General features: G+C 45.5%; 2 protein-coding genes across 2 annotated transcripts; both read right to left on the bottom strand.

The window, feature by feature from the left end:
- Positions 1–4259: 4259 nt before the first annotated feature.
- LOC146342967 (vomeronasal type-2 receptor 26-like) lies at positions 4260–13239 on the bottom strand. Its single transcript, XM_084808104.1, has 5 exons — positions 12938–13239; positions 11726–12557; positions 11153–11380; positions 10027–10153; positions 4260–5161 (listed from the first exon to the last, which is right to left on the bottom strand). Exons 1-5 carry the CDS (start codon positions 13237–13239, stop codon positions 4260–4262), a joined length of 2391 nt encoding a protein of 796 aa, XP_084664230.1.
- A 24594-nt stretch (positions 13240–37833) lies between these two features.
- LOC146342966 (vomeronasal type-2 receptor 26-like) lies at positions 37834–55889 on the bottom strand. Its single transcript, XM_084808103.1, has 5 exons — positions 55588–55889; positions 53839–54670; positions 53280–53507; positions 47741–47867; positions 37834–38735 (listed from the first exon to the last, which is right to left on the bottom strand). The coding sequence occupies exons 1-5, from the start codon at positions 55887–55889 to the stop codon at positions 37834–37836; spliced, it is 2391 nt and encodes a 796-aa protein (XP_084664229.1).
- Positions 55890–72089: the final 16200 nt, after the last annotated feature.

Raw genomic sequence — 72089 nt, 5'->3', positions numbered from 1 at the left:
TTTAACAGTATCATCTTTTAGGATTTTAAATTACTCAGGTGGAATACTGTCATCTCCGCTAGTTTTGTTGTTACTAATGCTTCCTAAGGCCCACTTGACTTCATTCTCGAGGATGTCCGGCTCAAGTTCAGTGACCGCACTATCATGGCTATCAGGGACATTAAGATCTTTCCTGTATAGTTCTTCTGTGTATTCTTGCCACCTCTTCTTAATCTCATCTGCTTCTGTTAGGTCCCTGCCTTCTTTGTCCTTTATCATGCCCGTCTTTGCACAAAACATTCCCTTGAGATCTCCAGTTTTCCTGAAGAGATCTCTAGTCTTTCCCATTCTGTTGTTTTCCTTGATTTCTTTGCATTGTTCATTTAAGAAGGCCTTCTTGTCTCTCCTTGCTATTCTCTGGAACTCTGCATTCAGTTGGGTATATCTTCCCCTTTCTCCCTTGCTTTTTGCTTCCCTTCTTTCCTCAGCTACTTGTAAAGCCTCATCAGACAGCCACTTGGCTTTCTTGCATTTCTTTTTCTTTGGGACGGATTTTGTTGCTGCCTCCTGAACAATGTTACGGACCTCCGTCCATAGTTCCTCAGGCACTCTGTCTGTCAGGTCTAATCCCTGAAATCTATTCCTCACCTCCACCTCCATAAGGGATATGATTTAGGTCATACCTGAATGGTTTAGTGGTTTTCCCTACGTTCTTCAATTTAAGCCGAAATTTTGCAAGAAGCAGCTCATAGGGATGGGGGAGAATTTCTCCCCGAAACTTCGGGGGGCTGAGTGCCAACATGTTCGGCCCCCGAAGTAGTTTCGGGGAGAAATTCTCCGCACCCCCCGCACCCCGCACCCAACCCCGGGACAGGACTTACCTTTCCCGAATGTCGCTCCCAGCGGCGGGTCCCGGCGGTGGTTCATCAGGTCTTCGACAGGGGCAGAGGCGGCAGCCGGTCTTTCGACCGGCTGCCACCGCCGCCATTCCAATATAAGTAAAACAAAAACAAAAAACACCCCCGTGATAGGCTACGTGACGATTAACGTAGCCTATCATGGCTAGATTTGCAAAGTCAGCCATGATAGGCTATGTAAATCGTCAAATAGCCTATCACAGGTGACTTTAAAAAAAAAAAAGCACGTACGGCTAATGGCAGCCCAAATAGGGAGCCGTCATTCACGTTCCTTATTAGGTCGCTGTAGTCTAGGAAAAGATTACATAGACTACGGCAAAAATAAAGGCAACGCTATTCGTGTTGCCCTTATTTTCGCCGTAGTCTACGTAAAGATTTACGTAGACTACAGCGACCAAATAAGGAACGCGAATGGCGGCTCCCAATGGGGGCTGCCATTTGCGTACGCACTTTTTTTTTTTTAAGTCACCCGTGATAGGCTACATGACGATTAACGTAGCCTATCACGGGTGACTTTGCAGATCTAGCCATGATAGGCTACGTTAATCGTCACGTAGCCTATCATGGGGGCTTTCTTTTTTAACTTTTTATTTCACGGCCGGGCGAGGCGAGGCACCTCCTCCCTGGCCTGAATTTCAGCCGGGAGAGGCAGGAAGCCTCCCCCCCGTCCTGAATTTCAGCAGGGTGAGGCGGGAAGCCCCCCCCAGCCTGAACTTCGGGGGGAGCAGTGAAGCGCCTCCCCCCCACTGCGAACAAGCTGCAAGACCAGGTAAGTGGCTTTCGTGCACCCCTAGATCTGAGCCACAGTCAGCTCCAGGTCTTGTTTTTACTCACTGTAGAGAGCTTCTCCATCTTTGGCTGCAAAGTACATAATCAATCTGATTTCGATATTGACCATCTGGTCCATATGTAGGGTCGTCTTTTGTGCTGTTGGAAAAGAGGGTTTGCTATGATCAGCGTGTTCTCTTGGCAAAACTTTATTAGCTTTTGTCCTGCTTCATTTTGTACACCAAGGCCATGCTTGCCTGTTATCCTGGTGATTTCTTGACTTCCTACTTTAGCATTCCAATCCCCTATTATGAAGAGGACATCTTTTTTTGGTGTTAGTTCTAGAAGGTGTTGTAGGTCTTCATAGAACCGATTAACCTCAGCTTCTTCGGCATCAGTGGTTGGGGCATAGACTTGAATCACTGTGATGTTGAATGGTTTGCTTTGGATTCGTACTGAGATCATTCTATCGTTTTTAAGATTGTACCCCAGTACTGCTTTTCCCACCCTTTTGTTGACTATGAGTGCTACTCCATTTCTTCTAAGGGATTCTTGCCCACAGTAGTAGATATGATGGTCACCTGAATTAAATTCGCCCATGCCTGTCCATTTTAGTTTGCTGATTCCCAAGATGTTGATGTTCAATCTTGTCATCTCATGTTTGACCACCTCCAGCTTACCTTGATTCATTGATCTGACATTCCAGGTTCCTAAACAATATTGTTCTTTACAGCATCGGATTTTCTTTTCACCACCAGACACATCCACAGCTGAGTGTCCTTTTGGCTTTGGCCCAGCCGCTTCACTCTTTCTGGTGCTTCTTGGAAATACCCTCTGCTCTTCCCCAGTAGTATACTGGACACCTTCCAACCTGAGGGGCTCATCTTCTGGCGTCATCTCTTTTAGCCTTGTGATACGTTCCATGGGATACTGGAGTGGGTTGCCATTTCCTTCTCCAGTGGACCACATTTTGTCAGAACTCTCTGCCATGACCTGTCCGTCTTGGGTGGCCCTGCATGGCATAGCTTATGGCTTCACTGAGTTATGCAAGCCCCTTCACCCCAACAAGGCAGTGATCCATGAAGGGGAAAGGAAAGGTTCCTCCTTTGCAAGCACCGGGTCATTACTGACCCCTAGAAGGACGCCCCTTGCGCTGGCGTTTTCATGGCAGACTGTAGTGGGGCTGTGAGAGCTGGACTATAAGGAAGGCTGAGCACCGAAGAATTGATGCTTTCGAACTGTGGTGCTGGAGAAGACTCTTACGAGTCCCCTGGACTGCAAGGAGGTCAAATCAGTCCATCCTAAAGGAAATCAACCCTGACTGCTCATTGGAAGGTCAGATACTGAAGCTGAAGCTCAAATATTTTGGCCACCTAATTCGAAGAGAAAACTCTCTGGAAAAGTCCCTGATGCTGGGAAATACTGAAGGCAAAAGGAGAAGGGGACGGCAGAGGATGAGATCGCTAGATAGCATCACCGATGCAATGAATATGAACTTGAGCACACTCCGGGAGAGAACGCAGGACAGGTAGGCCTGGCGTGCTGTGGTCCATGGGGTCATGAAGATTCGGACACGACTGAATGACTGAACAACAACATTCATGGCTGGGTTTAAAAAAAATAAAAATAAAGGGGAACGCAAATAGCATAGCAGGGGCTATTTGCGTCCCTTTTTGATACGCCATTTTAGCCTACGTAAATATTTTACATAGCCTACGTAAACGGTGAATCAAAAATGGATGCAAATAGCACCTGCTATGCTATTTGTGTTCCCCTTTATTTTTGCCATCATAGTCTACGTAAATATTTACATGGACTAAGATGGCCAAAAATAAGGAACGCAAATGGCAGCGGCCATAGGCTCCACCATTTGCGTACGTGGTTTTGTTTTGTTTTTTCCCCAGAGCCCTCCATGGCCAGCAATCCGGCCGCAGATGGTTCTGGCCTGGCTGGGCCTGGCCAGCTGCTCTGCGCAGCTGCCGCGGAGCACAGCCTGCTGTGGAGGATTCCGGGGGGGGGGAGGAACGGATCGCCTCCCGCCCTATCGAGGATTCTGGGGGGAGGGATGGAATGCTTCCCCCCCCACCATCAACATAATCCGCAGAAATTTAAGTGACTTTCATACCTCCCTACTTCCAACAGGCCATGGTGTGTATTGTTTTTGAATGCAGGGAACCTAGACTTTCATGACTCATCATAACACATGACTAATATACAACCCATTGTGCATTTTCAAGTTCTTGCCAGGTGCCTGCTCTCTGATGATTCTGATGTGTAGGGTTCCCCTTCTGAACACACTTCAATTCTGTTCTATTTCATCCTGTTCTCATCATATAATTTTGTTTCCGGTCATTTCTTTAATCATAGTATCTGCTACGTCATATTGTACTGAACATGGCTCCTGTGGTACAAAACACCTAGAACTGATAAAGAAAGTTGTTGAGCTGGGGTGATGGGGAGCTTGAGCAGCATCAGGAACTCAGTGGGGAATGATGTACATATTATACAGTTAATCTTATCATGAACTGTTTGCCCCCAAATTCATTATCCTACCATCAAGATAACATTGTGAAACAAGAACACTACTCAGATCTTTTAATAGTTTTGTCTCATTAATTGCTTCCTGTTGTTCAACTCAGGTCTCAGCAGAATGATGTAGCATTTGGGGGAAAAGATGCAACCTAGTAATCCAGCACTGGAGCACAAGATGGAGAAGATCTCCACAGCCACCATGTCTTTTCCTCTTGTGCTCAGGTAAGTGGGAACAAAGGAGACCCACACACTGCAAAACACCAACATGCTGAATGTAATAAACTTGGCTTCATTGAAAGTGTCCGGTAACTTGCGGGCCAAGAATGCCACAATGAAGCTGGTGATGGCCAAGAGGCCCATGTAGCTGAGGACACCATAAAACAAGGCCACTGACCCTTCATTACATTGGACAATGATTTCTCCATTTCCTGAGTGCATGTCTACATCAGGGAATGGAGGAGACTTTGCCAGCCACACAGTGCAAATACTTGCTTGAAGAAGTGAGCAACAAAGGACAATAGTGTTGGCCAGTCTTTTTCCTACCCACTTCCTCATGTTAGTCCCTGGTCTGGTAGCCATGAAAGCTACAACCACAGTGATGGTTTTGGCCAACACACAAGATACAGCCACTGAAAAGATGAAGCCAAAAGTTGGTTGTCGGAGAAGGCAGGTGACTTTCCCAGGTTGGCCAAGGAATAGCAAAGAAGTGATGAAAGAAAGCAGGAGAGAGATGAGGAGGGTGTAGGTGAGGTCTCGGTTGTTGGCTTTGACGATGGGGGTATCTCTGTGTTTAATAAAAATCCCAAGCACCAAGGCCGTGATCAGAGAAAATGAAAGAGCAACTGAGGCTAAACTGACCCCCAGAGGTTCTTTGTAAGATAGAAAACTGATAGCCTTAGGAATGCATTGATCTTGATCCTTGCTTGGATATTGATGGTCCGGACATTTGAAACAGTCATCCAGATCTAAAAAATGGAAAGAGGCCCCATTTCAGCACCACTTCAACTCATGGGCTACACTCACTCTGCCTCCCACAAAGATGTTGTTGCTCATGCTGACTTCTGACATCTGGTTCCAAGCATAACCCCTCTTCCCTAGTACTATTTTTCTATTTAGCTTCACAGTGAATGAGTTCAGGCTTTCTTTGGCTGAATGGAATACACAATACCCTGGAAAACAGGCTGGCAGGCAGGCTGGCAGAGTAGTTTTGTGCTATATGCATTTTTCAACAAAAACTCTCAGAACAAAGAGCTATAACTTTCCACTGGTTGCACAAGAGGGCATGAAATCCAGGTAACGCTCAGCTCCCATGCCAAAACCCCTAAGACCCCTCATATTGGGCTTCCTTGACAACAACACAATGACACACACACACACACACACACAGGGAGGGAGTGAGGGAGCGAGGCAAAAGAAAGGCAAATACAGAACTACCTACATGCAAAGAAAAGGGCTTTACTTTTTGGGGGGGGATGTAGAGTTCAAAAATGGGAAAGGAAAGAATACATGAACTGAGAAAGCGGGGGAGCCAAGAACAAGGAGCGGGAACTACTTTTTAATATATTTATATCATTCAGATGTGTGTGTGTGTGTGTGATTTAGAAAGAAAGAAAGAAAGAAAGAAAGAAAGAAAGAAAGAGAAAGCTACTAAGAAATAGTTGAATTGAGAAGGTGGGCAAAGAACAAGGTAAGGCAGGAAACTAAAGTATTATATTTTTTATTTTTTTATGAAGAAAAAGAAAGAAAGAAAGAAAGAAAGAAAGAAAGAAAGGGAAAACTAGTAACAATGGTTGAACTGAGCAGGGGGTAGGGTTGGAAGCCAAAGAACAAGGCAAGGCAAGGACGAAAATAAATTACTTTTTATTTTTTTTTAATTTTTTTTTAATAAAGATGGTAGAAAATAAAGAAAGGCTGTAATTGACTTGAGAATTGCTGGTTGGGAAAGAAGAAGAACAGCAAAGCTGCAGTACAATGCACACACACCACACAGATCTAGCCAAGTCAGCAACTGTAACCAGCTTTCTCTAACCAAATCTACCTAGGCCTGTCTCACACAAGGAAACAAACACAGGCCGATCTCCAATATATATAGTATCCAGCCCCCCACCACTGTCACTGATTGGAGACTGCTGGGTTAGGTTCAGCCCCAATTTGGCAACTAGTGTTGCCATTCACCAAAGTTCACTCACTCCTCCTCCTCTCCCTTTCCCCCCTCCAACCTCCTCCTCACCCGCTCCCTGATCTTTCAAAACTTGTCACTTTTAGAGGCAGACTGTCTGGGCTTCAGGAGGCATCAGAATAGCTCCAGATCTCTGAGGCAGATTGAGGCACTTTGGTGGGAATCCACTTGACTTTGGACCACCTTGGTGCTGGTCTGATCTGCTTCAGGTCTCACCAAGTCACCCCCAAAGCAGCCCAATTAGCTTCAGTATTCAGATTCAGCACTGAAGCAATGCACAGCCCTACTTTTTATACAGTGCATGCAAACACATTTCATCCATGGGACAAGATTGCATAGTTCGGATTGTGCACCCAAGGATGTACCCGAGTACACGCCCAAGCAATTTGCGATTTTCATGCCAGAAGAAAAAGCTCACAATCTCAAATGACCATGAGTTGGACAGACTTCGCGGCAAAATTCAACAAGCCTGAGTTTGGCTGATTTCTACATACCTACTGCACATCCATTGAACTTAATGGGTCAGCTGCCATTCTGAACAGCGTGCCGGTGGACCAGACCCTTCTCTAGAAGGGAGAGTCATGCTCCTTCTGAAATTAAACTTGGACCCTGCATGTAATGTCTCTGTTTTGCAACCTATCACCATAGCATTTGAAGGCATTATACCGCCATCCCAGGAATCAGACTTGTGATATTTCATTCAGACGTTTGTTTTAGAGGCAATTTTTAGAAATGCATGCATCCATTATATTTTAGGTTACTGTAGAGGAAGACCCAGCTTGTCATTTGCTGCCTATACATTCTGTGTTTGTCATAGAACTTAATAATCCTCCTCCCAAAGCATTAGTCCTGAAAATTTTCGGATTGGGCACAGTGTCTCTGTTTTATGGGCAAGTAAAAAAAATGAATGACCATATGGACATAGGTTATTTTTTATTTGTATTTTATTTTTTGCTGTCATCTATTCTCATGAATCGATTCTGTTACTGAGAAGCTCTGACTTGCTGTCTTTTTAGTATTGCCTAGTGGATTGTCCCTAAACCTCCCCTCCCCTCCAGGAAGGCTGAGGATCAGGCAGGATAAGGAACCTGCCATTTCTACTTGTGGAACTCTAATCCAATGTATCAGTATGATGGACTCTCACTTTGTATTCCAAGTATGCATAAAAGTGTGAGACCTCCAGTACATGCACTGGAGGTCTGATCTCCTAGTCACTAACTTAAACAAGTGTCTGAAGCTACCTCCTGAATTGGGCACCTGAGAGCCTGAGGAGAAAATAATTCCATACATCAAACATTGCAACAACCAATGAACACATTAAAAGCAGTGACTGACCCTAAAAGAGAATATAGCTATTGGGCTGATGAGAAATGTGCTAAACAAATGAATGAATGAATGAATGAATGAATAAAAGCCAAAGTCCTCTACCCAACATGCCCATGGAAACAAATCGCACTCGGTGCTTTATACTCATTACTCATGGAGGGAGTGGAATTTAGAGCCTTCTCAGCAGTCCAACTCTGTCTGGTTATTCCCACCCACTTCCTGTATTCATGTTCATTATGTATGCTCTTGGTGTAATAAGGGCTCCAAGGGTGCTCAGAGCTTGGCAGTACTTGCATTCTCCTCCTCTAGCCCTCATTCTAAAGACTCTTGAGGCACCCAGATAAAGAGACCTACATGGATCGATTGGTGCATGTTCTCCATCATTTCCCATTGTTGGGGATGTAAAAGAATGTTGATTTCATTTGCGAAACATGTGTGCATGCCCTGTTCAAAGCTCTGAAGACGACTCCGTGCGTGTTCCCACCAAAATGATCATACATTCTCGAACACGTGCATGCATTCCTCTCATTCCCAATTCCCAGTTCGATTTGAACAAATTTACTCATTTGCACAAATTTCCTCCTTGGCTGTATCAGGTCTGCTCTTGTTCAAAGAGGAAATTCACACAGATTTGTGGAAACTTGCTCTGATCTCCCATTCGATGCTTGCTTTGCACAAGTCTCCAATTCACGCAGGGTCAGCAGTGATTGTGAACATTGATCATGAATGCAAACAGGCATCAAGCATGATGTGAGTAGCAATATGATGTTCAGAGAATTCTGGCAGGCTCAGACATTGCTTATTCACCCTTGTGGTATGAGAGAATTGTTTCCTGGTCAGGAGAACGATTTACCAGAATTCAACCTTTGCCTCATTTTTTCTAGGAGAATTAAAATCACAGATCATGTCTGTGATCTGATTTCTTCCTTTTCTGCATCTCTCTTCTCTCTCCCTTTCTCCACTGTCAGACAGTTCTCTGATGACCACATCACCTCTGCCTCTAATTTGCCCCACTTTGCTGAAGCTCACTGCATGTCTCTTTGTTTCCGGAATGTCCTTCTACATCGTTGTCTGGCTTTGAACCTCTCCTCTGGCTTTGATCTTTGAAGCCCTGGTGGTCTGCGGGCTGTTAGCACCCTCCCCGGCACATGGGGCCCTAGCCCCATTGGGGACCTACTGTGACCTTTTTGCATCACACTTTGAGGACAAAAGCATGGGCTGGCCCCCTTCCTACGGGATTCCCCACCTTTCCGGGTCAGGCAGGTGCCAATGTTTTGCTGCTTTCGGTGCGCCCTGAAAACACTGATATTTTTCCCTCAAGGGACTCACTGCGGTTTTATCGGGACTCAGCTTGTCAGACCTCTGTTTCTTTTTAAAAACAGTAGTTATGTTAACATGGTCTTTATTCTTTTGTTCTATCCGCTGTTCAAAATCTTTGTATGTGGTCAGGTATACAAATATTGTAAATAAATTAGTTAGTTAGTTAGTTAGTAAGTATGTAAGTACATAAATCTCCTCTGTGATCTCTTTTTATTCTGTGTTACCTCTTCCTGCATTCACCTCCTTCTCATGTCTCAACAGTTGTAAGAATATGAGCTGCATGCCAAAGTTCCGCTTCTCAAACTCAGACTTCAGGGTTGTTTAACCAAGATTTGTGTTCTATTACTAATGTCTGTCTGATAGAAGTCTATGATTTAATCTCCCCACAGCACACCATGACCCTCAGTTTGAGATCTGAAAAGCATGTTTCATTTGAGGAGAGATATGCAAGTATGTGATTACATGTGATTACAGTGTGATGGCAATTCCTATAACTATGAATGAATGAGGCACATTTTCCCACTTAAAAAAAAAAATGACTGCACAATCTGGCTAGCAAACAACGACAATTTATCACTTAGAAATGAACATCTGAGGGCAAAACTTAATGTTCATTCAGGCAGACACAGTGAAACTATGGATGTCAGCTTTCTCTACGTTCACGTAAGTGTTTACAATCTCAGTTCAGATCAGGAGAATAACCAGGGGGATTTAAGATTCAAGGTATTCCAGCCCCTCTCTCAGTGTTTTATGTTTGTTTGTTTGTTTGTTTAAAACTACAAGGAGGAGTGGAATTTTGTGGATAAATAAGTGTGGAGGATGGAAGCTTAAATCCTTTTCTCCTGGAGTACCATGGTACTGCTCCAAATCTGGGTTGCATGTGCTTACAAGAGAGTAGAGAAAGCTAGCACACAGAGCTCCACCATGTGGAGGTTTAGTTTGGCCCTGAAACAACAGTTCCAATCAAGGCTGCATTACTGAGAAATCGAATACTACTTAGCCTACCCATTTTGTTTGAAATCTTCCCTTTGGGGCATGGGACACAGTCATAGCAGCAAAACTTCTCCCCTTCCTTCCTTTTCTTCTGGCTACCAGGGTGGCAGTGTACATTACACAGAGAACGTGGAACCACCTATTCATATGAATGAAAGGAATTACGACAGAAGAAATGTACATACGTCTCTGTGTGTGTTGCCCTTTTTTTTCCAGCTTGCAGCTATGAAAAAGATTAATCATGTGTCATTTGTACAGGAAGTGTACCATTATTTTCAAAATAAGAAAATAGATATTTGGGGCATCAATGTTCCACCTAGTTTTGTAGCACCACTAAAGATGGACCATGGAGCACATGATACCCCTGATAACTGGTGGGGGTGGAAAGTGTTCAACAAAATTGGTGTGTGTGAAGCGGGGTGGGCAGGACTAAGAAATCAAGGCAGTGAAACACCCAGGTGTGTATAGGCGAGGCACACAAGAGGATAACTCAAACAGTATGCCAACTCCTGATAAAGCATTGTAGTGTCATCATAGGCCGCAAAGGAAACTTCATACAGCTGAATGACATGATCCTTCAGGTAATCTGGCTCCAAGATGACTAGTGGAAAATCCACAAACGATGTGGTGACTATCCTGCTGTCAGCTGAGGCCCCTGAGCCTCTGTCACAGCTGTCACCACAGTCTGTATCCACAGCTTCCTGGTAAAGGATGTGGAAAAGATGGGGGTGATTAGACTGGGAGGAAGGAAACAACCTGCTTCTTTTCCTTTCCTGCTCCAAATCATTTTAAATAAGTTGTTGGGCATTCTGGAATGTCTGTAAATGTTTCCAAATAAAAAAGGAAAGGGGCACATTTGTCCCTTCTTTCCACCTGATAAGCGGGGGGGGGGCAGTGATCAACACAATCAGTGTGTTGGTGTGTGCATACATGTGTGTGTGGGGGGGTAGGAGTAAGAAAACAGGGCAGTAAAACAGCTGGTTATGTTGGGGGAGGCAACCCAGAGTGTAGCTCAGACAGCATGTTACACCCTGCTAAGGTATTGTTGTCTCATCATAGATTCCAAAGGAAACGTCATGCAGCTGAATGAACTACCTGGAGAAGGGAAGGTCCTCCAAGAACACTGCAGAATACATACCTGGTTGAAACTTCTGTGCCACACAATAACACCCTCATCAATGATGAGTTGTTTTCCTTCAGGAACATTCGCTTCCACCCTTCCAACTTTAACTCTCTGGAAGGAGTTGTTTGGAAATGTGACCAAGTTCATGATGTCAAATCCACCTGCTATTTCTCTTTGATAATTAAAGGACACTGTTTCTCCAGCTGAGTTGTTAAATGAAATGCCTTGAAGAAAGGAGTGGAGCTTGTTGCAAGAGAAAATGGCATAAAGAGAATTATGGGGTAAATACAATATATTAGATAGTTTGTTTACTGATGGAAAACTGGGAGGAGGGGATAAAACATATTAGTTCATCTTTCTTTGCTGGTCTTGTTCATGTAGTTTCATCTGACAAAGCATCACTATGGACCTCAAGATTTAAACTATGATGATTATTAAATCATAGGAAGAAATTTAAACCCAGAAAACATTAATGAGTGTGATGTACAACTTCATCCATCAGTCATTCTTGGAGTATAAAGCTAGAGGAATTCTGACTGTGAATTATTCTGTTTACCAAAATGAATGCATCTTTTATGGAGAGCTTACCTGCCAAGGCTGCATATCTTTAGGGTCGAGCATTTTACCCCCCACCATTGCTCTGGAGTTGGAAGTGGATGAGATCTTGGCATGCAAAGCATGAGCCACAGCATAGACAGCATTATAGATGCTGTAGCTGTGGCCAGTCATGTCCATTTCAAAGTGAGGCCCAGGAAGACTCTCCAGCCTCTCCTCTCCAGTACACATCCCATCGACCTTTTCTGGCACTGCTGGGTCAGGGAAGGAACAGTCAAATGCTTGCTCCCAGAAATCCTTGAGGAAATCATCTCCTTGAGTCCAATCAGGCTTTATAAGTAGAAGGAATTCCCTGAATGCGAGAAGATCCTTTGAGTGAGTTGTAAAAGAAAGGGCACCTTGGAACATCTCAAGATCCCAACCCCTCTGAAGGCCCGTTAATATGAAATCCATCTGGGTTGTCATTATCCACACCTTTCTCCATGATGAGTTTCCCTGATTTCTAGGATCTCTTAGTAACATAAGAGTTCTCAGCCATGAAATTGCCAAAGATTCTCCATAGATGATAAATACACTGACTTTATTATTTGTGAAAGTTTCAGAAATTTTTGAGAGTGTATCAGAAAACTCAGCCAATTTATCCAGACGGGCTACTTGTGGGATTGCTTGTGTGAAGGCAGAACAGATTCCATTTTTGGAGAGCAATGGCTCCAGAGTCTGCAAGAAATATTCTCCACTGTTGTTATCAAGAATGAGGATGCCAACCCATGTCCATCCAAAGTTTTGAAGTAACCGTATAATCCCAATGTACTGGAGGGCATCATTTGGGACCATGTGGTAAATGGAAGTTGTCTCACTTGTGTCTCTCGCCTCTGGGGACCTTGAGCTACACGTGAGCTAAATGGAGATGTTTTAGAGATGGGAAAGGATAAGTCTCAGTGTATACATGATTGTTCATGCAGTTGGACTTTGGACTTATAAAAGTATAGCACCACCTCTCCCCCACTCCCCCACTCCCCCACCCCCACATTGCCTTTATATGTTGATATTGGCCAGAAATGTTTCAATTTTTGCAGACACACTGTACCTTTCTGTTCCTCTGAATCTTGACTCAGATTCAATTTGGGATGCTTTAGAGGAGCCCCACTTTGATCTGGACATGTGCCAAACATTTCTGTATTACCCCAATGTGTTACTTACTAACATGCAAACTGAACAGATTACCCCCCCTTCCATAACACATACAGACATCCTACCTGTGGTATTTTGTAGAAACTGAAAACATCTGCCATACGAGAAGACGTATCAGAACCAAGTCCCCAAGCTATGGCTAAGAGGTTTTTCTGGGTGTCACATTTGTAGTTGGGGACAAATCGATGTGACTTGAAGAGCAGGTCCAGAGTGGTCCGATAGGTCATCCTTTCATCATGGTAGCTGTCATAGATGTGGAGGCCGAGTGAGACATTGGTCAAGATGTGGGGATCCTTGTTGATCTGATTCACAGCAAATGCCAAGGCCAGGACGTGCTGGTAGAATTTTGTTACCATACTGCAAATAGTGTTAATTTACAACTTCAAAAGGAAAGTCTAGAATGTCTGAGTTAATTCTGTAACAATACCAGGAATACCTGTCCCTAACTGATTTAGAGTGTAAGAGATTTAAAAAAATGTTACGGATTTTGCTGAGCTAATGAACACTTCCCTCTGTAGATTTATATAATTTATTGCACATCGGAACGCCAGCTGCACTAACATAAAACAACGCCAGCACAATGCCATGATCTGGCATGCTGATTTCCCTGGGAAATGGATGTAGTTTATCACAGTGGTTACACTCTTTGGATACTGTTGTGAGAGCTCTAAGCTAATGGTATCATAATTTCTTAGTCTATAAGATAATGTTCAGAATCACGTGAGAAGGGATGGGATGCAAGCCCACTTCTCAGGATAACTTAAATCCACCCTGCTCCCATTTTTCTCCTACTCTAAGCAGTTCTTTGTGTGCTGGAGGAAACATTTTATCATAGCGTCAGTTTCTTGCTCTTCTGTTATTTCTCTGGCAAACGCTCAGTTTGGAACCGTTTCCATTATTAATCAATGAAAAACACAGATATGATGCTAATTCAATATCACAACAATAATAGCTTTGGATATTGGGCGGTATAGTTATGTAATAAATAAATCACTATGGGCATCTCCACATCACGCTTTTATCTGGTGATTGACATTGGTTGCTCACAGAGGATTGTGGCTCCTTTACTTCATGCTGTCAACCTCCAGTGCCCCACCCGTGGTTTCCAAACATTTCCCTGGCTATATTTGGAATGGAAATACTGAGCTGATAAAAAGAAGCAGTTTGAATTGGTTTAAATTGGTACATATAAAGTGGAAGTGGCACTATAGCAGTAGTGCCATCTAGTCGTTGTATAACAAAACATATAGAACTCACAGATAAAGGGGGGAAGCAGGGGGACGGGAAGCACATGTAAAAGGCCAATCTTAATCTCACCAAGAATCTGGAAGCAGAAGTCCCAGGAAAATCATGGGATGAAAATCCTCTGTGTGGAGTAGCCTTATGCTATATTCAGCTACCCATGTTTGTCTGAAATCCTTTGCTACTTCCCTTGTTCTTGTTATTCTTGTTGCTGAACCGTCTGTTAAATATTCTTTGAAAACTGATAGCACATGGATGCCTGTATACAGAGATGCTTGATGCAAAGTTCTTCTGGATTTTGCAGATTTCCCCCATTTTGTATGGTTTGTGAAGCATGACAGGATCACTGTTTAGGTTTAACTTCCACCATGTCCTTGGCAGTGGAGATACTTCATGCACCTGGCACACATCTGGGGGCATGCACATTTGGGGCCATTTCGGTGCAATTTTAAGAATGCATTCACTTTCCCTACCCTCATGTCACGTTCCAGACTAGAAAGAATTCTCATTGTGAGAGAACAAATTCCATATTGATTGTGCCATTAGTGGAATGCATAAGACTGAGAAAGCCTTGGGGTTCATTCTTTGAGCATCATCTCACAATTATGTGCCAATAAATGTATTCCATTCTTTTCTTCCTCACCCTGCTTTAAGTTAACTATCTTTTTTATATAGTCTAAGTGACCCTAATACAGGGGTCAAGAACCTTTCGTATTCCAATAATCCTTGGACTAAAGTATCATTGGTGATGATAGCTGGGGTTGATGGTAGTAGGAGTCAAGCATCCTCCGGTGTGTGACTTTTTGCCCACACCTGCTATAATGGATTCTAAACGACCAAGCACACAGTACTTTAAATTTCTATCTAGCATCTACTCAAAGAAAGGTGCAGGGTGTGTGTGCTGGGGGGGTGTCCAGATTTAGATACTATCATGAGAGTGGAGGCCTGAGGGTAATGAATTGAATAAAGTTACAGTAGGGGTGGGTCAGATTTTCAGTTCAGTTCGCTTTTGATTAGAATTTAATAAGATTTGCAATGTTCTCTATATTCCGGACAAAAGTGACAGAGGTTGCTTTTTTTTAACAAATGAATATGTGAGAACCCAAAACTTAAATATTTACACATCCATTTTCACATTTACACATTTATATCCACAGTTATTTGTAGTTGGCATGTGGGGGGGGGATACTTACTTTGGAAGGTCAAACAGATTTAGATAAGGATGCTTCTTGAACAATACTTCATTGAAAGCATAGGTGATCTGAGAAACCATCCCACCAATAATGAGGCCACCTGGCTGGAACCAGTCATGTGGAATGGGGAAGGGATCACTTCTGGGGCATTTTATACTCTCTGCTTTGCACACGATGTCAAGCAGCTGAAAGTGGATCACCAGTAGCCACAACATCCTGGTGAACTAACCTCTCTGTAGACAGTTTCTCCTGTTTTCATCCAGATGAACTCCCTGACTTAAACAGGCTACATTGGATGGGGGCGGGGAGACTGAGGGCATCAGAAACATCAGATAGTTCTCTGCCTGCATTGCAACCCTATTCCCAGCTTGGGGGGGGGGGCACTGGAGTTCATTTATAATCATTTTCAGGCTTCCTTGTTTATTTTTCTCAACTGCCTTGTGGGAATTATTTGGAGCTTTGGCCAGGTGAACAAATTACTGTGATTTGAATAATGCCAAGGAGAAATAATCAGTTCTTCAGTGATTGAGTTCTCAGAGCTGTATCCATAGCAAACATATTAATTCCACCCCCCATATCTGAACTCCAGTAATCTCTCCTCCTTGTGGTGTAATAAATGGGAGGTGGTAAATATTCCCATAGGGAGCAAACACCAACAGGAATGTTGGGCTCAGCAATGATTGGGAGACAAAGCATTATGCAATTCTGACATTAGGTCACTGCCCAAGTCCTGTTTTATTAGAGGAATGTGAGTCAAATGTCTGTATAAAAGGAAATTTATGACTTAGAATAGTTAGATGTCAAATTATCGAGAGGATCACCTTGCTTTTCTCTTAAACACAGTCCAGGGGTGAATTGGTGTGGGACAAGTTGTAAACAATGACCACAAGGCTATGAAATTCAGCATATATTTGAGTCAGGATCTGAGTGGGAAACATTGACACAATCAATATATTGAATTTCAAAAGTAGGAATCTCCCCCAAAACATTGAATGGAAGGGAGCTTTGGAAATGCCTCCAACAAGGGAAACAATACCTCCAGTTGTGGATCAGCTAGGCCGAAGTCCTGGGCACTGCAGGCCATGCCCCTGCCCCCCAATGAATCCCAGGGAGTGGCAGGTGATGGTGGCAGTGGCAAATAACACTTTGGCCGGCATGAACCCATCGAGGCTCAGCAGGGCTGACGTGCTCTCTAATGCCCCCTTTCTTTCTTCATATGTTTAAAAATGTTTTATACTCCGGAAATGACTGGACATGTACACAGTTACAGATGCTCACTGCATTATTTTTTTACCTAATGCACATACTATCCCTTTCTGCAATTCAATGGTGCCTATCCATAATTAAGTATGTTTAGCATCAGGGCAGAAGAAGGAAGAACCATGGTATCCCTCCTGCCATTATCGTGTCATCAGTTTAAGGAGACTATAAAGTGTGTGTAAAGCCTCAGGATATTTCATTTCTATGCTTCATCATTGAGGTAATTTGGGTTGTCATGGGGGCATGACTGGGCCTGGGAGGCTGGTCCTCCCCCCGCCCCGTGCTCAATCTCCCAAACCCTGCTCGTCGAGCCATGGAATGCAGATGGACCCATTTCAAACAAATAAACCAGGAGTAGGGATGTCACAAGAGTCCATGGGGGGTGGGGGCAGAGTCTGATGGACTCCCCCTTCCCCCCTCCCAGACCCCACTTGAATGGAGCATTCACATTTGTAATGTTGTGCAGATGGCCCCTGAACGGCAGCCAATTACGCAACACTACCTACCTGGAAGTGTCCGAGCCACCATTGTTGCGCACAACGGTGTCTTGCTAGGGAAGATGGCTGTCCCTGTGGCCTCAGTGGGCACTTGCTGTGCCATGCTGAAGCTAGCACAGCACCATGAGTAGGGGCGGGCTACAGCAGTTCGGCAGTCATCCGACGAGTCCAGGCATGGGTGAGTCCATCCATCCCTAACTGGGAATGGCTATAATTACCTCACTTAAGGGAGAGTGGAAGCCAAAATGACTTAACTTCCTAGTCTGCCAAAAATTAGAAAACAGTTCTGTGGACACAGACCACCCTTGTTTTTCAGATTTAGTTCCACATTCAAAAATGGAGCAATTTCCGCATACCACCTTATAGAGAAAAGGGCTTCACTTAGTGCCCTACAAATACCCAGGGGAGGCTCCTGGATGGGCAAAAACAGGAAGACTGAATAGAGACTAAGCCATTCTTGGGGAACCTGGAGCCACCGCCATTCACTCACAAATTGATTTAGATGGTCAGCTTTGCCAATGGAGCTTCTGCTAGAGTATCCAAGAGAATGAAAAGATGGAACGTTCCAATTAAAACTGTGTGGTAGCTGCTTCACCAAAACTTGTATTCAGCATTATATTTACCAAAAACCCAAGCTGCCATTTATTCTCACAGTGGCATCTTGTTGAGGGATTGGGTGGCCAACAGGCACTTATGGGTCAATGGCAGACTGGTTGGTAGGTCATCCAGTTAGCTGAACACAGCCAGGCAGATGGGAGTTGTTTGGCAGCACCCAGCGGTGTGGACGGTGGTGAGTCCATCCTTCCCTACTCACATGGGAGTCAGAGAGTCCTTGTTTGGCCTTGCAAGTCAAACTGTGCTCATGTCCACATGGCACCCAGCTTTCGGACTCTACCAGTGTTGGTAAAGTGCTCTGTCTGGATGTGCAGTTTTTTGGGGGGTGACATGTGTATTAGTTTATGTAAATATATGTAATCCATACATAGGAAACTCTTTGCTCACAGAACCTGTTGGGCCTAGCTCCAGCCTCATTAGCCCCAGTGCCACCACGGGGCCTATGGGTTCAGAGCCAGACTCTGATTCAGGCTTAGGACAGGATAAGCAGAAACTCAGTCAAATCATGGGGAGCTGATGGTCTGCAAGTGGCCTCTGTTTGGTCTCCCATCTGATCAATGGCCAAAGGAGAATGATACTTCAGGACTCCCTTTCAGCCACAGCGCATGGTCAGCCTCTCAGTTCTTGAAAGACAACATTGAAAGACATGATCTATACTCAGTGACTAACAGAACTTGCTCTCCAATGCCCCATGGGATTGTGTCCAGTTATGGTATCTCACCTTCTTATTTGACATCTCTTAAGAAGTAGGGATGTATGAAAGTCACTTATCGTTTCGCGGATCTTCTTAGCGGTTGGGGGGAGGCGCTCCGTCCCTCCACCCAGAATCCTCAACATAGGGGAGGCGCTCTGTCCCTCCCCCAGGAGTCCTGCCTGGCTGGCTCTACTCTGCAGGGATTCCACGGAGCCGCCAGCTGGCTCCGCCCACAGCCGGACATACGGCCACTGGGCAGCAGGGACGCAAATGGCGGTGGCTGTAGCCGCCACCGTTTGCATCCCTGTACTTAACCATGATAGGCTATGTAAATATTTACATAGCCTATCACGGCAAAGTAAAAAAAAAAGTACGCAAATGGTGGCGGCTACGGCGGCCGCCATTTGCATTCACTATTTTTCGCCGTTCTAGCTTATGTAAATATTTGTGTAAGCTGAGCCCAGTCGCAGCCAGCCAGGAGACCAGCCACCGCTGCCACTGCCACCCCCACTGCTGCCCCCGCTGCCCCAACGCAGCCCCCGCCGCCCCCGCCCCCACCGCACCAGCCGCCGCCGCCCTGCAGCAGCACCCGCAGCACCCGCCGCCCCGCCACCGCCCCACAGCCCCTGCCACTGCCGCCCTGCCACACCTGCCACCCCGCTGCAGCAGCCGCCGCGCCCCTGCCTCACCTGCTGCTGCTGCCCCCTGTACCTACTGCGCTGCCGCAGCACCCGCTGCCCCGCTGCAGCACCCTCCGTCAAACCCGGCGCCCCCGCTGCCGTCCCCCGCTGCACCTGCTGCCACCCCCACCGCACCTCCTGCTGCTGCTCCCGCCACCGAATTCGCTGCCGCCGCACCCACCGCTGCCGAATCTGCTGCCGCGCCACCGGATCCGCCACAGGTGAGTGCTGTCCCGGGATTCCACGTGGGGGGAAGGGGCAGGAGGCCATTATGTAGAATCCGGCCTCACTGGAATCTGTGGCGGAATTCTCCGCCTTCCCTATTAAGAGTATACAAGCTTGTAGAGCATTTATATTAAGAAGATTTATTGTTCTATCAACAGTTACACTGGCAAAGTTATCTCCAGTGGCATAGGAATTATGTCCATGAAGACATCCTTTCCTAGATGGTTTCCTTTCTTTCCTCCAGAATTCTGCCTGTCAGTACAAAACCATCATATGCCATTTCCCACCTCTCTGGCTATGTTAACATATTCTGATCTTCTGTCTCACAATTTTATTATTATTATGCCACAGTAATTTACTTATACTGTCGAGGGATGGGGGAGAATTTCTCTCCAAAACTTCGGGGGGCCGAGTGCCAATGCATTCGGTCCTCCGAAGGTTCGGGGAGAAATTCTCCGCCCCCCCGCCCCCCCCCGGGATGGGACTTACCTTTTACGAATGTCGCTCCCGGCAGCGGGTCCTGGCGGCGGTTCGGCAGGTCTTCGTCAGGGGCGGGGGCGGCAGCCAGTCTTTCAACCGGCTGCCGCCGCCGCCATTACAAAAAAAGTAAAAAAAAACAACACGCCCCTGTGATAGGCTACGTAACGATTAACGTAGCCTATCACGGCTAGATTTGCAAAGTCAGCCATGATAGACTACGTTAATCGTCACGTAGCCTACCATGGGTGACTTAAAAAAAAAAAAAAGTGCATACGCTAATGGTGGCCCCCATAGGGAGCCACCATTTGCGTTCTTTATTTGGTCCCTGTAGTCTACATAAAGATTTACATAGACTACGGCGAAAATAAGGGCAACAAAAATAGCGTTGCCCTTATTTTCGCCGTAGTCTACGTAAATCTTTACGTAGACTTCAGGGACCAAATAAGGAACGCAAATGGTGGCTCCCCATGGGGGCCGCCATTTGCGTACACGCTTTTTTTTTTTTTAAGTCACCCGTGATAGGCTACATGACGATTAACGTAGCCTATCACGGCTGACTTTGCAGATCTAGCCGTGATAGGCTACGTAAATCGTTACGTAGCCTATCACGGGGCTTTTTTCTTCTCTTTTTTTTTCTTTTGAAGTTCGCGGCCGGGGAGATGGGGCACGTCTCCCCGGCATGAATTTCAGCTGGGCGAGGTGGGAAGCCACCTCCCCGGCCTGAATTTCAGCCGGGCGAGGCGGGAAGCCTCCCCCCCCCCCGGCCTGAACTTTGGGGAGAGAAGCGAAGCGCCTCCCTCCCACCGCAAAGCAAGCTGCGAGACCAGGTAAGTGACTTTCGTGCATCCCTAATACTGTCTCATTTGTATAAGCAGTAGAATTTTGCAGAACCGGGGGGGGGGGCACCTTAACTAAAGGGGCAATCTCATACTTGTTCAGTATGCATTTTATTACACAGTGCATATATCACAGATAGAGTAAGGTCCAAATATATAATGCTAATAGTAAAGCCCAACAATAAACACATACACACACAAACACACACACACACACACACACACATATACTGAAAACTACATCTTGTTAACAAGGGATAGATAACTATTTGCAGGGTGTATCTGCAAGTGATTCTACTTGCCCATCATTTTATACAGACAAACAATTAAAAGTAAAACAAAACACAATTACTATTTGCAGTCAGTTACTACTTGCACAGTGCCTTCTAACACAACCTGTATAATGCTTTGATATGCTTCATTGTATCTCTCAGAAATGACCCATGACATCTGCCACAGTGTTCAGGTTGTGTAGGATGGCGTGTGTTGCTGCATAGTTAGTCTTCTGTTCAAGAGAATCTAAAATCAGCCCACTTCCTTCCCCCGCCCCCTTTTGGAGCACTGCTTTAAGGTGCCAGAAGATTCTCTTAGTTTTGCTTCATTGGGAAGAAAGCTATAAAACCAGTGAGAAAAGTTTTGTGTCTCGTTTACTTCTTCTTCAATTGTTAACTTGAAAGAAAAAAAAAACACCAGTGCACTCAGCACCATGTGGACAGAGTTTCCACATGGAAAGGAAAAGGGTGCATTTGTCCCTCCTTGTTTTTGTTGTTGTTGTTCAGTTGTGTCCGACTCTTTGTGACCCCATGGACCATAGCACGCCAGGCCTTCCTGTCCTCCACTCTCTCCCAAAATGTGCTCAAGTCCATATTCCTTGCATCGGTGATGCTATCTAGCCATCTCATCCTCTGCCGTCCCCTTCTCCTTTTGCCTTCAGTCTTTCCCAGCATCAGGGTCTTTAACAGAGTGTTTTCTCTTTGCATTAGGTGGCCAAAATATTAGAGCTTCAGCTTCAGTATCTGTCCTTCCAATGAGCAGTCAGGATTGATTTCCTTTAGGATGGACTGATTTGACCTCCTTGCAGTCCAGGGGACTCTCAAGAGTCTTCTCCAGCACCACAGTTCGAAAGCATCAATTCTTCGGCACTCAGCCTTCCTTATAGTCCAGCTCTCACTAGGGATGGCGGAGAATTTCTCCACAAATCTCTGGGAGGCCCAATGCCAACGCATTCGGCCCCCAAAAATTGGTGGTGAAATTCTCCGCAAACCCCCCGCCACCCCCCCGGGATGGGACTTACCTCCTTCGAATGTCCCTCTCGGCGGCGGGTCCCGGTGGCATTTCGGCGGCGTTTCGGCGGGGGCGGGGGCGGTGGCTGGTCTTCTGACTGGCTGCCGCCGCCACCGCCATTACAAAGTAAAGTAAAAAAAAACAACAACACACATGATAGGCTATGTAACGATTTACATAGCATATCACGGCTAGATTTTCGAAGTCAGCCATGATAGGCTACGTAAATCTTTATGTAGTCTATCACGGGTGACTTTGAAAAAAAAAAAAAGCGCGTACGCTATTTGCGTTGCCCTTATTTTCACCGTAGTCTACGTAAATCTTTACGTAGACTACCCCTGCCCAAACAAGGAACGCAAATGGCGGCGCCCATGGGTGCCGCCATTTGCGTATTTTTTTTTTTCAAAGTCAGCCGTGATAGGCTACGTAAAGATTTATGTAGCCTATCACGGCTGACTTTGAAAATCTAGCCATGATAGGCTACGTAAATCGTTACGTAGCCTATCACGTGTTTTGTTTTGTTTTTACTTTACTTTTTTTATTTTGTGGCCGGGGAGATGAGTTGCTCCCCCCCGGCCTGAATTTCAGCGGCGAGGGATGGGGCGCCTCCACCCCAGTCTGAATTTTGGCTGGGAGGGGCGGGGCGCCTCTCCCCCACCAAGAACTTTGGGGGGAGAACTGAAGCGCCTCCCCCCCACCGTGAAGCAAGCTGCGGGACCAGGTAAGGGACTTTCATCTGTCCTTAGCTCTCACAGCCATACGTTGCTACTGGGAAAAACATAGCTTTGATTAGTTGGACCTTTGTCGGCAAGGTGATGTCTCTGCTTCTTACTATGCTGTCTAGGTTTGCCATAGCTTTCCTCCCAAGGAGCAAGCATCTTTTAATTTCATGGCTACAGTCACCATCTGCGGTGATCTTGGAGCCCATGAAAATAAAATCTGTCACTGCTTCCATTTCTTCCCCTTCTATATGCGAGGAAGTGATGGGACCAGATGCCATGATTTTAGTTTTGTTAATGTTGAGTTTCAAACCAGCAGGTCCCTCCTTTGGACCTGATAAGAAGTAGCGGGGGAGAGTGATCAACACAACTGATGTGTGGGTGTGTGTATAAGTGTGTGTGTGTGTGTGTGTGTGTGTAAGAAATCAGGGCAGAGAATGGCTAGTTATTATGGGGGAGGCACCCCAGAGCATAGCTCACACAGCGTGTTAGATCCTACTAAGTCATTGCTGTCTAATAATCGATTCCAAAGGAAACTTCATGAGGCTGAACGACCCAAATGGAGAAGGGAAGGTCCCCCAAGAACACTGCAGAATCCATACCTGGTTTTAACGTCTGTGCCATACAATAAGACCTTCATCAATGATGAATTCTTCTCCTTCAGAAACATTCGCTTCCACCCTTCCAACTTTAACTCTCTGGAAGGAGTTGTTTGGAAATGTGACCAAGTTCATGATGTCAAATCCACCTACTATTTCTCTTTTATGATTAAAGGACACTGTTTCTCCAGCTGAGTTGTTCAATGAAATGCCCTGCAGAAATGAGTGGAGCGTGTTGAAAGAGAAAAGGGCACAAGGAGAATTATGGGGGAAATGCAACAAATTAGATAGTTCATCTTGCTTTATTGGTGTTGTTCATGTAGTTTCATCTGACAAAGCATCAGTATGTTCATTCAGATCTAAATTATTATCAGGATCCAATTACAGGAAGAAATGTAAACCCACAAAACATCAATGAGTATGATGTAGATCTTCATTCATCAGTCATTCATGGAGTAGAAAGCTAGATGAATTCTGACTGTGCACTAATGAATTAATGAAATGAATGTTTCTTTTGTATAGCGCTTACCCGCCAAGGCTGCATATCTTTAGGGTTGAGCATTGTACCCCCCATCATTGCTCTGTGGTGGGATCTGGATGAGATCAGGACATGCAAAGCCTGAACCACAGCATAGACAGCATTATAGATGCTGTAGCTGTGGCCAGTCATGTCCATTTCACTGTGAGGCCCAGGAAAACTCTCCAGCTTCTCCTCTCCAGTACACATCCCATCAACCTTTTTTGGCACTGCTGGGTCAGGAAATGAACAGTCAAATGCATGCTCCCAGAAGGGCTTGAGAAATTCATCTCCCTGAGTCCAATCAGGTTTTATAAGCAGAATGAATTATCTGAATGGAAGATGCTCCTTTGAGTGAATTGTAAAAGAAATGGCACCTTGGAACATCTCAAAATCCCAGGCCTTTTGAAGGCCCATTAATGTGAAATCCATCTGGTTTGTCATAATCCACACATTTCTCAATGATGAGATTCCCTGATTTCTAGTATCACTTATTAACATAACAGTTCTCAGCCATTATATTGTCAAAGCTTTTCCAGAGATAATAAATGTACTGACTTTATTATATGTGAAATTTTCAGAAATTTTGGAGACTGTATCAGAAAGCTCAGTGAATGGGATTGCTTCTGTGAAGGCAGAACAGATTCCATTTTTGGAGAGCAATGGCTCCAGGGTCTGCAAGAAATGTTCTTCACTGTTGTTATCAAGAACGAGGATGCCAACCCATGTCCATCCAAAGTTTTGAAGTAACCGCATAATCCCAATGTACTGGGTGGCATCATTTCGACCATGTGGTAAATGGAAGTCATTTTAGCCTACGTAAATATTTATGTAAGCTATTGGGGGGGGGGGAAGGAACACAAATAGCACCCACTATGCTATTTGCATTCCCCTTTTTTTCGCCGTAATATCTTATGTAAATATTTATGGAGGCTAAAACAGCGAATAAAAGGGAACGCAAATGGTGGCCGCTGTAGCTGCCACCATTTGTGTACACTTTTTTTTTTTTTTAGCTTTCCGTGATAGGCTACGTAAATACTTAGGTAGCCTATCACTGCCTCTGCAGGGACGCAAATGGTGTCCCTGCGTTAGCCGTGATAGGCTATGTAATTATTCACATAGCCTATCAGAGCTATGATGAGGAAATGAATGGCGGCCGCAGCGCAGCCACCATTCGCAAGTCAGCATGGATGACAGCAGGTAAGTCCTCTGTTTCGCGCGCCTTTCATGGGGTGAGGGGGGCGGTGGCTTCGTTCCGCCACGTATTTCCGAGGGCTGAATGCACTGGCATTCATCCTCACTGAGATCCGTGGCGGAATTCTCCGACATCCCTAGCTTTTTGTGAAGCCACAATGCCTTCTGCTAGGAGGAGGCTTGCAGAAATTGAAAGCTAGTCTCTGGAAGAAATGATGTTGATGCAGAGAGAGAGATGGCGCTGCCTGCATTAACACTATGGGCTCATTTTGTCCCTTTTCAAACTCGGGGGGGAGTTCACCTCGATCATCTCTCTGGTCGCCTGGGGCAGCAGCAGCACCAATGGCTGATTCTTCTGGGTTCGCCTGGCTGGCACAGCCTCCTCCGCCATGTCCATGCTCCTCTCAATCAGTTGGAGAGCCGGTGTGGTATAGTGGCTAGAGCGTTGGACTAGCAGTCAGGAGACCCGGGTTCTAGAACTTCTAGTCCCCACTTGGCCATGTAAGCTCATTGGGTGACTTTGGGCCAGTCACAGACTCTCAGCCCTACCGACCACACAGGGCTGTGAGGATAAAATTGAGAGGAGGAGGATTATGAAAGAAATAATGCCTCAGAACATATGCAGATTCATGTTCTCTCAAGAATTCACAAATGCAGCCTCCCTCCCCACATACACACTTCATAGTGATTAGGGATGGGCAGATCACTTACCCCATTCCAGGTGGTGGGGTCCGTGGCGGGGAGGTGATCTGTCCTTCCCCCCAGAATCCATCCAGGCCAGCTCCGCTCCGTCATGATGCTGCAGAGCCAGACACCGGCTCCGCAGCGCTGGCGATACGGCCTGCAGCCAATGCTGTGCCATATCACTGTGCAAAGTCCGGACCCAAATGGCATAGTGGACACCATTTGCATCCCTGTTTTCACGCGATAGGCTACGCAAATTATATTTTTATGTAGACATTTGCGTAGCCTATTGCGTGAAAAAACAGGGATGCAAATGGCGTCCGCTATGCCATTTGCATCCCTGTTTTTCACGTGATAGGCTAGGCAAATCTCTGCGTAAATATAATTTGTGTGGCCCATCGCATGGAAACAGGGACACAAATGGCATGGTGGGCGCTATTTGCATCCGGACTTAGCACAGTGATACGGCACGGCAATGGCGGCCAGCCAGATGGCCAGCGGCTGGCTCCGCAGTACCACCACATGGAGGAGCCAGCCTGGACGGATCCAGAGGGGCACGGAGGTGAGTGGTATGTTCCACCATGGACCCCAGTGGGGCTGGATTGTTGGAATCCACCATCATTGGGGTCCGTGGCAGAATTCTCTGACATCCCCAACAGTGATGGAATGTATACCACAGAGACTGAAATCACATCATTTCTTTTTTTAAAGACTGAGCACTGGCCACACTGCTGCAAATAAGACAGCATATATCCTGTGGCCCTCCAGAAAACCTCCCTCCTCATTTCCCCATCCTTCAGCAACTCTGTATAAAAGCAGACGATGTATTCCATTCCTGTTCATTGCAAGTCTCTTCTACCACCCCTGTGATCAAGCTCTGGTTGTCTTCTCCAGCCCAGAACACTCAGTTTGTGCCAATACCTCCTCCCCAGGAATCAGCAGGGCTGTCTGGTTTTTTTGCCATATACTAAGCGCCTTTCCCTCACTATGGAAGCCAGAGTCCGTGCAAAATGCAAACACACAACCCACAGAATGCAGGGGCCTGGGGGAATCGACCAGGGAGGGCAGAGGTGAATATGGGGGAGGGAACAATAACAGCGAGCAAACTACTGAATGGGGGGGGGGTGATTTTCGGGCCCTATACTTGCAGAGAAATAAATGTGTCCTGACAGCTGTGCAAGCATTTCTTTTGCATAGAGAAAATGCACATATATGAAATATAATAAATGTGCAGCACAGAAAGGCTGTGTGATCAATGCAATCCCTCTCCCCCCAAAGATCTATATGCTCAATTCGGGGGCAAAAGTGCAAAAAATGAAGTGATAGCCTCCAGCAGCAAAGCCAAGCACTGCCCAAAGATATACGGGCACATATTGATTTATGAATGAAGGAGCAACGTTTGCAAGATGCCATGGTACCCCAAAACCCATTCCAGCAGTAATCTATTTGTTCTTAGAGAGGAGAATATTTTTCAGAACATATAGGAAGGACAGTTGGAGTAATTCTTGCTATGCTGAAAAGGCACATAGTCTTCTCTTATCAAAATTGTGATGTATTGCTGCTTAAATTCCTCACACAATGGTACTCCGAGATGTACAGCTCCAGTTAAATCATAATAAGAAAAAGAGGAAAAAAGGAGAACTTTTTAAAAATGCACTGCACATTCAATGGGCCACAAGAACCCCCTGCCCTGCACGACAATTCTTCTTGCTCATGACCGTCTTCCAGCTGTTCCCTATGAGACATCGTGACCCTTGTTTGTGTGTGTGTGTGTGGGGGGGGGGAGGGGGGGTTCTGATGGCTTCCACACTGCGACCGACACACAGAAATCATGCAATAACCAGAAATACAGAAAATGAGGGTTGTGTGCATTTCACCCCACTAACAGAAATGCCGGAAGCATAATTGCAGAAAATGAGGTTTGTGCACATTTCCACTCTGCATGACTGGCAAGGAGGCGGTGGGAAGATTCACGTAGGTATGTCGCTCTGCTCCTGCTGCAAAGCCTAGCACCATGCCTGCTGCAGCTTGAGAGGGAACTTCCCATTTCTCCGCATATATATAGACGATAATTCCTACTAGCATGACAGTGGCATCGCTGTCATGGGCACATTTCTAGGGCTGTCCTTTTGGTTCTCTCACAGCCCAGTGGTCACCCCGCCGAAGCCGAAACGCAAGCACACAAAATGCTACCAGAACCAAGAGAGCAAGACCACACTGCCCCTGACCCTTATTTATTTATTCATTCATTCATTCATTCATTTATCTATTTATTTAGGTATTTCATTTCCATTCTGCCCTACAGACAAGGTGTCTAGGCCTCCGTTCATAAAAATTACAACCACAGAGCACACAGTTAAACCACTATTTATGTCCCTATTGCAAAGCACTGCCCAAATAAATGCATGCACATCTTGATGTATGAAGGAAGGAACTATCTGTTTCTTTCCATAATTTCTGCTTGTGAACATGTTCTCTCAAACGTTGGAGTGAGAGTTGCAACAGAATAGCACATCTTTTGGCTCGGTGGCTATCTCACCTTGCAGTGTTAAGGAATGATACTTTCTAATTGTTATGCAGGAATTGAGGGCAATGGCCCATTTCAATCTGAATGAAACAGCTGTCATTCAGGTTGCAAGGGGCTAGCTTGCTCCCATTTTTTTCTATTCCCCTCCTCGTCATCTCCCCACCCCCCACAACACCTGCGAGGCGTGTGCAATGTTTGCTTCCTTGCCTGAGAACAACTTGGCCTACACGTGCAACAAGTGCAAGCTGACCACACTGATGGAAGAAAAAGTCAGAGGATTGGAGGGTGAGTGTCAACCCTCCAGGGAATAAGAGAACATGAAGAGTTCTTGGACAGAACAGTGGAGCTTAAAGCAGCAAAGTGAAGAACAGAAGCTAGAAGAGCAGCAGCAAGCTGAGGCAGAAGAGGAAACTGCTGAGGTGAGGAAAATGCAGTAGAGGATTCTCCTTGGAAAAGGGTGACAGTTAGGAGCAGAAGAACTAGAAGCCACTCTGCACCAGTGGAGGCAGTGTAACTAGGGAACCGTTTCCAGGCACTGGAGGATGAGACTGGAGGACAGTCTGCAGAGGAAGAATTACAAGGTGACCTACATGAGAGCCAGCAAGAGGCTGAAGGTCAACCAAGCAGAGGCGATGAAACCAAGGCCTACAACAACAAGAAGAGAAGAGTAGTAGTAATGGGAGACTCCTTGCTGCGTGGGATCGAAACCCAAGTCTCTCATGAAGACCCATGGACTCACCAGGTACACTGTCTCCTGGTATGATGGATTAGAGACATGAATAAAGGGCTGCCTGCTCTCATAAAGCCCAGCGACAGGTATCCCTTTCTTCTCATCCATGTGGGAACAAATGATACCATCAAGTGAAGCTACAAAGAAATCACATCAGACTTTGAAGCTTTGGGAAGGAAACTCAAGAACTTTGGGGCCAAGATCGTTTTCTCATCCATCCTTCCAGTAGTTAGGAGAGGCATAGAAAGGGAAAGAAAAATACTCCGGGTGAATGACTGGCTACGAAGGTGGTGCTGATGAGAGAGATTGGGTTTCTGGGACCAGGGGCTATACTTCCTGGAAGATGGGCTGTTGGCAAGGTATGGGTTACACCTCACAAGGGCTGGGAAGAATGTGTTTGGCCACAGCATGAAGAACTTTATCAGGAGAGATTTAAACTGAATCCTATGGGGAAGGGTGATATTAAGTTGGGGGTAACAATGGTGTTATCACAACAGTGCAGTTATCACAACATGCTGTTATCACAACAGTGATAGGGGGAGATACGCCCAATTAAATGCAAAATTCCAGGTGTTAGCCAGAAGAGATAAGGAATTATTTTTAAACAAGCAATGCACGGAAGTGGAAGAAGATAATAGAATAGGAAGGACAAGAGACCTCTTCCAGAAAATTAGAAACATCGGATGTAAATTCCAGGCAAAAATGGGTATGATCAAAAACAAAGATGGCAAGGACCGAACAGAAGCAAAAGAGATCAAGAAAAGGTGGCAAGAATATATGGAAGATCTGTATAGGAAGCATAATAATATCCAGGACAGATTTGATGGTATGGTCAGTGAGCTAGAGCCAGACATCCTGAAGAGTGAGGTTGAATGTGCCTTAAGAAGCATTGCTAATAACAAGGCAGCAGGAGATGATGGTATCTCAGCTAGGGTTGGCGGAGAATTTCTCCCCGAAACTTTGGGGGGCCGAGCGCCAACGTGTTCGGCCCCCCAAACAAGTTTCGGGGGAAAATTCTCCGCACCCCCCCCCCGGGACGGGACTTACCTTTGGCGAATGTCCCTCCCGGTGGCGGGTCCGGCCGGCGGTTCGGCGGGTGTTCGTCCGGGGCGGGAGCAGCAGCCGGTCTTTCGACCAGCTGCGGCCACCGCCATTCCAATAAAAGAAAAAAAAACGCCCCCGTGATAGGCTACGTGTCGATTAATGTAGCCTATCACGGCTAGATTTGCAAAGTCAGCCGGGATAGGCTACGTAAATCGTCACGTAGCCTATCATGGGTGACTTAAAAAAAAAAAAAAAGCGCGTATGGATAATGGCGGCCCCCATAGGGAGCCGCCATTCCCGTTCCTTATTTGGTTGCTGTAGTCTACGTAAAGATTTACGTAGACTACAGCGACCAAATAAGGAATGCGAATGGCGGCTCCCTATGGGGGCCGCCATTTGCGTATGTGCTTTTTTTTTTTTTAAGTCACCCGTGATAGGCTACGTGACGATTAACAAATGACCAAATAAACAGCAACAACAACAATGGACCAAGGCTCATGCACCGCAACAGAGAGCACAGCTCTAATACTGTGCAATAATACTCTTCACAAACTTAGAAGAAAGCCAGACCATGAAGCACGCAGTCTTCAATTCAATATACTAATGCCCAGAGTATGGGAAACAAACAGAACAAACTTGAACTCTTAATACATGAGGGAAATTGATAGGTATAACTGAGAATTGGTGGGATGACTCCCATGACTGGAAACTGACAATTGAAGGATATAACTTGTTCAAAAAGAACAGAAGGAACAGAAAGGGAGATGGGGTTGCACTATATATTAAAAATACTTTTCTCTGCACAGAAATGCAGGAGGATGAGCTTGGTAGCCCCATCGAGAGCATCTGGGTTAAAATAAATGGAGCAGGGAATAAAAGGAACGTGGTGGTCGGAGTCTAATACTGGCCACCCAATCAAGGAGAAGATGAGGATGACACTTTAAAAGCAAATAGCCACTGTTTCAAGGAAGCATGATGTAGTAGAAATGGGAGACTTCAATTTCTCTGATATTTGTTGGGAGACAAATTCTGCAAAACATGGCCCCTCCAGGAAATTCTTGACTTGCGTGGTGGATAACTTCCTCCTACAGAAAGTAGAGGGAGGAACTAGAGGATTGGCTGTCCTTGACTTGATCCTAACCAACAGAGATGACTTCGTGGGTCAAGTAGCAGTTACAGGAACTCTGGGGTAAGCGACCATGTTATACTTGAGTTCTTGGTTCTAAAGGAAGGAAAAGCTGAGTGTAGCAAAACCTGGACCCTGGATTTTAGGACAGCTGCTTTTAATAAACTCAGAACAATGATCAGTAAGGTCCCATGGCAAGCGACTCTAATGAGAAAAGGAGTCCAAGATGGGTGGGAGCTTTTAAAAAAGGAAATTCTCAAGGCAAAATTACAAACAATTCCAACAAGAAGAAAAGGTGGAAGACAACAGAAGAAGCCAATGTGGCTTCACAAAAAGCTTAGGGATGACCTGAACACAAAAAAAGTACACATATAGGAAGTGGAAAGAAGGCCAAGCAACAAAGGAAGAGTACAGGCAGGTAGCACAGAATTGCAGGGATGGTGTCAGGAAGGCTAAAGCTGAGAACGAGCTGAGGTTAGCAAGGAATGCTAAAAGCAACAAAAAAGCTTTCTTCAGCCACATACATCGTAAAAGACAGAGGGAAGAAATGGTGCTTCAGCTATTAAATAAGGATGGCAAGATGATAACAGATGACAAAGAAAAGGCAGAAGTGCTCAATTCCTTCTTTGGCTCTGTCTTCTCCCCAAACAGGGTGTATGATCCCCCTGCTAAGGGTGAAGTACAGGCAGAAGGGGCAGGATTGCAGCTTGAGATTGATAGGCATATGATCAAGGAACACCTCATTACTTTGAATGAATTCAGATCTCCAGGGCCAGATGAACTGCACCCTAGACTAGAGTAACAAAGGAACTGGCAAAAGAACTCTCAGAACCACTGTTTATTATCTTTGAGAAACTATGGAAGACGGGTGAAGTGCCAGATGACTGGAGAATGGCTAATGTTGTTGTCCCTATCTTCAAAAAGGGTAAAAAGGAGGAAGCTTGGAACTACAGACCAGTCAGTATGACATCAATCCCTGGGAAAATTCTGGAGCAGATGATAAAGCAATCCATCTGTAAGCACCTTGAAAACAATGCAGTGATTACTTGAAGCCAAGATGGATTTGCCAAGAACAAATCCTGCCAGACGAATCTGATCTCATATTTTGATTAGGGATGTATGAAAATCATTTACCTGGTCTCGCAGCTTGCTTCGCGGTGGGGGGGAGGCGCTTCGCTTCTCCCCCCGAAGTTCAGGCCGGGGGGGGAGGCTTCCCTCCTCGCCCGGCCGAAATTCAGGCAGGGGAGAAGCGCCCCGTCTCCCCGGCCGCGAACATCAAAAGAAAAAAAAAGGAAAAAAAAGCCCCGTGATAGGCTACGTAACGATTTACGTAGCCTATAACGGCTAGATCTGCAAAGTCAGCTGTGATAGGCTACGTTAATTGTCACGTAGCCTATCACGGGTGACTTAAAAAAAAAAAAGCGCGTACACAAATGGCGGCCCCCATAGGGAGCCACCATTCGCGTTCCTTATTTGGTCCCTGTAGTCTACGTAAAGATTTACATAGACTATGGCGAAAATAAGTCAACGCTATTTGCATTGCCCTTATTTTCGCCATAGTCTATGTAAATCTTTACGTAGACTACAGGGACCAAATAAGGAACGCGAATGGCGGCTCCCTATGGGGGCCGCCATTAGCGTACGCGCTTTTTTTTTTCAAAGTCACCCGTGATAGGCTACGTGATGATTAATTTACCCTATCACGGCTGACTTTGCAAATCTAGCCGTGATAGGCTACGTTAATTGTTACGTAGCCTATCACAGGGGCTTTTTTTTTTTTAACTTTTCTTGTAATGGTGGCGGTGGCAGCTGGTCGAAAGACCGGCTGCCGCCCCCTCCCCTGATGAAGACCTGCCGAACTGCCACCGGGACCCGCCGCCGGGAGCGACATTCATAAAAGGTAAGTCCCATCCTGGGGGGGGGGCAGGGGGAGGGGGGAGAATTTCTCCCCCAACCTTCAGAGGACTGAATGCTTTGGCACTCGGTCCCCCAAGGTTTCAGGGAGAAATTCTCCCCCATCCCTAATTTTGATCAAGTAACCTCCCTTGTGGACAGTGGGAATGTTGTGGACATAATATACGTCAACTTCAGCAAAGCTTTCAACAAAGTGCCCATGATATTCTGATGAGCAAACTAGCTCAAAGCAGGCTAGATGAAACAATGATCCAGTGGATCCACAGTTGGCTACAGAATTGGACTCCAAGAGTGCTTATCAATGGGATCTTGTCAATCTGGGGAGAGGCAATGAGCGGAGTATTGCAGGGCTCAGTCCTGGGCCCAGTGCTCTTCAACATTTTTATTAATGACTTGGAGGAGGAGGTGCAAGGAATGCTGACCAAATTTGCTGATGACACAAAATTGGGTGGGATAGCTAATACCTTGGAAGACAGAAACAAACTTCAACGCGATCTTCATAGACTGGAGCGCTGGGCAGAAAATAACAGAATGAAATTTAATACGGATAAATGCCAAGTTCGGTACCTACGGAAAAGAAACCAAATGCACAGTTACAAGATGGGGGATACGTGGCTCAATAGGACTACAAGCGAGAAGGATCTTGGAATTGTTGTCGATCACAAGCTGAATATGAGCCAACCATGTGATGTGGCTACAAAAAAGGCAAATGCTCTTTTGGGCTGCATTAATAGAAGCAGAGCTTCGAAATCCTGAGAAGAACTAGTTCCCCTCTACTCAGCACTGGTTAGGCCTCATCTGGAGTACTGTGTCCAGTTCTGGGCACCACACTTTGAGATGGTTGCAGACAAGCTGGAGAGTGTTCAGAGGAGGACAACAAAGATGATCAGAGGACTGGAAACAAAGCCCTATGAAGAGAGACTGAAGGAACTGGGCATGTTTAGCTTTGAGAAGAGAGAGACTGAGGGGAGATACGATAGTGCTCTTCTAGTACTTGAAAGATTGTCACAGAGAGGCAGGCCAGGATCTCTTCTTGATCATCCCAGAATGCAGGACACCGAACCATGGGCTCAAGTGATAGGAAGCCAGATTCTGGCTGAACATCAGGAAAAACTTCCTGACTGTTAGAACAATACAGCAATGGAACCAAATATCTACAGAGGTGGTGGGCTCTCCCACACTGGAGGAATTCAAGATGAAGCTGGACAGCCATCTGTCAGGGATGTTCTGACTTGGATTCTGACTCTGAGCAGGGATTTGGAATTGGAATCTAAGCCCCTTCCAACCCTACTAGTCTATTATTTGAATTTGGTTTTAATTATGGGGTTTTATTCTTTTGTATTGTTGTTTCAATATAAAAATCAAAATCTTTGATCTGGAGAGGTATATAAATATGACAGATAGATGAGAGATAGATGATAGATAGATAGATAGATAGATAGATAGATAGATAGATAGATAGATGTAGATGTTTAATAGTAGAGCGCTACAGAAAGCCATGGCATAACTATGTGACCCACAGTCTTCAAAAGCAGCTCCACAAAAAGCAATTGGAGTAGTCTAGTCTGGATGTCACTAGCACAAGGATAATTCAGGCAAGGTCCATCCTCTCCAGATAGGGCCATAGCTGGTGTACCAGCCTAAGCTGGTAAAAGGGACTCCTGGACACTTCAGCCACCTGGGCTTCCCCCATTAGCACAGAGTCCAGGAAAACTTGCAGACTGTACTGTTCATATTTTATGTGGAGTGCAACCCCATCCAAGACCAGTGGTAAACCTACCCCAGCAGTAGTTGATTTACCAAACCACAGTACTGTAATTCCATGTTATCTGAATTAAGTTTCAGCCTGTTCACCCATATCCACCCCAATACAGCCTCCAGACATGGTTCAAGTGTTTGACAGCAATGTGCAGATGGAAATAAGAGGTAGAGATGAATAGGGATGTCAGAGAATTCTGCCATGGATCTCAGTGAGGCCAAATGCCAGTGCATTCAGCACCCCGAAATCCTTTGCGGAACAAAGCCCCATGCCCCCATGCCCCATGAAAGCCGTGTGAAACGGGACACCTACCTGCTGCCATTCACATCTGCGGCTGCCATTTGCTTCTTCATTATAGCCGTGGTAGGCTACGTAAATACTTACGTAACCTATCACGGCTAACACAGGGACGCCATTTGCGTCCCTGCGGAGGCAGTGATAGGCTACGTAAGTATTTACATAGCCTATCATGGCAAAAAAAAGGGGAATGCAAATGGCAATCACTGTAGCCTCCACCATTTGCATTCCTTCTTTTTTTTTTTTTTTTTTGATACATAGCCTATCATGGCAAAATACAGGAATGCAAATGGCAGGGGCTACGGCAGCTGCCATTTACGTCCCTGTGCAGGCTGTCCAGCGGCTGGATGTCCGGCTGTGGGGCTGGCAGCTCCATGGAGTTCCCTCAGCGTAGAGCTGGCCAGGGAGAATTTTGGGGGGAGGGATGGACCACCTCCCCCCCACCGCTAATGTCACCCTTCGAAAAGATAAGTGACTTTTGTACATCCCTAGAGATGAGTATCATATTCATACTGATGACACTTCAGCCCAAACTTCCCCATGACTTCCCCCAGTGTATTCATGTAGATGTTAAAAAACATGGGGGACAGGATGGAATCTTGTAGCAACTCAAAAGTGAATGATCGTGGGGTGGACAAAAGTCCTAGCACCATACAGAAGTTGAATAGCATGGCAAGTACAATAGAGCTCTATGAAATCCATGGCATAACTCTGTGACCCACATGCTCTCTTGGCCCTTGCCCATCGCAGCTTGTTTGAGGAAGCCATGGGGGATTGGCCATGGGCATGTTGGACAGATCATAAATAATAACTGTGTAAGCAAGTCCCAAACTCTTCTCACTCCACTACCTCATCTGGATGTGTGACCCCATGTAATGATAAGGCCAGACCAAAACAGGAGAGAGCGATGGAGAGTAAGCTTACCTGGGAGTAAGCCCGATTGAACTCAATGGACTTAATTTAGAGTACACATGTCTAGGGTTGCACAGTAAGGTTTCTATGTGAATAAGCCTTAACCAAACGGGCAAACATGTAAAGAAATCTGATTTAATGCAGAAAAGAGAATAATGACAAAATGCTGAACAGAGGTAGGGACGGACAAAAGTCCCTTACCTGGTCCCACAGCTTGCTTCGCAGTGGGGGGGAGGCGCTCCGTCTCTCCCCCTGAAATTCTGGGTTGGGGGAGGCGCCCCGTCCATCCCCGCTGAAGTTCTGGGTGGGGGGGAGGCCCAAGTTCTGGGTGGGGGGGAGGATGGGGGATGGCACCCCATCCCTCCCCGCAGTTCTGGCCGGGGGAGAGCGCCCCGGCTCTCCAGCTGTGAAAGTTCTTCTGCGGGGAAGAATGAGGAAGTAAAAAACCCCAACAAACGTGATGGGCTATGTAAATGTTTACGTAGCCTATCACGGCTGACTTTGGGGGGGGGGAAGAGCACGTTCCTTATTTTGGCACGGGTAGTCTACGTAAATATTTACGTAGACTACGGTGAAAATATGGGCAACGTTATTTGCGTTGCCCTTATTTTTGCCGTAGTATATGTAAATATTTACGTAGACTACCCGTGCTAAAATAAGGAACGTGCTCTTCCCCCCCCCCAAAGTCAGCCGTGATAGGCGTATGCGCTTTTTTTTTTTTCAAAGTCAGGCGTGATAGGCTACGTAAACCTTTACGTAGCCTATCATGGTGTTTTTTGAAAATCTAGCCATGATAGGCTACTTAAATCTTTACGTTAACGTTCGTTGGTGTTTTTTTTTTTTTCACTTGGAAATGGCGGCGGCGGCAGCCGGTCGGAAGACCGGCCGCCGCCGCTGCAACGCCGCCGCAACGCTGCAACGCCGCCGCAACGCCACCGCAATGCCGCCGCAACGCCGCCGCAATGCCGCCGGGACCCACTGCAACGAGGGACATTTGCCGAAGGTAAGTCCCATCCAGGAGGGGTGGGGGGGGGTGGCAGACCGTTTCTCCACCAATTTCGGTGGGCTGAATGCATTGGCATTTGGCCCCCTGGAGATTCATGGAGAAATTCTCCTACATCCCTAAACAGTTGTCTGTCCATTTCACAGACGTATGAAACACACATATTGAAACAGCACTGGGGCAGAGGATATTGAGAATGTTGCCTTTACATTTTATGCAACCCACAGCCCGCCAGGGTGCCAAATACATAATCGATTACGATATAAGGAATTCCACACAGATGTGAAAATATTGCTTAGTCCAACATTTCAGGTGGAAGGGCAGTGGTGACCTTGACAACAACACAACAGAAAGGTCATTGGCCTCTTCCCGTAAAAACGACTCTTCACAAGTCAGCATTCTCTTTCACAGCTTCACAGACTTTCTAGGGAATATGTACCTGTATAGTAAAACATTTTCTTTTGTAGCTGTGGGAATCAGTGTTCACTTCCAACAGGCCATGGTGTTTATTGTTTTTGAATGCAGGGAACCTAGACTTTCATGACTCATCATAAGACATGACTAATATACAACCCAGTGTGCCTTTTTAAGTTCTTGCCAGGTGCCTGCTCTCTCATGATTCTGATGTGTAGGGCTCCCCTTCTGAACACACTTCAATTCTGTTCTATTTCATCCTGTTCTCATTATATAATTCTGTTTCAGGTCATTTCTTTCATCATAATCTCTCCTATTTCATATTGTACTGAATGTGGCTCCTGTAGTACAAAACACCTAGAGCTAAGAAAGGAAGTTGCTGAGCTGGGCTGGTGGGGAATGATGAACATATTATATAGTTAATCTTATCATGAACCTTTTGCCCCTAAATTCATTATCCTACCATCAAGATAACATCGTGATACAAGAACGGTATACAGATCCTTTAATACTTTTGTCTCATTAATTGCTCCCTGTTGTTCAACTCAGGTCTCAGCAGAATGATGTAGCATTTGGGGGAAAAGATGCAACCCAGTAATCCAGCATTGGAACACAAGATGGAGAAGATCTCCACAGCCACCATGTCTTTTCCTCTTGTGCTCAGGTAAGTGGGAACAAAGGAGACCCACACACTGCAAAACACCAACATGCTGAATGTAATAAACTTGGCTTCATTGAAAGTGTCCGGTAACTTGCGGGCCAAGAATGCCACAATGAAGCTGGTGATGGCCAAGAGGCCCATGTAGCTGAGGACACCATAAAACAAGGCCACTGACCCTTCATTACATTGGACAATGACTTCTCCATTTCCTGAGTGCATGTCTACATCAGGGAATGGAGGAGACTTTGCCAGCCACACAGTGCAAATACTTGCTTGAAGAAGTGAGCAACAAAGGACAGTACAGTTGGCCAGTCTTTTTCCTACCCACTTCCTCATGTTAGACCCTGGTCTGGTAGCCATGAAAGCTACAACCACAGTGATGGTTTTGGCCAACACACAAGATACAGCCACTGAAAAGATGAAGCCAAAAGTTGGTTGTCGGAGAAGGCAGGTGACTTTCCCAGGTTGGCCAAGGAATAGCAAAGAACTGATGAAAGAAAGCAGGAGAGAGATGAGGAGAGTGTAGGTGAGGTCTCGGTTGTTGGCTTTGATGATGGGGGTATCTCTGTGTTTAATAAAAATGCCAAGCACCAAGTTTGTGATCAAAGAAAACAAAAGAGCAACTGAGGCTAAACTGACCCCTAGAGGTTCTTCATAAGATAGAAAACTGAGAGCCTTAGGAATGCATTGATCTTGATCCTTGCCTGGATATTGATGGTCCGGACATTTGAAACAGTCATCCAGATCTAAAAAATGGAAAGAGGCCCCATTTCAGCACCACTTCAACTCATGGGCTACTCTCACTCTGCCTCCCACGAAGGTGTTGTTGCTCATGCTGACTCCTGACATCTGGTTCCAAGCATAACCCCTCTCCCCTAGTACTATTTTTCTATTTAGCTTCACAGTGAATGAATTCAGGCTTTCTTTGGCTGAATGGAATACACAATACCCTGGAAAACAGGCTGGTAGGCAGGCTGGCAGAGTCGTTTTGTGCTATGTGCATTTTTCAACAAAAACTTTGAAAGCAAAGTGGTATAACTTTCCATTGGTTGCACAGAAGGACATGAAATCCAGGTAATGCACAGCCCCCATGCCAAAACCCTGAAGATTCCTCATATTTTGCTTGCTTTGCCACACAGTGTAGTATTACACTTTAATAACATGTGTTAATGTGCGTAGTGCTCTGCCCACTGTATTTTGAAATGTGGACTTGTGCATGGAGCTTTGCCACACAATGTTTGCTTGACCACAACACAAGCATGTACACATTCATACACACACACACACAAACACACACATGGCAGGGAGGCAAAAGATAAACGAATACAGAACAACCTACATGCAAAGAAAAGGGCTTTTACCTTTTTTGGGGGGGATATAGAGTTCAAAAATGATTTTTTTTGCAAAAAAACAACAACGGCGTAAGCAAATGGTGGCGGCTACTGCGGCTGCCATTTGCATTCCTTATTTTTGGCCATCTTAGTCTACGTAAATATTTACGTAGACTATTATGGCGAAAATAAAGGGAACACAAATAGCGTAGTGGGCACTATTTGCGTTCCTCTTTGATTCTCTGTTTTAGCCAATGTAAATATTTATGTAGACTAAGACGGCCAAAAATAAGGAATGCAAATTGCGGCTGCTGTAGCCACCGCCATTTGCATACACTTTTTTTTTTTAACCCAGACGTGATAGGCTACGTAAGTCTTTACGTAGTGTATCATGGTTGAAAACAGGGACGCAAACGACGGCGGCTACGACAGCCGCCATTTGCGTCCCTGCTACCCAGCCGCCGGATGTCTGGCTGCTGGCGGAGCCGGCTGGCGGCTCTGCAGAATATCCACAGAGTGGAGCCGGCCGGGCAGGACTCCGGGGGGAGGGATGGAGTGCCTCCCCCCGCCGAGGATTCCAGGGGGAGGGATGGAGCACCTTCCCCCCCACTGCAAAGCGGATCCACGAAACGGTAAGTGACTTTCATACATCCCTACACAAATAGCGCCCACTACGCTATCTGCGTTCCCTATTTTTCACTGTTTTAGACTATGTAAATGTTTACATTGGCTAGAATGGCTAAAAATAGGGAACGCAAATGGCGGCTGCTATAGCCGCCACCATTTCGTGTGTCTCTTTTTTTGTTTTTGATGGCTTGCCGTGATAGGCTACATAAATACTTACATAGCCTATCACGGCAAAGACCAGGATGACAATGGTGGCCGTGGCAGCTGGTCGAAAGACCAGTCGCTGCCGCCGTCGTCCAGAACATCCGCCCTAGGTAAGCCTCGTCCCGGGGGGAATCTGCAGGGGTGGCGGGGGGCAGGTCGTTCCGCCACGGATTTCAGGAGGCCAAATGCCAGTTCATTCGGCCTCACTGAAATCCGTGGCGGAATTCTCTCCATCCCTATATCCAACTCTAACCAGACCTGCCACACACAAGGAAACAAACACAGGCTGACCTCCGATATATATAGTATTTCCCCCACTCCCTCCACTACTATCACTGATTAGAGACTGCTGGGTTAGGTTCAGCCCCAATTTGGCAACTAGTGTTGCCATTCACCAAAGTTCACTCACTCCTCCTCCTCTCCCCTTCCCCCCTCCAACCTCCTCCTTGCCCCCTCTCTGATCTTTCACAAATCGTCACATTTAGAGGCAGACTGTCTGAGCTTCAGAAGGCATCAGAATAGCTCCAGATCTCCGAGGCGGACCGAGGCACTTTGGCGCAAACCCACTTCGCTTTGGAGCACCTTGGTGCTGGTCTGATCTGCTTCAGATCTCACCGAAGCACCCCCAAAGTAGCCCGATTAGCTTTGGTATTCAGATTCAGCACTGAAGCAATGCACAGCCCTACTTTTTATAAAGTGCATGCAAACACATTTCATCCATGGGACAAGATTGCATAGTTCGGATTGTGCACCCAAGGATGTACCCGAGTACACGCCCAGGCAATCTGAGATTTTCATGCCAGAAGAAAAAGCTCACAATCTCAAATGACCATGAGTTGGACAGACTTTGCGGCGAAATTCAGCGAGCCTGAGTTGGGCTGATTTCTACATACCTACTGCACATCCATTGAACTTAATGGGTCAGCTGCCATTCTGAACAGTGTGCCGGTGGACCAGACCCTTCTCTAGAAGGGAGAGTCATGCTCCTTCTGAAATTAAACTTGGACCCTGCATGTAATGTCTCTGTTTTGCAACCTATTACCCAAGCATTTGCAGGCATTCTACTCTTGCCATCCCAGGCATCCCAGCTGTGATATTTCAGGCAAACAAACACTTGTTTTAGAGTCATTTTTTGAAAGCATAATCCAATATATCTTATATTACTTTAAAGGAAGACCCAGTTTGTCTTTTGCTGTCTATTCTGTCATTCTGTGTTTCTCATAGAAATTGCTGTCCTCCTCCCAAGGCATCAGTCCTGAAAATTTTCAGTCACACTGGGCACAGTGTCTGGGTTTTATTGGGCAAGGAAAACATGAATGACATATATTCGTTTTCATTTGTATTTTATTTTTTGCTGTCATCTGTTCTCATGAATCGATTCTGTTACAGAGGAGCTCCGACTTGCTGTCTTTTTAGTATTGCCTAGTGGCTTGTCCCTTAACCTCCCCCCGCCCCAGGAAGGTTGAGGATCAGGCAGGATAAGGAACCTGCCATTTCTCCTTGATGAACTCTAATCCAAGGTATCAATATAAGGAACTCTCACCTTGTATTCCAAGTATGCATAAAAGTGTGAGACCTCCAGTACATGTTCTGAAGGCCTGATCTCCTAGTCACTGACTTAAACAAGTGGCTGAATCTACCTCCTGAATTGGGCACCTGGCAGCCTGAGGAGAAAATAATTCTATATATCAAATATTGCAACAACTGATGAACACATTAAAAGCAATTACTGAGCCTGAAAGAGAATATTAGCTTTTGGGCTGATGAGAAATGTGTTGAATGAATGAATGAATGAATGAAAGTAAAATGGATCATTGGTCCAAGTTCACCATCATTCTCCATTGTTGGGGAAGTAAAATACTTTTGGTTTCATTTGCAAAACATGTGTGCTTGCCCTGTTCAAAGCTCTAAACATGACTCTGTGTATGTTCCCACCAAAATGATCATACATTGTTGAACACGTGCACGCTTTCCTCTCATTCCCATTTCCCAGTTCAATTTGCACAAATTTCCTCCTTGGCTGTATCAGGTCTGCTCTTGTTCATAGAGGAAATTTGCACAGATTTGTGGAAACTTCCCCTGATCTCCCATTCGATGCTTGCTTTGCACAACTTCCCAATTCGTGCAGACTCAGCAGTGATCATGAACAGTGATCAGGAATGCAAACAGGCATCAAGCACTAGGGATGTACGAAAGTCACTTACCTGGTCTCGCAGCTTGCTTCGCGGTGGGGGGGAGGTGCTTCGCTTCTCCCCCCGAAGTTCAGGCCGGGGGGGGAGGCTTCCCGCCTCGCCCGGCCGAAATTCAGGCGGTTCTCCCCAGCCGCGAACTTCAAAAGAAAAGTAAAAAAAAAAAAAAAAAAAGCCCCGTGATAGGCTACGTAACGATTTACGTAGCCTATCATGGCTAGATCTGCAAAGTCAGCCGTGATAGTCTACGTTAATGGTCACGTAGCCTATCACGGGTGACTTTGAAAAAAAAAGAAAAAGTGCATACGCAAATGGCGGCCCCCATAGGGAGCCGCCATTCGCGTTCCTTGTATTCCAAGGGGGCGGGAGGGGCGGAGAATTTCTCCCCAAACAACCTTCGGTGGACCGAATGCGTTGGCACTCGGACCCCCGAAGTTTCGGGGAGAAATTCTCCCCCATCCCTAAGCATGACGTGACTAGCAATGTGATGTTCAGAGAATTCTGGCAGGCTCAGACATTGCTTGTTCACCCTTGTGGTATGAGAGAATTGTTTCCTGGTCAGGAGAACGATTTACCAGAATTAAACCTTTGCCTCATTTTTCTAGGAGAAGTAACTAGGGGTGCACAAAAGCCACTTACTTAGTCTTGCAGCTTGCTTTGCGGTGGGGGGGAGGCGCTTCGCTGCTCCCCCCGAAGTTCAGGCCGGGGGAGAGGCTTCCCTCCTTGCCCGGCTGAAATTCAGGCTGGGGAGGAGGAGCCTCGCCTCGCCCGGCCGCGAAATAAAAAGTAAAAAAAATACACGCCCCCGTGGTAGGCTACGTGACAATTAACGTAGCCTATCACGGCTAGATCTGCAAAGTCAGCCATGATAGGCTACGTTAATCGTCACGTAGCCTATCACGGGTGACTTAAAAAAAAAAAAAAAGCGCGTACGCAAATGGCAGCCTCCATAGGGAGCCGCCATTCGCATTCCTTATTTGGTCGCTGTAGTCTAAATAAATCTTTACGTAGACTACAGCGACCAAATAAGGAACATGAATGGCGGCTCCCTATGGGGGCCGCCATTAGCCATACACGCTTTTTTTTTTTTTTTTAAAGTCACCCGTGATAGGCTACGTGACGATTTACGTAGCCTATTACGGCTGACTTTGCAAATCTAGCCGTGATAGGCTACGTTAATCGTCACGTAGCCTATCATGGGGGCATTTTTTTTTTTTTACTTTTATTGGAATGGCGGCAGCGGCAGCCAGTCGAAACACCGGCTGCTGCCTCTGCCCCTATCGAAGACCTGACGAACCGCCGCTGGGACCCACCACCGGGAGGGACATTTGGGAAAGGTAAGTCCCGTCCCGGGGGGGGTGCGGGGTGCCGGAGGGGTGCGGAGAATTTCTCCCCGAAACTACTTCGGGGGGGCCGAACACGTTGGCACTCGGCCCCCCGAAGTTTCGGGGAGAAATTCTCCCCCATCCCTAGAAGTAACGTCTGTGATCTCATTTCTTCCTTTTCTACATCTCTCTTCTCTCTCCCTTTCTCCACTATCAGATAATTCCCTGATCCCCACATCACAACTGCCTCTAATTTGCCCCACTTTACTGAAGCTCGCTGCATGTCTCTTTGTTTCCGTAATGACCTTCTACATCGTTGTCTGGCTTTCATTCTCTCCTCTGGCTTTGATCTTTGAAGCCCTGCTGGTCTGCAGGCTGTTAGCACCCTCCCCAGCAAATGGGGCCCTAGCCCTATTGGGGATCTGCTGTGACCTTTTTGCATCACACTTTGAGAACAAAAGCACTTGTCTCTGCAACAAACTTGATGCTGTTGTTAGCACAGTTCCAGCTGAGGTGTCTGATGCCACCATCTCCCCGATTTTGTGGGATCCGTTCCTCTTGCTGCGACTCGATCATGTGGACAAGGTGCTTGCAGCAATGTGACAACCCACGTGCCCTCTTGATCCCTGCCCCTCCCGGCTAATAAAAGCTAGCTGAGGGGGTATGAGTGGGTGGTCCAGGGAGTGATAAATGCTTCTTTCTGGCAAGGGGTGGTCCCCACTGTCCTTAAGGAGGCAGTAGTGCAACCACTCCTGAAGAAGCCCACTCTGGACCCAGTGATACTAGATAACTACTGCCCAGTCACAAATATCCTTTATTAGGGAAGGTACTTGAGAGGGTTGTGGCGGAGCAATTTCAGGCACTCTTGAAGGATACTGATTATCTCGTCCCATGGCAGTCTGGGTTTGGTTCTGGTTGCAGGGCCCAATCAGCCTTGGTTGCCCTGATGGATGACCTTTCTCAAAAGGAACAGGGAAAGTGCAACCCTGTCAATTCTGCTCATCCTCTAATTGGCTTTTTTTGATACCATCATCCATGGTATCCTCCTGGCCCAGTTGGAGTCCAGTGGGATGAGCATTGGAGGCACTGTATTACAGTGGTTCTGGTCCTACCTATGAGGTGAATTACGCACAGTAACATTGGGTGATTATTCCTCAAACCCTTGGCAATTGAGCTATGGGGTTCCATCTTCTCCCCAATGTTGTTTAACTTCCATATTAAGCCACTGGGAGTGGTCATTAGGGGATTTGGAGCCAAATGCCATCAGTATGCTTATGACATGCAGCTCTATCTCCCTGTGACATCCGAATCAGGATAGGCTGTGCAAGTCCAGGATCAGTGGCTAGACTCAGTAATGTGCTGAATGAGGGCCAATAAACTGAAGCTTAATCCTGTCAAGACAGAAACACTGCGGGTGAGTGGTTCGCAGGTCCAGGAGATAGGCTCATTGCCTGCACTGGATGGGGTTGCACTCCCTCTGAAAGTTCAGGATTGTCGTTTGTGGGTATTTCTGGATCCATCGCTGTTGCTGGAGGCCCAAGTGGCTGCAGAGGTCAGTGTGCCTTTCTGGGTTCAGGAGGTTTGCCAGCTATGGCCTCTCCTGGACAGGTGGTACAGGCAACAGTAACCTCAAGACTGGTTTACTGCACTGTGCTGCATGTGGGGCTGCCCTTAAGGCTGCTCCAGAAGGAGGAGCTGGTGCAGAATGTAGCAGCTTGGCTGTTGTTGGCAGCTGCCCCAGTTCAGCATGAAACTCTTTCCTGAGGAACCTGCACTGGCTGCCTATTCACTACTGGGCCAGGACGTCTCGCTTACCAACCTGCCAGCCCCTGAGGTCATCAGAGGGCATGTTCCTGGTGGTTCCATATGGAGCTATGGCGCAACTGGAGTCCAGCAGGAGAAGAGTCTCGTGAGCTGGCCCCCTTCCTATGGAATTCCTCACCTTTCCGGGTCAGGCAGCTGTCAATGTTCTGTTGCTTTGGGTGTAAGGATGGACAACAGTCCCTTACCTGGTCCCGCAGCTTGCTTCGCGGTGGGGGGGAGGCGCTTCAGTTCTCTCACCTAAATTCTTGGTGGGGGGGAGGTGCCCCGCCCCTCCCGGTCGAAATTCAGGCCGGGGGGGAGGCACCCCATCCCTCGCTGCCAAAATTCTGGCTGGGGGGGAGCGCCCCGTCTCCCCGGCTGCGAAATAAAAAAGTAATGGGAAAAAAAACACGTGATAGGCTACGTAACGATTTACGTAGCCTATCATGGCTAGATTTTCAGTCAGCCATGATAGGCTACGTAAATCGTTACATAGCCTATCATGGGTGACTTTGAAGGAAAAAAAATGCATACGCAAATGGTGGTGCCCATGGGTGCCGCCATTTGCGTTCCTTATTTAGGCATGGGTAGTCTACGTAAAGATTCACATAGACTATGGCAAAAATAAGGGCAACGCAAATAGCGTTGCCCTTATTTTCGCTGTAGTCTACGTAAATCTTTATGTAGACTACCTCTGCCCAAATAAGGAACGCAAATGGCGGCACCCATGGGCGCCGCCATTTGCGTACGCACTTTTTTTTTTTTTCGAAGTCACCCATGATAGGCTACATAACAATTTACATAGCCTATCACGGCTGACTTTGAAAATCTAGCCGTGATAGGCTACGTAAATCGTTACGTTACCTATCACGTGGTGTTGTTTTTTAAAAACTTTACGGGGAAATTGTGGCGGCGGCAGCCGGTCGGAAGACCGGCTGCCGTCCCCGTCCCCGCCGAAACACCGCCGGGACCCGCCGCCGAAAGGGACATTCGACAGAGGTAAGTCCCATCCCAGGGGGGCGGGGGGGTGGAGAATTTCTCCACCAATTTGGGGGGGTGGCAAGGCATGCCTTGGCATTCGGCCTCCCAGAGATTCCTGGAGAAATTCTCCGCCATCACTATTTGGGTGCGTCCTGAAAAGATTGATTTTTTTTCCTCGAGGGACTCACTGTGGTTTTATCAGGACTCAGCCAGTCAGATCTCTGTTTCCCTTTAAAAACAGTAATTACTTTAACATGTTTTTTTATTCTTCTATTCTATCTGCTGTTCACCACTCCAAAGTCTTTGCTTGTGGTCAGGTGTACAAATATTGTAAATACATACATACATACCTCTCCTCTGTGATCTCTTTTTAATCAGTGTTATCTCTTCCTGAATTCACCTTCTCCTCATGTCTCAACAGTTGTAAGAATATGAGCTGCATGCTCAAGTTCTGCTTATCAAAATCATACTTCAGGGTTGTTTAACCAAGACCTCATAGTGATCAATATTTTTATATGTTGCAATAAAATGCACATTATTTTGATCTAAATCCTGAGTTGTGTTCTGTTACTAATTTCTATCTGATAGAGGTCTATGATTTAATCTCCCCATAGCACACCATGACCCTCAGTTCAAGATCTGAGAAACACGTTTCAATTGAGTAGAGATATGTATGAATGTGATTACATGTGATTACATTGTGATTGCAATTCCTATAACTATGAATAAATGAGGCACATTTTCCCACTTAAAAAAAAAATGACTGCACAATCTGGCTAGCACACAATGGCAATTTATCACTTAGAAATGAACATCTGAGGGCAAAATTTAACGTTCATTTAGTTTTGCCTAACTTAATGAACGCCAGCTTTCTCTACATTCATGTAAGTGTTTCAGTTCAGATCAGGAGAATAACCAGGAGGATTTAAGATTCTACCCAACTACTCAAGGCGTCCCCTCCGCCTTGGTGTGTTTGTTTGTTTGTTTATTTGTTTGTTTGTTTAAGTCTACATTTAGGTCAATTGATGCTCCCCCATCCTTGTTTAAAAAAACAAAACAAAACTACAAGAAAGAGTGGAATTTTGTGGGTAAATAAGTGTGGAAGAGGGAAGCTTAAATCCTTTTCTCCTGGAGTACCATGGTGCTGCTCCAAATCTGGGTTGCATGTGCTTACAAGAGAGTAGAGAAAGCTAGCACACAGAGCTCCACCATGTGGAGGTTTAGTTTGGTCCTGAAACAACAGTTCCAATCAAGGCTGCATTACTGAGAAAATGAATACTACTTAGCCTACCCATTTTGTTTGAAATCTTCCCTTTGGGGCATGGGACACAGTCATAGCAGCAAAACTTCTCCCCTTCCTTCCTTTTCTTCTGGCTACCAGGGTGGCAGTGTGCATTACACAGAGAACGTGGAACCACCTATGCATATAAATGAAAGGAATTATGACAGAAGAAATGTATATACGTGTGTGTGTGTGTGTGTGTTGCCTCTACTTCTTTTTTAAATTTGTAGCTATGGAAAAGTTGAATCATGTGTCATTTGTACAGGAAGCGTACCATTATTTTCAAAATAGGAAAATAGATATTTGGGGCATCCATATTGTACCAAGTTTTGTAGCACCACAAAAGATGGACCATGGAGCGCATGATACCCCTGATAACTGGTGGGGGTGGAAAGTGTTCAACAAAATTGGTGTGTGTGAAGGAGGGTGGGCAGGACTAAGAAATCAAGGCAGTGAAACAGCCAGGGGAGTATAGGCCAGGCACCCAAGAGGATAGCTCAAACAGTATGCCAACTCCTGATAAAGCATTGTAGTGCAATCATAGGCTGCAAAGTTAACTTCATTCAGCTGAATGACCATGTGGAACTGGACCTCTGCTCCACACCTCACCTGCCCTATGTTTAATGACACTTTAAAACTCCACAAAAGGTGTTCTTGTGACTATCCTGCTGTCACCTGATGCCCCCTGAGTAAAAAGTAAAAAGCCGGCAGCAGTATAAAGATCTAAAAATGCAACTACATATGTATAAGCAACAAAAATGGAGGACTAAAGTGACTGGGAAAATAAAAAAGGTCTTTGCTTAGTGCTGAAAAGACCATGAAGGCACCAGATGATCCTCTCTGGGAAGGGCATTCCACAGCCACCTAAAAGGTCCTCTCCTTAGTAGGCACTTCATCTGTCAGGGACACCTGGAGGAAGGCCTCTGAGGCTGACCTTAGGGCCAGGGCAGTTACATATGGGAGGACATGATGCTTCAGGTAACCTGGCTCCAAGATGACTAGTGGAAAATCCTCAAATGGTGTAGTGACTATCCTGCTGTCAGCTGAGGCCCCCTGAGCCTCTGCCACAGCTGTCACCACAGCCTGTATCCACAGCTTCCTGATAAAGGATGGGGAAGAGGTGGGGGTGATTAGACTGGGAGGAAATTTATTTATTTATTTGTTTTATTTATTTCATTTCTATACTGCCCAATAGCCGAAGCTCTCTGGGCGGTTCACAAAAATTAAAACCAAACAACACACAATAAAAGAATTTGAAATATATAGAACATTAAAACCATAATATAACAATACAACCACAATAAAACCTAGCAGCAGTGCAGGAGTTTAAAATCCAGATTTAAAACAACAAAGATAAAAATTTAGAAAGCTAAAATGCTAAAATGCCTGGGAAAATAATAAGGTCTTCACCTGGCACCGAAAGGAATACAATGTAGGTGCCAGGCGAACCTCACTAGGGAGCTCATTCCAGAGCCGGGGTGCCATAACAGAAAAAGCTCTCCTCCTAGTAGCCACCCGCCTCACTTCCTTTGGCAAGGGCTCACGGAGAAGGGCCACTGATGATGATCTTAAGGTCCAGGCAGGCACATATGGGAGGAGGCGATCCTTCAGGTAACCTGGCCCTAAGCCGTTAAGGGCTTTGAATGTTAACACCAGCACTTTGAATCGGGCCCGGAAATGGACTGGCAGCCAGTGCAGCTGGAAAAGTACTGGCGTAATATGAGCTCGCAGGCCAGTCCCTGTTAACAAGCTTGCTGCCCTATTTTGGACCAGCTGAAGTTTCCAGACCATTTTCAAAGGCAGCCCCACGTATAACGCATTGCAGTAATCCAGACGAGAAGTTATCAGAGCATGGATAACTGTAGCTAGGCTATCTCTGTCCAGATAAGGGCGTAGTTGGTATACCAGCCTAAGCTGATAAAAAGTGCTCTGTGCCACTGAGTTCACCTGTGCCTCAAGTGACAGTTTTGTATCCAAGAGCACCCCCAAACTACGAACCCCGATCCTTTAGGGGGAGTGCAACCCCCTCCAGAACAGGTTGAATATCACCTAGCCGGGCAGACGAACCACCCACTAACAGTACCTCCGTCTTGTCTGGATTGAGTTTCAGTTTACTGGCCCTCATCCAGTCCATTACCGGGCCCAGGCACTGATTCAGAACAGCCACTGCCTCACCTGGTTTTGATGAGAAAGAGAGGTAGAGCTGGGTGTCATCTGCATATTGATGGCACCTCAGCCCACACCTCCGGATAACCTCCCCCAGCGGTTTCATGTAGATGTTAAACAGCATGGGGGATAAAATAGAGCCCTGTGGAACCCCATGGCACAATTGCCATGGCACAGAGCAATAATCCCCCAGCACCACCTTCTGGAATCGGCCATCCAAGTAGGAGCAGAACCACTGCAGTTCAGTGCCTCCAACTCCTAACCCAGACAACCTATCCAGAAGGATACCATGGTCGATGGTATCGAAAGCCGCTGAGAGGTCCAGGAGAATCAACAGGGCCGCACTCCCCCTGTCCCTCTCCTGGCAGAGGTCATCCCACAGGGCGACCAAGGCAGTTTCCATTCCAAAACCAGGCCTGAAGCCCAATTGAAATGGATCTAGATAATCTGTTTCATTCAAGAGTGCCTGGAGCTGTCCTACAACCACCCGCTCAAGCACCTTGCCCAGGAAGGGGACGTTGGCCACTGGCCTATAATTGTTAACATCCTCTGGGTCCAGGTTAGGCTTTTTCAGGAGTGGTCTAATTACTGCCTCTTTTAAACCGGCAGGCACCACTCCCTCTCTCAAGGAGGAATTTACAACCTCCTGGACCCAGCCGGACATCCCTTCCTTGTTTGATTTAATAAGCCATGAAGGGCAAGGGTCAAGCACACAAGTGGTCGATTGGACTTGGCCAAGCACCTTGTCCACATCCTCAGGCCTCAGTAACTGAAACTCATCCAATAAAACTGGACCAGACGGTGCTCTGAACGCCTCTACCAATGGAACTGCATTAATGGTGGTGTCAAATTCATGACGTATCTGAGCGACTTTATCCTCAAACGTCCGTGCAAACTCGTCACAGCATGCTACCGAGGGTTCCACCATCTCTCTCCCTGGCCCAGAATGTAACAGGCCACGAACCACTCAGAAAAGCTCCGCTGGATGACACTGAGAAGATGCAATGCTGGTGGAAAAGAACTGTCTCTGCCACCCTCACCGCCACAATATAGGCTCGATAGTGGGCTCTTACCTGTGTTCGGTCAGACTCAGCATGAGTTTTCCTCCACCTGCGTTCTAGCCGTCTCCCCTCTTGCTTCATTGCCCTCAGCTCAGGTGTATACCAAGGAGCTGGCCGGGCTCTGCTCAGAGGGAGAGGGCGCTTGGGCACGATCGTGTCAACCGCCCGAGTCATCTCTGCATTCCACAGAGCAACCTCGGCTTCGACAGGAGCACCAGCCATACCAGCAGGAAAATCCCCCAGAGCCCTCTGGAATCCATCGGAATCCATTAATCTCTGGGGGTGGACCATTTTAATAGGTCCCCCACCCTTGCAGAGGGGAAAGGCCGCCAGGAGTCTAAACCTCAGCAGGAAGTGATCTGACCATGACAAAGGGACAGATGTTAAGTCCTCCACTTTCAGATCACCATCCTCCTGCCCAGTTGAGAAAACCAGATCAAGCGTGTGTCCTTTTATATGCGTTGGGCCGATGATATGTTGGGACAGCCCCATGGTTGTCATGGCAGCCATGAAGTCCTGAGCCACCCTGGATACAGCGGCCTCGGCATGGAAGTTGAGATCCCCCAGGACCATCATCTTGGGGGTCCTCAACACCAAGTCCGAGACCACCTCCGTCAGCTCAGGCAGGGAGTCTGATGGGCAGCGGGGTGGGCGGTACACCAACAGAATCCCTAATCTATCCCGGGTACCCAACACAAGGTACAAACACTCAAGATCTGCACTCGAATGAGCAGGAAGCCTGGAGAGGGAGATTGAATTCCTATAGACCACGGAAACCCCCCCTCCCCGACCCTCAAGTCGGTGTTGGTGCTGCACCAAGTACCCAGGAGGGCACAACTGGGAGAGAGTGACCCCTCCCAGTTCCCCCACCCAGGTCTCAGTAATACATGCCAGGTCATCCCCCTCATCCACAATCAAATCATGGATGAGGGAGATTTTATTTTGGGCCGACCTATGGATGAGGGAGATTTTATTTTAGCCGACCTTTTATTTTGGGCCAAGGAAAGAAAAAACCTGCTTCTTTTCCTTTCCTGCTCCAAATAATTTGAAATAGGTTGTTGGGCATTCTGGAGCTTCACTGCTCAGTGTACCCAGCAATGTCTGTAAAAGTTTCCAAATAAAAAAGGAGAGGGGCACATTTGTCCCTTCTTGCCACCTGATAAGTGGGGGGGGCAGCGATCAACACAATCGGTGTGTGGGTTTGTGCATACGTGTGTGGGGAGGGTAGGAGTAATAAAACAGGGCAGTGAAACAGCTAGTTATATTGGGGGAGACAACCCAGAGTGTAGCTCAGACAGCGTGTTAGATAATGCTAAGGTATTGTTGTCTCATCATAGATTCCAAAGGAAATGACATGCAGCTGAATGAACTACCTGGAGATAGGGATGTCAGAGAATTCCGCCACGGATCTCGGGAAGGCCAAATACCAGCGCATTCGGCCCGCCGAAATCAGTGGCAGAACGGTCTGCCCACCCCCCGCCCTCCCCCTGGGATGAGACTTACCTGGGGTGGAACTTCCTGGCGGCGGTGGCTCCGGCGGCAGCTCCGGTGGCGGTTCGGCAGCGACAGCTGTGGCGGCCGGTCTTCTGACCGGCTGCCGCCGCCACCATTTCCAGTTACAAAAAAAAAGTGATTGGCTACATAAAGATTTACATAGCCTATCACGGATAAGTTAAAAAAAAAAACTGTGATAGCCTATGTAAATGTTTATTTAGCCTATCATGGCTGACTTAAAATACAAACAAAAAAACGCGCGTACACAAATGGCGGTGGCCACGGCCGCCGCCATTTGCATTCCTTATTTTGACATGTCTTAGTCTACGTCAAGATTGACGTAGCATCCACTACGCTATTTGCGTTCCGCTTATTTTCGCCATCTTAGTCTATGTCAATCTTGACGTAGACTAAGACGTGCCAAAATAAGGAACGCAAAAGGCGGCAGCCGGGGCCGCCGCCATTTGCGTACGCGCGTTGTTGTTGTTGTTTTAAGTCAGCCGTGATAGGCTACTTAAACATTTACGTAGCCTATCACGGCTGACTGCAGGGACGCAAACGGCACCTGATAAGTGGGGGGGGCAGTGATCAATACAATCACTGTGTGTGGGTCTGTGCATAAGTGTGTGGGGAGGGTAGGAGTAATAAAACAGGGCAGTGAAACAGCTAGTTATTTTGGGGGAGGCAACCCAGAGTGTAGCTCAGACAGCATGTTAGATCCTGCTGAGGTATTGTTGTCTCATCATAGATTCCAAAGGAAACGTCATGCAGCTGAATGAACTACGTGGAGAAGGGAAGGTCCCCCAAGAACACTGCAGAATACATACCTGGTTAAAACTTCTGTGCCACACAATAAGACCCTCATCAATGATGAGTTGTTTTCCTTCAGGAACATTCGCTTCCACCCTTCCAACTTTAACTCTCTGGAAGGAGTTGTTTGGAAATGTGACCAAGTTCATAATGTCAAATCCACCTGCTATTTCTCTTTGATAATTAAAGGATACTGTTTCTCCAGCTGAGTTGTTAAATGAAATGCCTTGAAGAAAGGAGTGGAGCTTGTTGCAAGAGAAAATGGCATAAAGAGAATTATGGGGTAAATACAATATATTAGATAGTTTGTTTACTGATGGAAAACTGGGAGGAGGGGATAAAACATATTAGTTCATCTTTCTTTGCTGGTCTTGTTCATGTAAAAAGCATCACTATGGACCTCAAAATTTAAATTATGATGATTCAATCATAGGAAGAAATGTAAACCCAGAAAACATCAATGAGTGTGTTGTACAACTTCATCCATCAGTCATTCTTGTAGTATAAATCTAGATGAATTCTGACTGTGTATTACTCTGTTTACTCAAATGAATGTTTCTTTTATGGAGAGCTTACCTGCCAAGGCTGCACATCTTTAGGGTCAAGCATTTTACCCCCCACCATTGCTCTGTAGTTGGATCTGGATGAGATCAGGGCATGCAAAGCATGAGCCACAGCATAGACAGCATTATAGATGCTGTAGCTGTGGCCAGTCATGTCCATTTCAAAGTGAGGCCCAGGAAGACTCTCCAGCCTCTCCTCTCCAGTACACATCCCATCGACCTTTTCTGGCACTGCTGGGTCAGGGAAGGAACAGTCAAATGCTTGCTCCCAGAAATCCTTGAGGAAATCATCTCCTTGAGTCCAATCAGGTTTTATAAGTAGAAGGAATTCCCTGAATGCGAGAAGATCCTTTGAGTGAGTTGTAAAGGAAAGGGCACCTTGGAACATCTCAAGATCCCAACCCCTCTGAGGGCCCATTAATATGAAATCTATCTGAGCTGTGGTTATCCACACCTTTCTCCATGATGAGTTTCCCTGATTTCTAGGATCACTTAGTAACATAAGAGTTCTCAGCCATGAAATTGTCAAAGATTCTCCATAGACAATAAATATACTGACTTTATGATATGTGAAAGTTGCAGAAATTTTTGAGAGTGTATCAGAAAGCTCAGCGAATTTATCCAGATGGGCTAGTTGTGGGATTGCTTGTGTGAAGGCAGAACAGATTCCATTTTTGGAGAGCAATGGCTCCAGAGTCTGCAAGAAATGTTCTCCACTGTTGTTATCAAGAATGAGGATGCCAACCCATGTCCATCCAAAATTTTGAAGTAACCGTATAATCCCAATGTACTGGAGGGCATCATTTGGGACCATGTGGTAAATGGAAGTCGTCTCACTTGTGTCTCTCACCTCTGGGGACCTTGAGCTGCATGTGAGCTAAATGGAGATGTTTTAGAGATGGGTAAGGATAAGTCTCAATGTATACATGATTGATTATGCCATTGGACTTTGTTAAATTCCCAAGACATTGTCTGAAACATATGGTACAGCCTCCTTGCTGAAACTAAGTAGATATGGATCTTGCTAAGTGGACTCCATTTCTGAAGTCATTTGTCCACCCCATCTAGTCTGTTTTATTGTCACATGCATTTGATCTACAGTTTAATTGACTCTAACTTGCCTCTTATGAGAGAATTAAGTCTTCCAAATGTTGAAGCAAATATGAGAAGGCAGTCAACCTTATTTTACTTAAGTACATGCAGATGGCTATAGGGGGGGTTGAACAGTGAGTTTTCTGCTCAGTTGACACCAAAGTAATAAAAAGTAGAATAGGACAGGGGTAGAAAATGGATGTGAAGCATACAATGGTAGAGACAGAAGAAACTGAATATCCAACATTTCCCCAACAAGCACACAACATTACATAGACTCCCCCAAAACTCTTATAATGTTCTTGGTCCTCGGAGAGAAAACCAACAAAGGGAAGGGAACACGAGAGCAGTCCTAAAGCAATTGAAAAGTGCTGGTAAAAGCATTCTGTGTAATTACAGAGGTTAGAGCTGTCAGTCATAAAACTATAGCCCCACCTATCCCCCCACACACATTTCCTTTATATGCGGAAATTGGCCGGAAGTGTTTCAATTTTTGCAGGCATACTATATCTTTCTGTCCCTCTGAATCTTGACTCAGATTCAATTTGGTCTGCTTTAGAGGGGCCCCACTTTGACCTAGACATGGGCCAAACATTTCTGTATTACCCCAATGTGTTACTTATTAACATGCAAACTGAACAGATTCCCCACCCCCTTCCATAACACATACAGACATCCTACCTGTGGTATTTTGTAGAAACCTAAAACTTCTGCCATGCGAGTAGACGTATCAGAACCAAGTCCCCCAGTGATGGCTAAGAGGTTTTTCTGGGTGTCACATTTGTAGTTGGGGACAAATCGATGTGACTTGAAGAGCAGGTCCAGAGTGATCCGATAGGTCATCCTTTCATCATAGTAGCTGTCATAAATGTGGAAGCCGAGTGAGACATTGGTCAAGATGTGGGGATCCTCGTTGATCTCATTCACAGCAAATGCCAAGGCCAGAACATGCTGGTAGAATTTTGTTACCATACTGCAAATAGTGTTAATTTACAGCTTCAAAAGGAAATTCTAGAATGTCTGAGTTAATTCTGTAACAATACCAGGAATACCTGTCCCTAACTGATTTAGAGTGTAAGGGGTTTAAAAAAGTGTTATGGATTTTTCTGAGCTAATGAACACTTCCCTCTGTAGCATTTATATGATTTTTTGTGCATCAGAATGCCAGCTGCACAAACCTAAGCAACACTAGCACAATGACATTATCTGGCATGCTGATTTCCCTGGGAAATGGATGTAGTTTATCACAGTGGTTACACTCTTTGAATACTGCTGTAAGAGCTCTAAGCTAATGGTATCATATTTTCCAGGTCTTTAAGATCATGTTCAGAATCACATGAGAAGGGATGGGATGCAAGCCCACTTCTTCTCAGGACAACCTAAATCCACCCTGCTCCCATTTTTCAGCAGTTCTTTGTGTGCCAGGGGAAACATTTTATCTGAGTGCAGAGTTTCTTGCTCTTCTGGTTGTTTTGCTGGCAAACGTTCGGGTTGGATCTGTTTCCAGTATTAATCAACAAATAACACAGTTATAATGCCAATACACTTCATTTATCATACTAAGCACACTCTAATGGCAATGTCCAACAGGGTGCAACCACGAACATAAATTACGTTGCACTAACATAAATGACACTAGCACAAAGGCATTATCTGGCATGCCAATTTCCCTGGGAAATGCATGTAATTTATGATTGTGGTTACACTCTTCGGATACTGCTGTAAGTGCTCTAATCTCATAGAATCATAGAACAGTATGGTTGGAAGAGGCCTATAAGACCATCGAGTCCAACCCCCTGCTCAATGAAGGAATCCAAGTGAAAGCATCCTTGACTCAGGTATTTGTGTATTACAATTTCTTAGTCTTTAAGGTCACATTCAGAGCCAGCTGAGAAGGGATGGGATGCAATCCCACTCTTTTCAGGAGAACCTAAACCCACCCTACTTCCATTTTTCTCCCACTTTCCCATTTTATCTTAGTGTCAGTTTCTTGCTCTTCTGTTATTTCTCTGGCAAATGTTCAGTGTGGAACCATTTCCATTATTAATCAATGAAGAACACAGATATGATGCTAATTCAATATCACGACAATAATAGCTTTGGATATTGGGCGGTATAGACATGTAATAAATAAATAGAATAAATCACTATGGGCTTCTCCAGATGGGGCTTTTATCTGGTGATTGAGATTGGTTGCTCACAGAGGATTGTGGCTCCTTTACCTGATGCTGTCAACCTCCAGCGCCCCTCCCATGGTTTCCAACCATTTCCCTGGCTATATTTGGAATGGAAATACTGAGCTGATAAAAAGAAGCAGTTTGAATTGGTTTAAATTGGTCCATATAAAGTGGAAGTGGCACTATAGCAGTAGTGCCATCTAGTGGTTGTATAACAAAATGTTTAGAACTCACAGATAAAGGGGGGAAGCAGGGGGAAGGGAAGCACATGTAAAGGGCCAATCTTAATCTCGCCAAGAATCTGGAAGCAGAAGCCCCAGGAAAATCATGGGATAAAAATCCTCTGTGTGGAGAAGCCTTATGGTATATTCAGGTACCCATGTTTGTCTGAAATCCCTTGCTACTACCTTGTTCTTGTTATTCTTGTTGTTCAATCATGTTTTAAATTTTCTTCAAAATCTGATAGCACTTGGATCTCTGTATACAGAGATACCTGATGCAAAGTTCTTCTGGATTTTGCAGATTTCCCCCATTTTGTATGGTTTGTGAAGCATGACAGGGATCACCATTGAAAGTTCAACTTCCACCATGTCCTTGTCAGTGGAGATACTCCATGCACCTTGCACACATCTGGGGGCATGCACATTTGAGGCCCGTTTGGTGCAATTTTAAGAATGCATTCACTTTCCCCACCCTCATCTCACGTTCCAGACTAGAAAGAACTCTCATTGTGAGAGAACAAATTCCATCTTGCTTGTGCAGTTAGTGGAATGCATAAGACTGAGAAAGCCCTTGGGGTTCTTTCTTTGAACATCATCTCACAATTAACTGCCAATAAATGTATTCCGTTCTTGTCTTCCTCACCCAGCTTTAAGTGACCTATCTTTCCTTATATAGTCTAAGTGACCCTAATGCAGGGGTCAAGAACCTTTCGTATTCCAATTATCCTTGGACTACATTATCATTGGTGATGATAGCTGGGGTTGATGGTTGTAGGAGTCAAGCATCCTCCAGTGTGTGACATCTTGCTCAGACTTAGACTTAAGGGAGTCTAAAGGCCCAAACACACAGTACTTTAAATTCCTATCTAGCAGCTACTCAGAGGCAGGTGCAGGGTGTGTGTGTTGGGTGTGTATGTGATCCAGATTTAGATACTATCATGAGAGTGGAGGCCTGACTGAAATGAAATGCATAACGTTACAGTAGGGGTGGGTCAGCATTTCAGTTCACTTCACTTTTGATTAGAATTTACTGAGACTTGCAATGTTCTCTGTATTCCGGACAAAAGCAACTTGGGTTGTTTTTTTAAAGAAATGAATATGTGACAACCCAAAACTTAAATATTTACACATCCATTTTCACTTTTACACATTTATATCCACAATTATTTGTGATAGGCATCTGGGAGGGGGGGGATACTTACTATGGAAGGTCAAACAGATTTAGAGAAGGATGCTCCTTGAACAATACTTCATTGAAAGCATAAGTGATCTGAGAAACCATCCCACCAATAAGGAGGCCACCTGGCTGGAACCAGTCCTGTGGAATGGGGAAGGGATCGCTTGTGGGGCATTTTATACTCTCAGCTTTGCACAGGATGGCAAGCAGCTGGAAGTGGATCACCAGTAGCCACAACATCCTGGTGAACTAACCTCTCTGTAGACAGAGTCTCCTGTTTTCATCCAGATGAACTCCCTGACTAAAATAGGCTACATTGGATGGGGGGGGGAGACTGAGGGGGTCAGAAATATCAGACAGATCTCTGCCTGTACTGAAACCCTATTCCTAGCTGTTTTGGGCACAGGGGTTCATTTATAAGCATTTTCAGGCTTCCTTGTTTATTTTTCTCAACTGCCTTCTGGGAAGCCTTTGGAGCTTTGGCCAGGTTTACAAATTACTGTGATTTGAATAATGCCAAGGAGAAATAATCAGTTCTTCAGTGTTTGAGTTCTCAGAGCTGTATCCATAGCAAACATATTAACCCCCCCTCCCATATCTGAACTCCAGTCATCTTTCCTTTTAGTGTAATAAATGGGAGGTGTTAAAATATTCCCATAGGGAGCAAACACCAATGGGAATGTTCGGCTCAACAATGATTGGGACACAAAGCATTACGAAATCCTGACATTAGGTCTCTGTCCAAGTCCTGTTTTATTAGAGGAATGGGGGTCAAATGTCTCTATAAAAGCAAATCTGTGACTTAGTATTGTTAGATGTGAAATTATTGAGAGGATCACCTTGCTTTTCTCTTAAACATGCTCCAGGGATGAATTGGTGTGGGAAAAGTTGTAAACACTGATGAAAAGTCTATGAAATTTAGCATATACAGATGCTCATTGTATTATTTTTTACCTGATACACTTAATATCCTTTTCTTCAACTCAATGGTGCCTATTCATAATTAAGTATTATGATTTAGTATCAGGGCAGAAGAAGGAAGAACTATGGCATCCCTCCAGCCATTGTTGTGTCATCAGTATAAGGTGACTATAAAATATATGCAAAGCCTCAAGATATTTCATTTCTGTGCTTCATAACTGAAGTAATTAGGGTTGTCATGGGGGCATGACTGGGACTGGGAGGCTGGTCCCCCACACACACTTGGCCTCCCAAACCCTGCTTGTCGAGCCATGGGATGCTGATGGACCCATTTCAAATAAATGAAGCAGGAGTAGGGATGTCACAAGGGTCTGTGGGGGGTGGGGAGCGGAGTCTGATGGACTCCCCCTTGACTGTGTTCCCGGGTCCCACTTGCTGACCTGTGGGGCACTTGTGGACCCACTCAGCAAGCATCTCATGGCTCAGTGAGTGCCTCTCAGCTGCCCGTCCTCCTAGCGGCCCACCATGGTGAGCAACAATGGTGGCTTCGGATTTTCCAGGTAGGTAATGTTGTGTAGTTGGCAGCTTGGAAATGTCCATCTATGCAACATTACAAGTGTGAATGGAACATTCACATTTGTAATATTGTGCCGATGGCCCCTTCACAGCTGCCAATTACTCAACACAACCTACCCGGAAGTGTCTGAGCCACCATTGTTTCCCACAATGAATGAAAAGATGGAACATTCCGATTAAAACTGTGTGGTAGCTGATTCACAAAAACTTGGATTCAACATTATATTTACCAAAAATCCAAGCTGCCATTTATTCTCACAATGGTATCTTGTTGAGGGATTGGGTGGACACAAGGCACATATGAGTCACCTGTGGACTGTGTGGAAGGTCCTCAAGGGAGCAGAACAGGGGTCAACAGATCGCAGTGGTTTGGCAAGTTCCCAGCGGTGCAGATGGTGGTGAGTCCATCCATCCCTACTCTAATGGGAGTCATAGAGTGCTCGCTTGGCCTTGCAAGTCAAACTGTGCTCATGTCCACATGGCACCCAGTTTTGGGACTCAATGGGTACTAGGGATGGGGGAGAATTCCTCCACAGATTTCAGTGAGGCCGAATGCACTGGCATTCGGCCCCCCGAAATCCGTGGTGGAACGGCCTGCCCCCCGCCCCCCCATGGATCCCCCCCAGGGGGAGACTTACCTGGGGTGGAAGTTCTGAATGGCAGCGGCTTCAGCGGCAGCTTCGGCGGCGGCAGCAGCTGGTCTTCCGACCAGCCGCTGCCGCCGCCATTTGCATTCTGGTGTTTTTTCTTTTTCTTTTTTTTACCCAGATGTGATAGGCTATGTAAAGACTTACATAGCCTATCACTTCTGGGTAAAAACAAAATAAAACGGCATATGCAAATGGTGGCGTCCATGGCGGCCGCCATTTGCATTCCTTATTTTTTGCCGTTTTAGTCAACGTAAATAGACTATTACAGCGAAAATAAAGGGGAACTCAAATAGTGCCCACTACGCTATTTGCATCCCATTTATTTTCGCCGTAATAGTCTACGTAAATATTTACGTAGACTAAAATGGCAAAAAATAAGGAATGCAATTGGCGGCCGCCGTAGTCGCAGCCATTTGCGTAAGCGTTTTTTTTTTTTTTTACCCAGAAGTGATAAGCTACGTAAGTCTTATCACTTAAGATAAGGCCATTTGCATCCCTGCTGCCTAGTGGCTGGATGTCCAGCTGCGGCCGGAGCCGGCCATCGGCTCCCTGGAATCCCCACAGAGAGGACCTGGACGGGCAGGACTCCAGGGGGAGGGACAGAGTGCCTCCCCCCCACAAAGCAGATCCACGAAATGATAAGTGATTTTCGTACATCCCTAATGGGTACTCTACCAGTGTTGGTAAAGTGCTCTGTCTGGATGTGCAGTTTTTTGGAGGGTGATATGTGGATTAGTTTATGTAACTATATGTAATTAATCCATAGTAAACTCTTTGCTCACAGAACCTGTTGGGCCTAGCTCCAGCCTCATTAGCCCCAGTGCCACAATGGTGTCTATGGGTTCAGAGCCAGACCCTGATTCAGGATTAGGACAGGATAAGCAGAAACTCAGTCAAATCATGGGGAGCTGATGGTCTGCAAGTGGCCTCTGCTTAGTCTCCCATCTGATCAATGCCCAAAGAAGAATGAGACTGTGAGACTCCCTTTCAGCCACAGCTGCAAGGTCAGGCTCTCAGTTGTCTTGTCTGATCGAGGCAGGAAGACACAGTTTACAACCCTGCCAGGTGGGCACATTGCGCTGAACTGAGAGCAATGACAGTGGTCTTGTCTGACACAGGCAGCATGACACAGCAACCCTGCCAGGCAGGAATTGTGGTAGTTCTAGAGCTAATACATGCCAACAAGTACTTCTATAGGAAGAGAGCCCTGAGGAGTGGCCGTGGACCTTGGAAATATTTACATTGAGGTGTCTGAAGAGGACATCAGATACCTCTGACCTAACATCCATCAGTGGACTCCCCTCTTCCACTACAGAAGGAGATGCTGCTCCTCCTTTGGAAAGAGTATGACTACTGCTCTGCATCCACCAGCCTCCTTGAATGGTGACCTCCAAACACTGCAACTGGCCTCTGCACTCTGCTGCACTACTGCACCAGGACACGCTATCCAGACTAGGGGATAGCCCACTTGCATAATGGTGCTGCTAATGACAGCAGCACCTCACCCACCTCTGTCCCTGCCATGACCCCAAAGATGCCTCCTATTGGGCTGGCTAGTTTTCCCACACAGTGGAGTATTATTTGAATAAATTAATTAATATAAAAAATATGTGTGTAGTCCTTTGTCCACTGTACTGAAATGTGAACATATTGCTTTGCTTGACCACAACATAAGCGTGCACACACACACAAACACGAGCAAAAGAAAAGCAAATACACAACTAACTAAGCAAAGAACAGGTTTTTTATGTATTATATTTAATTTTCATTTAAGGAAAACATCTAAAGTTCAAGAAATACAGGAGGGAAGTGGAGGGGACAAAATAAGAGCCAAGAGCAAGCAAAGAATAGGGAAAAAAGAGACAACCACCCTTTCTTTAATTCATGTTTTGCAGGGATCAACCCAGAAAATAAACAGACAGTTCAGTTCAGAACATGAGGGTAGGGGAGCCAGCAATAAGGCAAGGCATGGGTAGGGAGCTATAGTAATATTTATTTATTTTAGAATTTAGAAAGAAAGAAACTAAATGGTTGAATAATAATTAAAAAGGGGGGGCAGAGGAACAAGCCCAGAAGTAATGATTGTTTTTAGAAATCTAGATAACACTGTGTTTAAAAATCTAGAAATACAGGGTTGAATGGAGAATGACTAGGAGGAAGGAAAAGAACAAGCTGCAGTGAGTGCCAAACTTAGAAAATAAACACACCCCTCTCCTGAGTCCTAACTGACCAACACGCTCTATGAACAATTGAATGGCGGGCACGGGGGGGAGCAAGTGAAGGAATGGGACAAGAAGCTAGCTAACTCTCTCTCTCTCTCCATATATATATATATATATATATATATATGGGACAGTTGAATGGAGAAGGAGGAAGAAGCTAAAATGAGTGCATGCCCACACCCCAGACCTAAACGAACAAACAAACACAGCCCTCTCCCAAACAACCACCTTGCACAATAAACACACAAAGCCTTTCGTCAAACTTTGTATACCCCCCTCCTCCACCACTGTCTCTGACTGGAGACTGCTGGCGTAGGTTCAGCCCTAGAGTTCCCATTCACCAAAGCACACTCCTCCTCCTCCATTTGCCTCTCCACCTCCCCCAACCTCCCGTGTCCACTCACCTTCTCCCCCTCCTCCTCCTTTTGCCCCTCCACATGATCTTTCAGAAGTCGATACATTTTGGAGACAGCTTGTGTGGGCTGCTCAGAAGGCATAAGAAGAGCTAGGAATCTCCAAGGAAGATGAGGCGACTCATGGAAGAGGTGTTTCGGTTCAGGGTGCCTCGGTACTGGTCTAATCCACTTCTTATCATGACGAGGCACCTTTGAAGTCAACCCGCTTTGCCTCGTTAGTTCGGCTTTGTGCTGCAGTGGTGCACAGCCCCAGTATTTAGGGCTTTATTTCCAATATAACCTTGAGTGGAACTTACAATGCAAAAATGCACTCAATTCTGCATCTTGCAGTGCATCCACTGTTGTTTATTTTTATTGCAACCAAGGTGGTCATAGTATTGCCCCAGCCCTCAGCGTATTTAGAGCTATGTCACTGAAGCAATTATCATATTTTATCCCTGTATGGATCGAGACGACAAATCCTGCTCTGGAAAAAGCTCGAGCATTTTTCTTGCATTGTATTTTGGGGATACCTAACTGTGTAGCTTATGCAGCCATGTGTTTGGAAATGGGTGTAGGATCTGTCAAAATTAGAGCATAGGGCCAGGCACTAAAATTCTGGTTCTATCAGGATTTTTCTTCACCAGCATCATATTTTGTATATTCTGTGCTAACAGAGTCACATTCTAGTAAATGGTCCCATATAATTTTACATGAAATTAGCTGAATTGGTGTTCCATTTGAATCCCTTCTAATGCTTGAGCAACAACAAGCCTCCAAACAACTGATCCAGAGTGTCAGGGTGGAAACTGAGTTCATAGGCCCCAGAGCAGTTCTGATTCTGAGGAGGAACAGCAATCTGTGGGAGAGGAGCCAGCTCATCCCTCACAGCCACAACAGCTGGCAGAGATTCCTCCTGCTGGCATAACTGAGATAGACAGTGATCCTAGCAGTGAGAAAGTGTGGGAACAAGGCTTGCTAGATGCTCGACGCAGACACAGAGAGCTACGAGTGATGGAGGGCATGGAAAGGAGGCGTAGCACCCTTTGGCGCGCAAGCAACGGCCGCCTCCCATAGACCCAAGGGAAAGAGGGAGGATCTCTCCCTAGCTCATAAGTTCTGGGTCTTCAAGTGACTCTCCTTCAAATGGGGATCAACTGCCTATTCGAAGCTTAGGCAACTCTGCTGTTCCTTGCTTTAGTTGCTGGTGATTTAGCATCTGAAAGAGTCATTACGTTGTAAAAGGATTAAAGCTTTGAAAAGAATCCTTTTGTCTGTGTCTTGAGTTGGCTATTGGAGTCTACTGAAAGAGGTCGCCAGGGTGCTCCTGACACAGAGATTATATGATATTGAAAGACATGATCTATAGTCAGTGACTAACAGAACTTTTCTCCAATGCCCCATGGGATTCTGTCCAGTTATGTTACCTCACCTTCTTATTTGACATCTCTTAAGAATATACAAGCTCGTACAGCATTTATACTTAGAAGACTTATTGTTCTATTGGCAGTGGTACTGGCAAAGTTATCTCCAGTGGCACAGGAATTATGTCCATCAAGACATCCTTTTCTTGATGGTTTCCTTTCTTCCCTCCAGAATTCTGCCTGTCAGTACAAAACCATCATATGCCATTTCCCACCTCTCTGGCTATGTTAACATATTCTGATCTTCTGTCTCACAATTTTATTATTATGCCACAGTAATTTACTTATACCATGTCATTTTTATAAGCAGTAGAATTTTGCAGCATACAATGGCAGAACCTTGGTGGGGGTCACCTTAACTAAAGGGGTAATCTCGTACTTGTTCAGTACACATTTTATTACACAGTGCATATATCACAGATAGAATAAGGTCCAAATATATAATGCTAATAGTAAAGCCCAACCATACACACACACACACACACACACACACACTTACACACACATGTATACTGAAAACTACATCTTGTTAACAAGGGATACATAACTATTTGCAGGGTGTATCTGCAAGTGATTCTACTTGCCCGTCATTTTATACAGACAAACAATTAAAAGCAAAACAAAACACAATTACTACTTGCAGTCAGTTACTACTTGCACAGTGCCTTCTAACACAACCTGTATAATGCTTTGATATGCTTCATTGTATCTCTCAGAAATGACCCATGACATCTGACACAGTTTTCAGGTTGTGTAGGATGGAGTGTGTTGCTGTATATTAAGTCTTCTGTTCAAGAGAATCTAAAATCAGTCCACTTCCTTCCCCCGCCCCCTTTTGGAGCACTGCTTTAAGGTGCCAGAAGATCCTCTTAGTTTTGCTTCATTGGGAAGAAAGCTATAAAACCAGTGGGAAAAGTTTTGTCTCTCATTTCCTTCTTCGATTAACTTGAAAGAAAAAAAAACTCTTCTAAAGAGGATTATACTTGGCGGTATTTAGAGCTAATATTGGATTTCAAAATTACTGGATTTCAAAATTAATATTGGATTATTTATTTAAGAATTTAGGATGCAATCCTATGCATGTTTAGACAGAAAAGAGTCCTACAATTCCCAGTATTCCCTAGCCAGCCAGCCAGCTTGGAGTATAGAAGTCCTGAAGCAATATACAACAAATTATAAAGCAATGTATCACTATAGAAGCAAAACAGCATTTAGACAAGTTCATGGTTGGGAAAAGCAAAGAACTAAGTTTTTAAATAATTGTTGAAATCACTTGATCATTGATGCATGATGGATCACAGAGGGAAGGTTTACAGTCACTTGCTAGTGTGCGTGTGTGCAAATTTATGCACACAAATAAACTGAGTTTGTTCTAAACCAAATTGGCCAGTCGTGACTCTTCAGAAAGATCTCTCTGTCTCAGCCTCTGTCTGTCTGTCTGTCTGTCCTTATAAAATTTTGATACATTTGCTTATTTCCCATGTTCCTACATCTTTTGTGATACGTAATAATGCTGATTCCTGAAAGTTTTCTTTTGAAGAGTATTAATTACAACCTCACACTCATACCCCAAATGGATGTCCTGCACAGAAGTACCACACACCTGGCTTCAGGCAAGTTTGTTCTGCTTACATGCTGTGTGACAAAAGTGAGTCAAGGCTGATATTCAGTTCTATTTCCTGGTTGTTGAGTTTGTTTGTTTGTTTTTTAAAAAATACTCTGCTCATTCATGACTAAAAATTTGTGGGGGGTTTGTGGGTTTTTTTCAGATTTACCACATTGCTGAATTGTTTGTGAAGTGTGATAGTGCTGCAGGGTTGGCTTGAAAGTTTTCTTTTAAATTACCTTCATTTCACCCATATCATATCATCAGTGGAGGTACTGAAGTTGGGACATATGAAGTGGCATGCAAATTTGATGCGATTTTAAAAATGCAACATTCTGAATTCAAATGAGCTCCCATCACGGAAGAAGAGAAGCAAGTCTATCACAGAGTGTAGTGTTAGTCACATGCATGAAAAAATTATTTGAGCATCCTGCCTCTCATATAAATTGGATGTGTGTGTGTGTGTGTGTGTGAGAGAGAGAGAGAGAGAGAGATCTGGCAAGTTCAGAAGAGGAGCAGGGGTGAGGAATACATTCTTACCTTGGAGCATCGAAGAGCTTCTGAGAAGGATGGTCCTCGAAGTGTAGTTCATCGAATGCATACGAGAACTGAGAAGCCATCCCACCAATGAGGAGGCCACCTGGCTGGTACCACTCATGTGGAACAGGGAAGGGAGCATCCAGGGGGCATTTCCTAGTATCTTCTTTGCAGATGATCTCAGGCAGCAGCAGGGACATCAGTAGCCACAACATCCTGGTGGCAAGCTTCTCACAAGACATGTCTGTGTTCAACCACAGGAACTACCTGACTTAAACAGACTGCATTGTATAGTGCCAATATGCCTCTTCAGAGAACGTTGTCAGCCATACCTTCAGAATCAAAAGGAATACAAACGCATGCTGTGAGTTCTAGCTGAGATTGACAAAACTCCAATTTCAAGTCAGAGTGTTAAGATGAAAAGGGGAACATATCAGAAATGAGACCAACACAGTGCTGCTTCTGCTTGCCTTTATTCCCAGTATTCCCTGACATACGGATTTATTTATAACCAATTTCAGGCTTGCTTGTTTATTGCTTTCTACTGTCTTGTGTAAAGCTGTTGGAGCTATGCTTAGGGGAGCAAATTATATTGATAGGAATAATTCCAAAGGGGCAAAATTCATCATACAGCAATTGTGTTTATAACTATTGAAACCAATGAGATTTCACCTTGTGATGGCAAGCCTAAGTCCCACTGTTTTCAATGGGCTTACTCTAACTATGACTAAACCTGGATTCCACACATTGGTTCTTTGTTCCAGAATTCTCACTACAAATCTTTATTGCTGGGAATGACTGGGGAAATAAAAAAGGTCTTCACCTGGTGCTGAAAAAAAGACCATGTAGACACCTGATGATTCTCTCCAGTGACAATGCTGGATCAAAGAGTTGCTTCTATGCAACTATGAACTTGCTTCTTGAAGGGGAGTGCAACCTCCTACAGCACAGGCTGAGCACCAGTCAGTCAGAAAGACAAACCACCCCCTAAGTCTGAATTGTCTAAGTCAGTACCTTCATCATGTCTGAATTGAGGATCTGTTTATTGGCCCTCATACAGACCATAGCCACATCATGCCACTGATTCAGAACACCCACTGTCTCACCTGGATTTGATGGAAAGAAGAGAAAGAACTGGGTGTCATCTACATATTGATGACATCTCAGTCCATATCTCTGGACACTCACCCCCCAGTTTCATGGATATTTATTTAATTAAAATATTTTTTGGATGGCTTTTAGTCCAGGAGCCCTCCCAAGGTGGTGTACAACAGTAAAAATCAGAGAATGAAAATTGATGCAGTAATAAAAACAGTAATCATTCTTTAAAAACAAAAAAAAAACCCAAGCAAACAGCTGGATAAGACAAAACCTTCAACACACAATTACAACAACAACCCAATCTAATAAAATATAATCATGGGAAGGCTGAAGTTAAGCTGCATGTTTTCACAGCTTTCCAAAATGACTTCAGTGATGGATTCTGGTGAACCTTCACAGAAACTCATTCAGGGGTGTGGGTAGGGATGGCCAGAATGCTTACCTGCTGTTCCGGGGCGGGGGGGGGGTTGCGTCCTCAGTCAATCTGCACACCCAGCGATATGGCAACGGCAGCTGTATCGCTGGGGCTTTGGAGCCGGCAGTAGGGAGGTTCCGCCGGCGAGGACTTCACCCTGCAGGAGAAGGTAGGGGATCTAATCCTCCACAGACTTCGGGGGGCTGGATTCAATAGAATACAGCCTCATTGGGGTCTGTGGAGGATTTCTCCAACATCCCTAGGTGTGGGGGGTCACTGCATAAAGGCCGTCTCTCATGTACTCACCACAGAAATTGCCCTAAAAGGTTGACACCTGAGAAGGGCTTCTCTTCCTGATCTTAAAGTGTGAGCAGGCTGATGTGAGTGAAAGAGGTCCTTCAAGTAATTTGGGCCCAAACCATTTGAGGATTTAAAGGACAAAACCAAACATTTTAACTTGGTCTTGGTAACCAAAGTTAAAATGTGGTTAACCCAAGTAACCACTGTAGCTTTTGCAAAAAAGGTGTGATATGATCGACTCAGCTCATGTAATTAATGCGAAAGCCAAAATGTTGCTTTTACATTTTATGACCCCCAGAGCCCACAAGGGTGCCAATGACATAATCATTTACAAAGAGTTAATTTAATATAGAAATGAAAATATTGCTTAGTCCAGAAGTTCAGGTGGAAGGGCAGTGGTGACCTTGACAAGAACACAACAGACAGGTCATTGTCCTGTTCCCTAAAAAGGTCTCTTCACAAGTCAGCATTCTCTTTCACAGCTTCACAGTCCTTGTAGAGAATATTCACCAGTATAGTAAAACATATTCTTTTGTAGCTGTGGGAATCAGTGTTAATACTCCAACAGGCCATGGTGGTTATTAGTTTGGAAAGCAGGGAACCACGTTACCTAGACTTTTATGACCCATCATAAGCCATGGCTATTCTTCATCTCATTGTGCTTTTTCAAGCTCTTCCAGGCACCTGCTCTCTGATGATTCTGATATGTAGGGCTCCCCTTCTGAACATACTTCAACTCTGTTCTGTTTCATCCTGTTCTCATCATATAATTTTGTTCCATTTTATTTATTTCATCATAGTCTGTCCTATGTCATATTATAGTGAATGGGGCTCCTGTAGCATAGAACACAAATTGCTGAGAAAGGCAGTTGCTGACGTGGGCTGGTGGGGAGCTTGTGCAGCATCAGCAACTTGATGGGGAACCATGTAGTTATTAAATATTTAGTCTTATGACCCCTTTGCCAACAAATTCCTTATCTTACTATCAAGGTAGCAGTACAATATGAGAAAACCACACAGATCTTTTTTATGCTTTCGTGTCATTAGTTGCTCCCTGTTGTTCAACTCAGGTCTCAGCAGAATGTTGTAGCATTTGGGAGAAAAGATGCAACCCAGTCATCCAGCACTGTAACACCAGATGGAGAAGACCTCCACAGCCACCATGTCTTTTCCTCTTGTGCTCAGGTAAATGGCAACGAAGGAGACCCACACACTGCAAAACACCAACATGCTGAATGTAATAAACTTGGCTTCATTGAAAGTGTAAGGTAACTTGTGGGCCAAGAATGATACAATGAAGCTGGTGATGGCCAAGAGGCCCATGTAGCTGAGGACACCATAATATAGGGCCACTGACCCTTCATTGCATTGGACAATGACTTCTCCAGTTCCTGAGTTCATGTCTAGATCAGGGGATGGAGGAGACTTTGCCAGCCACACAGTGCAAATACTTGCTTGAAGAAGTGAGCAACACAGGACAATACAGTTAGCCAGTCTTTTTCCTACCCACTTCCTCATGTTAGACCCTGGTCTGGTAGCCATGAAAGTTACAACAACAGTGATGGTTTTGGCCAACACACAAGATACAGCCACTGAAAAGATGATGCCAAAAGTTGGTTGTCGGAGAAGGCAGGTGACTTTCCCAGGTTGGCCAAGGAATAGCAAAGAGGAGATGAAAGAATGCAGGAGAGAGATGAGAAGAGTGTAGGTGAGGTCTCGGTTATTGGCTTTTATAATGAAGGTATCTCTGTGCTTAATAAAAATTCCAAGCACCAAAAATGTGACCAGAGAAAAAGAAAGAGCAACTGAGGCTAAACTGACCCCTAGAGGTTCTTCATAAGATAGAAAACTGATAGCCTTAGGAATGCATTGATCTTGATCGTTGCTTGCATATTGATGGTCCGAACATTAGAAACAATCATCCATATCAAAAAAATGGAAAGAGGCCCCATTTCAGCACCACTTCAACTCATGGACTATTTTAACTCTGCCTGTCATGAAGATGTTGCTGCTCATGCTGACTTCTGACATCTGGTTCAAAGTGTGAAAATGACCATGCGAAAATGTATTTCAATATTTCCTCCATCATGCTCATGCTTACTAATACTGCCCCAGCATGAGTACACATTACTGGGTCCCAAAGAGCCGATGGGGGCTGCCCCTTGTATGATGAATAAAATGCTGGAAGCTAAACTGTTGATCATGTTTCTGGATATTTTTGGAAACAGATTTCCCTTTTTTATGTAACTATTGTCAGCAAATTGTGAGGTTTGCTGATGCCAATCAAACATCATGTTGGAGCAGAAGGGTGTTCACATATTGCACTGCACATACATTCACCTGGCATGTCACTCTTCCCAGTGGTTGTGCCCATCTGTACACAGGTTATCATACATGATTTTTATCAGGTACTAGAATTCTTTATCCCCTTCATGGATCACTGCCTTGTTGTGGTGAAGGGGCTTGTGTAACTCAGTGAAGCCATAAGCTATCCCCTGCAGGGCCACCCAAGACGGACAGGTCATGGTGGCGAGTTCTGAAAAAATGTGGTCCACTGGAAAAGGAAATGACAACCCACTCCAGTATTCTTGCCAGGAAAACCCCACGGAACATATCAGAAGACTAAATGGTATGATGCCAGAAGATGAGACCCTCAGGTCAGAAGGTGTCCAATATACTACTGGGGAAGAGCAGAGGGAATTTCCAAGTAGTGCCAGAAAGAGTGAAGCGGCTGGGCCAAAGCCGAAATGACACTCAGCTGTAGATGGGTCTGCTGGTGAAAAGAAAATCCGATGCTGTAAAGAACGATATCATTTAGGAACCTGGAATGTCAGATCAATGAATCAAGGTAAGCTGGAGGTGGTCAAACATGAGATGGCAAGACTGAACATCAACATCTTGGGAATCAACGAACTAAAATGGACAGGCATGCGCAAATTTAATTCAGGTGACCATCATATCTACTACTGTGGGCTAGAATCCTTTAGAAGAAATGGAGTAGCACTCATAGTCAACAAAAGGGTTCAAAAAGCAGTACTGGGGTACAATCTCAAAAAGAACAGAATGATCTCAGTATGAATCCAAGGCAAACCATTCAGCATCACAGTAATTCAAGTCTATGCCCCAACCACTGATGCCAAAGAAGCTGAGGTTGATTGGTTCTATGAAGACCTACAACACGTTCTAGAACTAACACCAAAAAAAGATGTCCTCTTCATCATAGGGGATTGGAATGCTAAAGTAGGAAGTCAAGAAATCACCAGGATAACAGGCAAGCATGGCCTTGGTGTACAAAATGAAGCAGGACAAAGGCTAATCGAGTTTTGTCAAGAGAACACGCTGATCATAGCAAACACTCTTTTCCAACAGTACAAGAGGCGACTCTACACGTGGACATCACTAGATTGTCAATATCGAAATCAGATTGATTATGCACTTTGCAGCCAAAGA

This window comes from Heloderma suspectum, chromosome 6 (genome assembly GCF_057233095.1).
Source record: "Heloderma suspectum isolate Gila_16-S chromosome 6, 16-S_ref, whole genome shotgun sequence".
Classification (NCBI taxonomy): Eukaryota; Metazoa; Chordata; class Lepidosauria; order Squamata; family Helodermatidae; genus Heloderma; species Heloderma suspectum.
Note: the sequence above shows the minus strand (reverse complement) of the source record. Positions and strands in the feature narration are given on the sequence as shown.

Coding starts and splice junctions, on each gene's coding strand:
- LOC146342967 (XM_084808104.1), bottom strand. CDS start 13,239: ATGGTAACAAAATTCTACCAGCACGTCCTGGCCTTGGCATTTGCTGTG. Junction 10,154..11,152: donor GGCACAGAAGTTTCAACCAG/GTATGTATTCTG, acceptor TCATATGAATAG/GTGGTTCCACGTTCTCTGTG. Junction 5,162..10,026: donor GAAGATTTCAAACAAAATGG/GTAGGCTAAGTA, acceptor TCCATTTTTTAG/ATCTGGATGACTGTTTCAAA.
- LOC146342966 (XM_084808103.1), bottom strand. CDS start 55,889: ATGGTAACAAAATTCTACCAGCATGTTCTGGCCTTGGCATTTGCTGTG. Junction 47,868..53,279: donor GGCACAGAAGTTTTAACCAG/GTATGTATTCTG, acceptor TTATATGCATAG/GTGGTTCCACGTTCTCTGTG. Junction 38,736..47,740: donor GAAGATTTCAAACAAAATGG/GTAGGCTAAGTA, acceptor TCCATTTTTTAG/ATCTGGATGACTGTTTCAAA.